We start from the raw sequence: 62,822 nt of genomic DNA, 5'->3' as shown, positions 1-62,822 counted from the left end.
GACTTCCAGTGTAGAAAATGGAAATTTGCAAGTCTTACGAAGTTATCCGAATGCATACTAAAACACAGGCTTTCAATCAGCGTATCAGAGTATGTATTGTCTTCATGTCATAACTGGTTATAATGCACAGCCCTACAAAGTGCATGACTTATTAATTGCCAAGAGCAACACCGAAAACATCACTATACAGTAAGCCAAGACCTTATACATTGATAAGTATGCTTCATGAGAGAATTTATTACATGCCTTGGGTAACTCAATAACCAAGTTTTACAGTCTGCATTGACTAGCAGCATTTATTAGGCTGCATTAAAATTGAAAAGTTTCTTGGGTGCATTTTTTTTTTTAAAATGCCAAGGGTGGTAGGATTTTCTTTTTTAATTTTTGATGGGGAAAAAGTGATGTGGGAGGAACATGTTTTTAATATCTTTTTTCTCTCTCAGAAATACAGTTGTAGATATTCAGTCACACTCATTCTAACAGACGGTTTTCTTATACTGGACAAATAGATGATTGGGACACAGCGAGTCAAAATTATTTTTTAATTGACAATAGAAAATTGTGATGCGCAGATGCCCCCCAAAATTTCACTTTTTTTATTTAGCTTTATAATTGTGAACCAGTTCTCAAAGCATGAATTATGAACATAAAATGTTTTAGAGTGGAACAGTGAACATAATGAACATTGTTGTATACAACAGGGGTCCACATCTTCTTTTATAAAAGCCCCTTGCCACAGGTTTCAACTAACTTAAGACATAGTCATGACAATGAAATTATGAAAGAATAAATCAACATGGTATTTATTAAATGGTTATGTTTACTGGACTATTTATTGGAAAGGGATTTAAAGTGATTTTTGCGAAATTAAAAATGAGCCAAAATGAGATGAAGTCCCAGTTTATTTGCAGTTTGAAACCATAAGCGAAAATCATCTGGTAGCCCACGGACAAGTAAGATACCATTATTTGATTACCGGAAATGAAAACTGACTTGTCGTTTTTTAACCCCTGCTTGGATTTTTTAAACACCTGTACAAGATTCCAGCTGAAGCCATGACCCAGTTTCTTACTGTGTTAACAGCTTGGAATGGGGAAATGTGTTAATCTAACTTGGGAATTTTTGGCTGAATGTGTTACTTAAGTGACCACATGTATGTATGATGAAGTACTAATTTAGGCCTGAAAGGAACTACGCCCACCAAAAACACACGCACACACACACTATGCCAAAAAGTGAGTGCACATCAATGACGATTAAGATAGGCCAAAGTATTTTAATGAAACTTTTTGTAACAAGTGAATAAATGGATGAACAGGGCAGATTGTGAGTTTTCGTGCTCTGATTACACAGATCACAGATAATTAATTACATTAGATAACCTGGCCTTTGGTAAATTATTTACTGGTTACAAATATGTCTCAAGAATATTACAGTGGGCAGTATTTAGCAACAAACTGAGAAACTCAGAAAAGGACTTTGTTCCATATTGACACCTCTTAGGAGAACAAAACCAGAAGGATGGAATATTAAGAATGTCCGGTTGTGAACAAAATAACATCTTTGAAGCCTTAGAGTCTAAGATCCAAAATACTCTAGCCAAATAAAAAAATCTTGTGGTTTTCATTACATTTCTTTAAATGTTTAATCAATGCGTCATTGTTTATTCAATCAAGCTTTTGGCCATCATGTCGGCTTTCTCTATTAGAATGACTGATGACTGTTAATGCCAGGAAAAAACAATGGTATCTGATAGTTTATTTTATTCTTACCACTTAAAAAACATGGGATCGGCAACAAAATTCAAGGGTCAGTCAGGTAGTCTGAACCAGACCATTTGTTTGTTTTAACCCAATCTAATTACATGATTAGTGTTGGTGCAACTGGAGGCAGTTTTTGTAATGCAAGTTGTTAACTGGTGTCATTCTCTGATTTGTTTCCACCAGGAAGGGGAGCAGTTTCTGGAGGCAGCTGGAGGGACCGTTGATGCAGATGCTTTAACTCGAAGCCAGCAGAAGAAAATTGAGGAGATCCAGAGCGAAACACCTGAAGAGCCATCACCAAAGAAACCGAAAATGTCAAAGGAAGGAACGATGGCTGTCACAGCTAAGGTAGGAGGATCATTTTGTCTTCTGGGTGATGGATGAAGAAACATAAGGGGAGATAATTCACTTATTATCTCCCTTGATCATAGGTCTCTGCTTGATTGTCGTCGTGTGAGGGAATGCTTATTGGTATGTAAGAAAAAGAGAACTCTTTTCTAGGTTCATAGTTCTTCATTTAAGATCCAGTTTCTCATTATTACCAATTGTCCAGAAAAATATGTTCTTAAACATTATCTCATATAAATTACCAGAAATAGTGATGGAAAGATCTTCGCAGTAATAATTGCCTTTTATCTGTGGAGGTAACATGATTTATGAAACTGTTAAACAATAACAGTAACAATTACAATTTGCAGCCGTGTATTATTGATTGTGATATTGAAATGATGATATACCTTCCCAAACATGTAAACCTTGATTATACACCAGAAAATCTTCAAATATCAGACATAATCATATTTGCAAAATTGTATTCCTTTCTTGTACATTGATCTTTATGATTGTCAATCATGACTATCGCAGTAATATTATGGTAGTGTTGTTCTTTTGTGATAGTGAAAAGAGACCTATTAGTCATATCTAACTTTTCTCTAACCTCCGAGTTGAGTATTCTCTTTTTCTAATCAGGAGGCCAAAGAACTACTAAACAATGAAAAACTTGGTGATACAAGACAAGAGACCAAGGCACGGAAAGCGCGGTCAACACCCAAGAGAGAAGGAACAATGGCAAAAACAATGCAGGAAGGTTTGTCAAGTGGCTAATTCACAGTATATTGTCATAACAAAGTTATTTGTGCTAAAAATATGAATGTAATCTATAACATAGGATATGTTAAATATTTCGGAGGCAGATTAAAACATGGCTCAAACTGATACAAGCTATTGCTTAGAAAGATGTTCATGCATTTGATCACTGGATTGTCTGGTCCAGACTCTATTATTTACAGACCGCGGCCATAAAGCTGGATTATTGCTAAACGTGGCATAAAACTAAACTCACTCGATCATGTCTGCCTCATCTACCCTTCATACATCATTGGGCTGTAGGGAAGCCAGGTGACCTGAGTTGAATTTTTCTTATGAGTTCGATGTGTGCAGACCATTCTTGGTGTTCCTAGCATATTGCTGGAATATAGCTAAATGGCAAACAAAAATATTCATTCACTCCATACAATATTATCTAATTCCTGGCTTACATTACAGTAACAGAGACGCTAACAGCTACAATTCAATCAAAGTTACTACAAATGTTAGTCTCAAACTACACACATACCATTGCAATAGAATTTCATTAAAATTTGGACATAAAGACAAAAACATATTTTTGTCAATCAAATGCTTTCTCAGAGGTAAGTTTCTATCAGAAGTGCGAAGCTGATTTCAATACCTTTGCAATTTGAACATGTTGACTGACTTGGTTGACACATTTCACTGGTTGCTAGTTGCTCAGATCGATGTTCGTTCTGTTGATCACTGGATTATTTACAGACTGCCTCCATATAGCTGGAATATTGCTGAGTGTGGCGTAAAACTAAACTAAACTCACTCTCACTCACACTCACACTCACACTCACTCACTCTTAGTCACTCAGTCTGATAAACTCATCTGAAAGTTAGTTACAAATTAACTGCAAGCAAAGAACTGGCAGGGAGATTTGTTTAAAAGGAATTTGGAATTCTGCATTGAAAGAAAACCATCTGTAAAGTCATTTAGATGTTACAGATGTCTGTATTAACAAGTATATCTTTTCCCATGTTTTCTTTTCATCTGCGTCTTGACTTTCAATGTGCAAACTTTGGATCCTGTGGTCCCCTGCTTAAGAAAATTCATCAGGACCACTAAACGATAAGTTTGCACTGGTCCTGGTGGCTAGGGAATTTTGTTTTTATAGTTACGTAAATTGATGAATGTTATTTTGGACCAATGAAGTGCAGACAGAACCACCAACCATTGTGGACTAATTGGTCCTGTGGTCTAGTGGTGAACTTTAAAAGGTTTCTTTCACCGGCCTTTTGGCTGGTCACTAGGACATCAATGATGAGGTCTTTGTAGGTTAATTGAATTGCAAGACCAGGCATTGTGGAGGGTGGAGACAAAAAATACTTGATGAAAAAATCTACAGTACTAAGTGTTTCAAATTTTGGTTGCAGCAAAATCATTGTTAGGTGAAGATGACCTCAGTGGGGGCCGAAGGACAAGGTCAAGTGCCCGTGGGACTGCTCCACCTGCTAAACCAGCCGTGAAACGGGCAGGAACGATGCAAAAGACAGCTAAAGATGGAAAGGAATTTCTGAACAGGTCAAAAAAGAGCAAGAAGGAAGATGATGATGAGGAAGAAGACAAAGATGAGGAGGAAGAAGATGAAGAAGACGAGGAGAAGAATGAGTGAGAAGTAAAGTTAATCATTACGCAAGACATCAATCCTAGTTATCATTTTCATCTGACTGACGAGAGCGAGAGAGAGACATGTGAATCATTTTATTGACAGAGCAGCCAATTTAGGTATAAACGTGAATAGATGAAGAGTGTTTGTCTTTGTTTTAAGCGTATTTGATCATTCATAAATGCGAAATTCTTATTTATCGCTATGAAAAATAGTAAAATTTCTTAACTTACAGATTTTTAGGTCTTGGTATGGGTCATTTCAACCACTTTGGGCAATGATTCATTTTTGAAACAAAGTTAATGAACAAATGTACCATCACAACATACTTCTTTATCTAGATCCATTGGTTCAACAGGTGAAGTGCCATCTTCATACATTGTCAGAATGTATATTTAACTCATTACTGTCTGTTCTGTTTGTAAAATGAGTATTTCTCGTACATTGGTTTAACGGCAGCAATTTATAATAGATGAATATAATAATGGTATCTGTTAACAGCTTGTAGATAATGTTTTCACTAATAAATCACTACACCACTGTACACAGGAACTTGTTTATTTCAATTTTTGACATGTCAATCAAATACAGTGTATATGTCATCAGTCCCTGCGTTGTAGATATGCATCATTCATGTTGGCAGTGAGTGAAAGTGGTGACTGTAAAGCCATGGGATGTCAGTTTGGAAATCGACACCGATTTGAAATGAACGCCAGCACCACTGTTATCATGGTTACCATTTGTTATCATTGACTTTTTATTAGAGCATCAATGCATAAGAAATGTTCATGTGTTCCAAAACCTGCATTTGTTTCGCAAGTACAATTTGTTGACATTACCTTGGTGACATTAATAGGTCTTTCCTTTCCAGAGAAGAAGAAAAAATTCTGCTTTGGAAAAAATTTGAATTGACCCAAAGGCAGTTTAGATGAATATAAATTTTGTGGATTGATGGGTTAATCGAATTGTACGAATGCATAATCAAGCTCTAACTGGTTTTGCATCATGTGTTCATTGTTTGGCATTTCACAGCCTCTGCCATCTTGTATTCATCCGAATTCATGGCCATTTTTACAAGCTAGCATTGCTTGTAAGTTGAAAACTCTGAAACATTTAAACAATTTGTGTTGTCACAATCTTTGTATATGGATTGTTACATAGGAGTGTTTGTCTTTTATGTAGAGGAATTTGTTAATGATATAGAATAGGCAAGACTGTATAAGCGTTGATAGATTTTTTCAAACTTTTGTGATTTTTATTTCTTGAGGGAGGTGACTAATATCTATCTTTAGCTTAATTTGAGTCTTTTAGTGGTATTTATGTAATTTTACCTATGCTGATAACACAATCAGGTTAAGGTGTTTTATTCTGATACCCATCTGCATGAAGATCTTGGAAAACTCCGCAAGACCTTTTGGGAAGCTCAGGGGCAGTGGAATAGCCGAATGGTAAAGCATTCACTCTAAATGCTGTAGACCCGGGTTCGATTCCCCACATGATATTTCTGGAATATTGCTAAAAGCGGTGTAAAACCATACTCGCTCAGGTCAAGTTCATAGCTTTGAAATAGTGTTCAGGTCTCTCACTTCTTTTTGTGGAAATTGGACTGAAGTTCCAAATGTATATGAATATGGCAGCATTAATATGTTTTTGTGGGTATTCACTTGCCTCATGGACAGTGTGTTCTGGTGTTTTTCTTTTGGATCAAATCAATTCCAATTTCAGATCAGAATTATTGAAATTAGAGCAGAATCATCTCTTAAATTTGTGGTCTTGATGGTTCATACACCCCAATCTACACATCACACAGAAAATGTCATGGAGGGGTCAAATGTCATGAGCTGTAGGGGTTGCCTCATTGTCTCAAGATATCATGCAGAGAGGTAGTTGTCAGAGTGAAATATCTTGTGATCAGATTGGATAATAACCCCTGTAGTTCAAGGCAACTAGAATGTGGTTCCTTTCTTCGAGTACCAGGGAAGACCAAGGAGAAATACTTGGTATATTTTGATGTGCAGCTGAAGTGAGTTTTTAACTACCAAAGACGAGTGGAATACGAGTGATAATAACTAGAAATTGTTGTTACATTGTAATACAAATACAATATTGTGATCGCAAGGATTCACTTTTCCTGGAAGTGAAATAAATTTTATTTAAATTGTTGATTTTTTTCTAATTTATTCCTGCTCTATTGAGCACGATATTTCTCTAGCTTGCTGAAATTTTATGAAGTTTGTTGTGAAAATGGTCTTCTAGATATCTTTATCAAATCAGTTGTTTTAGGTATACACAAATGTTCTATCTATTGAGCAAATTTGTCATTATCACAGCTGTGGAAAATGACCGTTTTGGTATTTGTGACCTGTGCTTCTGTGGTTAATATTTCTTGCATATTTTAGATTCTGCGTGTACTCATTTTACTAAAGTGTTATCTATATATGCTTGAGACTTTCCTTTACTTCAATGTGATTCTTTTATCATGAGTCCATGACTGCCAATATGATTCAACTAGGATTACTTTTCTTTAGGGTAATGTGTCATCTCAGTCATAATGTCTGTGACAACTGTCGGCCATAAGAAGGTGTTCTACTTTTGTATCAAGATGTGTATGTTTTGTGACTGAGAGCTTTGGAAATAAACATTTCTTATGTCAGTATTGGGTGTGTTTTTGCTTCTTTTGTGTTTCTGTTTTTCTAATGGGTGGTGGTGTCACACGGAGAAGGTGGCTTCAGCAACACCTTTGTTGTAAGAGGCACACGCGGGAAGGGTGAAATGATATATGGAAAGAGTGAAGATTGGGGTCGTGCTGTTGATCACTAGACTGGTTGTCTGGTCCAGACGCGACTGCTGCCCTATGGCTGGAATGTTGGTGGAACAAACAGAAGCTTGCGCGAATTTCACACATTCTTCTTTACAATGTGTGAAGCCCTCATGGGATCTACAATTTGGTGGTACTTTTGGAATGTTGTGTAAAACCAAACCCATCCTGTTTCGCAGCACTGTATTTGGAGTCTCGAAAGTGAGGACAGATCATATATACATCCATAAATAATATTCAGCCCCGACCAACTTCCTTCAGCAACCCATGCCTCCCATATAAGGTGACTAACAGGATCAGCTAGTCAGGCTCGCTGACTTGGTTGACACATGTCATGGGTTCCCAATTTCGGAGATCGATGCTCATGTTTTTTGGTCACTGAATTGTCTTGTTCAGACTCGATTGTTTAGAGACCGCCAATATGGCGGGAATATTCCTCAGTGCGGCGTAAAACTAAACACGCCCGTTCCTCTGAGGGCTCAGGCAATGGATGACAGGTCTTGGAGCCTTCTTGAATGCTTTTTGTTATGAGGTTAGCTTTCAGTTATAAAATTCCAAATGAGTTACACATGTTACACACGAGTAGTGTCATTATTCAGTGTCTTCTCTGTACATTAAGGGGTTGGAAGATCTATCTATATGTACATACCAGGGACATGGAAGTCAGAAAAGCATGCATGTAGTCAGTGAACCTTCACAGGACCTTACCCGTGAAGGTCCCAGGGTAGAATAGGCCTTCAGCAACCCATACTTGTCATAAAAGGCGACTATGCTTGTCGTAAGCGGCGACTAACGTAATCGGGTGGTCAGGCTTGCTGATTTGGTTGACACGTCATCGGTTCCCAATTGCGCAGATCGATGCTCATGTTTCTTGGTCACTGAATTGTCTTGTTCAGACTCGATTATTTTACAGACCGCCGCCATATAGCTGGAATATTGCTGAGTGTGGCGTAAAACTAAACTCACTCACTCACTTCACAGGACCTAGTTACAATAGTTCCGTTAACCCTCTAGTAAGAGGCGAATAACGGGATTGGGCGGTCAGGCTTGGTGACTTGGTTGACACATGTCATCGGTTCCCAATTGCGCAGATCGATGCTCATGTTGTTGATCACTGGATTGTCTGGTCCATGTTGTAAGAGGCGAATAACGGCACTGGGCGATCAGGCTTCGTTAACACGTCATCGTAGTCCAGCTGCGTAGATTGGTGCTCTTGCTGTTGATCACTGGATTATCTGGTCCAGACTCGATTAGTTTCAGACAGCCGTACAGCAAGAATATTGCTGAGTGCGGCGTAAAACAACAAGTAAACATAAAACATACAGGCATGTGTCACAGCTGACTAATATTCAACAGGTAATGTCGCTATATTCTCCCGACACAGGTAGTCCAACTTGAGGGTGGATTAACATAACGGGGCAACGTGCCACATTCACTTTTGTGTGGCAGCCGCTAATGACTGCTTGCTAAAATGAACCATGAAATGCGTTGAAATTAGTTTTACGCCGCTTTTAGCAATAATGCTGCAATGTCACGGTGGCCGACTCCACAAATGAGCTTCACACATTGAACCCATGTGGAGAATTGAACCCCGAACGTGGCTTCGGCGTTACGAACGAACGCTTTAACCAAGAGACTAGCCTACCGCCTTTCGAAAACATTACTCTTTGGTGGTGCCTCGCTGGAATATTGCTAAAAGCGGCGTAAAATGATACTCACTCTTTCGTGATGCACTGTTTATTAAACGCGATGATGCATGCATGTCAGTGGGCTTCAAATATAGGTGTCATGCTTTAGTGGGATTTTCTAACGATAGGTGCCCTGCTTCAGCAAGATAGTTACACAATAGCTGAGTGACAGCGTCACGAGGTCCAGCTCGCAGGCGTCGTTGATGCAAACCTTCTCAATCACTGTATTGCCTGATCCAAACTCGATTCCTATCAACAGGCGGATCCAGAGGAGGTCGGGGTGCAGGGCTACATACCTCCAGCCCCTCCCCTCTTTCGTCCTGGAATTTTGGTAAATGACCAATGAAATCGGGTGAAAATGTGCACAGCCCCGCCCCCCTTTTCTCAATTTCTCAACACGCACGCACGCACGCACGCACGCACACATCCTCAAAAATCGGTATCAGCCCTGTGCAATGATGAAGACCTCAATGAAACAAGATTTCAACAACTAGGTTTCAGGACCGCAGTCTCGCGTACTGGGGCTAGTTATTATTTCTGTCAAAATTACATATATTCAGAACTTAAGCGTTCGTCTAATATATCCTGCATATAAGGATGCACCTTCAAAATCGTTTTGTTGTTCAACGAAGCACTCAGCAATATTGCAATACCTGATCAAAAGGCGACTAACGGCGTCGTGTACCTTAACATATGTCATCGTACCCTAATTGCGTTGATGATGTTCATGCCGTTAGTCATTTGATTGATTGGCCCGTATTTGTTTATTTACAGGCTGCCACCATATATAGCTGGAATATTGCTGAGGGCAGCGTTAAGCAAGCAACCAACCAACCAATCCCATCATCTCGGTTTCAGTTAGGAGAAGCACGATTATAACACCGTTGATGTATATATCCCCCGTGAATAAAAGAATCAGTTACATAGGTGAAAGTGTCATTTTTGTAAATGTTAGTATGATCGACGTATAGCTGTGATTAGCTTTAACAAAGGTATGTAAGAAAACTTACATTGATAATATGTTTTAGAATGTGGCATCAACACGCTTCCATACAAAATGCATGAACGCATGATCATTATTTTCGACCGAGGAAGTGCCAATAGGCACTTATCAGAAGGGTACACAAAGTCCATGGTCCAGACTACCATGTTGTCAGACTACCATTTTTGTGGAAGTCACGGTGGCTGTGTTCGTTAGACGGCTGGTTTAGTGTGATGGTGACAAGGTGCCTGACTCTGGGGAGTCCCGGATCGGATTCAACCCGACAACAGTACTGTAATCTGTATGTACACTGAGAAGTGATATACGAAATATAACTTGTTCCGCACATGATCGGGATCTCCATTTCACAACCCCAGATAGGCGATGAAGGATTTCCTAGATTCAAGGCCTCCGCGCCGGAAGTAGGATTTCCAGTCTGGATGTATACGTTCGTGGCTGTTATATACCCGTTCTGTCAATTCTATTTATGTATTCCGTAACTCCGGTTTGGTATTGATATACCCTGTTTTACAGTGTAATCTTATGAGCAGCAGTGCATTTTGGCATATAAAGCCATGCTAAATAAACTGGAGTCACTTATGATTACAAAATATGATTATTAACGTTGATACACATGGTATTTAGGCAGAACTGTGAATGAATATTGTTTTACGCCTCATGGGAACTGTTCCAAATTCTATCCCAACGACATGAGTGAGTAGTCCCATGTATCTAATGTTGTTTCCCAAACCTCTAAAATGATTTACTCAATGAGAAAACTTAAATATATTTTTAACAGAAATACACATCTAAATATTTACAGAGTTTTCATAAGACCTCACTTTGAGTACGCATGCGAAGTCTGGGTTGGCTGCAGAAAAGAACTAAGTTTAAAATTGGAAAGACTGCAGATGGAGGCTGCAAGAATTATTACCGGACTTCCTAAATACTCCTCTTTTAACTAATTTATTATGAAACGGGCTTGGAAGCACTAACAGAGCGTAGAAGAATACGAAAACTGTCTTTGTTCTATAATATTCAAAACAACAAACGTCCAGTCTACCTAAAAGAAATAATTCCTCTATGCGTGGGCTCCAGGAGTCAATATAATCTCAGAAATTCAAACAATATCTGCTTGCAAAGAACAAGAATAACAAATTTTCACGTTCTTCCCATTGACTATAAGATTGTGGAACAATTTATCTACAGATGTTAGGAATTGTACTTCTCTATCAAAGTTTAAATCAAGCATAATAACATCATATAACTCAGCCCCATCGTACTTTTCCTACGGTATTAGAAAATTTAACATTTTACATACTTCGTTACGCCATATAGATATAGCTAGTAAATTAAGCTACGATCTGTACAGAGTAGGGCTAATCACTGATCCATCCTGCGCATGTGGAAACCAGTGAGAAAATGTTCATCACTATTTCCTAGAATATGTTCTTTATACTGTCAACATAGAAGGGTCATGCTAAAAGCTAGATGTAAGTGGTAGTAACTTTGTGATTACATTACCTGTTATTTTAAACGGCATTGCAGATCTGACAAATCATAAAAATGAAATTATATTCAAAAATGTCCATCAATACTTATGCAAATCTAAACGATTCCAGTCGTCTTCTCTCTTTACACCATTTGTATTATAACATTTCCCTCTGTTGTCCTTCAGTCTTTCCCTGTTTCTAATAATTTCTTGTGATGTAATGAGTGATTGTAAATATCTTTGGAGAGAGGTTTTATAAGGTGAAAGAACTTGTCCCCAATCCTTTTCATACTGTGAATGAAATATGTTTAAACTAAAACATGAGCGACTGTGAGTGTATTATTTACATATAACATTTTGAGGAGGAAGGTCAGGATCTGGTCTATGTCAATGCAACTCTGCAAACATGCCTTGAAATCGAACATCAGTGACAGGGTTTGTCCTTCGAATGAAATTAATAGCCCGTTTTACATTTTCAGGTTTCACAATTTTCGTATAAACATGAGCGCTCCAGCGTACGTGCAGTGTACACGAAATACATATGATCAAATATTGAACATATTGTTATTAAAGATATCATCATATAAATTTATCATCATTTTTTTTAAATCCTGTCTCTTCTTTTGGGCTAAGAAAATAAAATTTAAAATTGGATAAGCTTTTTATGACAGTTAAACTAGAGAAAATTTCAAATGTGCAACAGAATACAGGTGATTATCAATATCGATACACCTTTGCCTAAAACCCAATATAAATCTCCAAAACCTCAGTTTCTTCGTAAGTGAATAAAAATCTCCTTTTCACCTTTAATGCCCATTAACCCAATATGACTCTCCAAAACCTGAGTTTCCTCGAAAGTGAATAAAAACCTTTTCACCTTCAATGCCCAACAATACACGCACGGCTCCTTCAAGATTATACTGCCCCAAATGATTATGCTCAAGAATAAAATCATCACTCTGGGATAATGTTCTTATCAAATATTTCATAATATTGACATACTGACTTGCCAAATACCATGTTGTCATATCTTTGTCGTGACGTATTATGCAATGCAGATATACTGTGACGATATCAGCTGTTTGTTCTACATTTTGAATTGAAGCGCCCGCGGTCGGCAAATACCCAAGTGCTCGTATGCGTAGGGATATATGTAGATATGTTTCATCCAGAAATATACATTGAAAGATGCTTAAATCTACATAAAATGTGATAAGTCGTCTTCTAATTCTCAGCTTCTACATCAAACAGAATGTATTTGCAGTTACTGTAAATCCCAGTACGGGGACTATGTTTTTGTGTGCGGAGTGAGATATGACACGGTGTGTCACGTCCAGGAAGTAAATGGCAATCAGCTCAAATCGTAGTCAACAAATATGTCAGCAACTTCGGGTAGAAAGGGGTGGTACTCTCGTTGGTAAGTGTTCACTTTGGTCAAGCTAATCGCTGGCAGATCTGGCATGCTTTGCAACGATAACACCATTGTTATACCTGTTCTCCTCACAATTGCTTTTATCTACTCAGAATATTGAAATTAAAAACGGTGTTCGTGAAGTTTTACATGTCACTTTAATAAGGAAGCATGTGGCGTTTCTACTTCCCGATTTGACCCAAACTGAAAATATATAATATCGTGGATTTACAGTTTTGTTGCGTATGATGATGTATTATTAATTTTTATGGTTATCAGCTGTTATATCAAGTAAACTTTCATAATCGATAATTTAGTCATTATAGTCTCACTTAAAAGTTTTGTGTTGTGAAGTACATGTATATTGGAAATTCTCACGGATAATATTAGGCATGACAACATAGTAGAAACATGTTGCTCAACAGCTTTTAACACAATACAGTAGCTTTCTATATATTTTATGTTGCAACACTGATGTCACTTTGAAAAGTTTGACAGTGTATAAATTTGTAACAGAGTTTATAGAAAATATAAGCCCCAAATTACTGTGCTCTGTAAGATGGAGTATAGCTCTATACAAAGTCTATATTAAAATAATAGTTATATTTTTACCTTCATGATGACCTCTTTACCATATACATTTAGGTGACTAAGTATTAAGTTCAGTAATAATTTGGGTAAAATTCTGATGAACTAACTCTGAGACCAAATATGGACCATATATTGAACACATGTTCATGGTTCAAAATACCTAAATCTGCTAACTCATCCCAAATGAAAAAGTTTTTAAAATTCTCTGCACTTGTACTCACAGATTTTAGAAAAAAAACCCAGTAAGACATTATATTTAGAATGTAGGTGACAGTGTTTTATGCAATTGCAGATGCCCTTCATTAGTCTACCAAACATTTTTATTTGCTAAAAATATGAGCCCTTTGTGCTAAGAAAAGATGGCGTCAATTTTAATTCCCAGTGCCAGTTAAACTTGTATTTCAAGGCCAGCTTAAAAGTACAAACCTGTGTTAGCCAGGTACAAGATAATTATGAGATTTATATATGAGAAAGTTTCTACTGTTATTATTTTTAATCATAGTTGGGTAATTGAGGACCCTCAGAGCAGTTAAATTTCTGACATTTCTCAGTTGTTCACAATGTTGTCTTGTTGAACCACTCCTTGGAAATTTTGAATGTGTTTATTCCTGAGAATGAAATATCCACTGGTTAATATAATGAGAATTGTGGTGAGATGACATACAGCAACCAAGTCATTTATCTTGACCACTGAATCACACACTTAAGACATGCTCGGAAATGTTTAAGATTCTGTGATAGAATTGCTGTTCTTGCCATCAAAGGAGACTGATAGCTTGTGAGGTTTTCACCTTTGTTGTTGGGTGTGACCGTGCTCTGACAACTTCAACGTTGCTCATATTAGCTGATTTTTCTTCTCCAGATGCAGTGATCTGAAAAATGCTCATGCAAGTTGGCTTTTGCCAAATACAGAATTGAAACAACACACACTTGATCATATGAAGTGTATGCAAACTAATGATCGGTTTTAATTACCTCCCTTTAGATATCCCATAATGCCACCTGTTGTGGTGCTGGCGGACATCAGTTCAAACCTAACAGATGACTGCCTCAGCATCGACTACCTCCTACCAAATGGAATTCTCATTCCAATAAAAACAAGTTTCTACAAGCCGTTTGAAATTATCAAACAGGTAAGATTAACTTGAGAAGACTGTTATTTGTGGTTGTACAGAAGTCCAGAGGAGCAGTCCTCCTGTGTGACGTGATTAATAGAGTGTGGGTCAAACCCTAAAAACCTCATACCCAAAAAATGGTACAAGTTGTAATTCCTGCCAGTCTGAATTCTTTGTGATATGGTTGGTGGGGTAGTCTAGTGGTTAAGTCATATTATTGTCACGCAGAAGACCCAGGTTTGATTCCAGGTGAAATGTGTGAAGCCCTTTTATGGTGCCCTTGCTGTGGAATAAGTCTAGAAGTGGCATGAAACTAAACTCGCTCAGTGACTCATTTACTTTGAAGTAGGGTATCCCTTTTATCATTTTATCTTCCTAATCTAGCTCTGTGAAACAGGTGTAAGTCCAAGCAGAAGTGGGCACATATACGTGCATGCACATAGATATTAAAGTACAGTCACCTTGACCATGATGTCAAACACCATAAACGTTCAAAATAGATTTTTCATAAGTGTCTTCTGCCACAGAATTTCCAAATGAGTATGTCCAGTAAAACAGGGAAAGAGACTTGACCATTTCTTGTGACCAAAGAATTACATCCATCCATCTGTCTGTGAAAAGGTTTCTGTTCAACCAATGACCTTAAACGTGTGACTGCCTTTGTGACCTCCTTGGTTGCGTAAAGGAAAAGTTCAGTGCAGGTTTTGGTTCTGATTTTTCTATTGCCTCAATTTTCATACACGTTTTTTTAACTTAAAGAAACCTGTGGGTATTTTTGTATGAGAATTAGGCCAGACTAATTTTATTTCTTGATTATGGATCTGCCGGTCTTACTTTTCAAGAATAAGACCAAAAAAATGAAAATTAATATTCTCCACTCAAAACCGTAAATTCAGATGTGTTTGTCATTAAGGTAAACTTACAAGAAAGCAAAACTTCTCATTGATTGTTATTTGTTTAATAATATATACTTCATTCCTAAAAGTGAAATACTTTTTGTTGAAATATTACTTTGACTTGGTGCAGTGGGGTGGACTAGTGGTTAAAGCATGCCATCTTCATGAATTATGTGGTACGAGGGCTGATGGAGTGGCCTAGTGGTTTTATTTTATTTTTGTAATCTTCTGCTGTTAGGTTTTATGAGAAAAAAAATCCACAAAACAAGAAACAAATTTATCCAAAATTTCCAGTTTTGGAACGCAGAAAAGTTTCAGATCGTATTTGTTCAACCATTGCTTTACAATCATTCTGATTGTATTCAGAATGTCTTGTCTTGACCTTTTGTCAGGAGTAGTGATTATCAGCTGTTGTTTTACCACAGTTGTTAGTCCTGGTCAGGGGTATTATCACGGTTATGAGTATAGCTCACTTGTTTTGGCGTATTTTCCTTATTGCTGATTTTCCTAATTTTCCTGTCTGTCTGTGTTTAGGGCAAGGATCACACCTATATTTGTCTACGTACGTGTCATGGACATTGTTAAAGTTTAACATAAGCAAGCGAAGCATTTACTCATATGCAAGTCTTATTGTATGCCTTCATTCCATCTGACGCCTGTTAAGATTAAGAAAGAGTGTAACATAAAAAGTGCATACATTAACAAAAGGGTTATGCAATAGAGATTTGTGTCATGTTTGAAGAGGAAGATATATCTTCAATTGATGTTTGTGTAATTTAGGATTAAGGGAGATATATACAATAGATGTTTGTGGCATGTTTGATAGAGGGAGATTTATGCAAGAGATGTTTTTGTAATTTTTGCCTGAAGAAGATTTATATGCAGTAGTTGAATAATGTTTGGGGAACGAAGATATATATGCAGTAGATGTGCAATGTTTGGTTGCAGAAGATATATATGCAGTAGATGTGCAGTGTTTGGTTGCAGAAGGTATATATGCATTAGATGTGTAATGTTTGGTTGCAGAAGATATATATGCATTAGATGTGTAATGTTTGGTTGCAGAAGATATATATGCATTAGATGTGTAATGTTTGGTTGCAGAAGATATATATGCAGTAGATGTGCAGTGTTTGGTTGGAGAAGGTATATATGCAGTAGATGTGTAATGTTTGGTTGCAGAAGATATATATGCAGTAGATGTGCAGTGTTTGGTTGGAGAAGGTATATATGCAGTAGATGTGCAGTGTTTGGTTGGAGAAGATATATATGCAGTAGATGTGTAATGTTTGGTTGCAGAAGATATATATGCATTAGATGTGTAATGTTTGGTTGCAGAAGATATATATGCATTAGATGTGTTATGTTTGGTTGGAGAAGGTATATATGCATTAGATGTGTAATGTTTGGTTGGAGAAGATATATATGCAGTAGATGTGCAGTGTTTGGTTGCAGAAGATATATATGCAATAGATGTGTAATGTTTGGTTGGAGGAGATATATATGCAGTAGATGTGCAATGTTTGGTTGGAGGAGATATATATGCAGTTGATGTGCAAATTTTTCTTTGCAGAAGATATATGCTAGAATTGTTGATGCTTACATATTTGTCAGTGTAGTCTTTAGAGCAGTGGGGTATACTGGAGGTTAAAGTGTGGATTCTTCATTAACTTGTCATCATCATGTTCATTATGTGGTACGAGGGACGGTGGAGTGGTCTAGGGATAACAGCGGTCCCTCACTGTAATTTTGCTGGAATATTGCTGAAAGCAGTGTACGATGAAACTTACTGACAGACTTCACCCCTTAACTTTATTCATACATTGGATTTGAGGAAAGCACATTTTGCCATGATTACATCACAGCATGTGGCATCAGTCACATTCTGTTTCAAATTTATTGTAGCTTCAATAACTTCACTTGGATCCTGTCTGACACCCTTCTTTCCCATTTACTTCTCCTTAAATGACTTCACGTTTTCTAGGATTTTGAAGCCCTATTTCCCAAACAACCAGCTAGGACCCATGCAGGAGGCAAAGGTACTGTAGGTTCCCATGATCCCTATCACGGTGATCTACCTTCAGTTGTTGGAAATCTATAGCCTGTTTTTATATTGTGTGGTCATGTATAGTTAAATGCTTTAGATTTAATTACTAGTTTTAAATCAATTTCTTTGATAATCTTGTTATTTTACTCTCTTTTATTGACAGACATTATTATTTACCCATTAATTACAATGTACAGTGCACTCTTTGGATTGACTTGTCTAATTCGGATTGGCTTTGGACCAACTAAAAAGTCCAAATTTGACAGCCGTCCGAGTTACACAGAAATTTCCTAATCATTGCCTGAAGGCTCAAATTATTCCCGGTCAGGAGGCTGAGAACTGACGTTGTGTTGTCATTTGATGTCTTTTAGCAGCATTTAGAAGTTGTATGTATGACCAAGATCTGTTATGGATAAATCTTTTTAATTCTTTGAAACACAGCATTGTGTTGGCCAGAAGATGTATACTGTAACATTGCTGATGAATTGAATATGAATTTAAATCACTATTTTTACAGTGAAACAATATGTACATCAATTATTACTTGTGTGTGTGAAAATTGAGAAATGTTGAACTCAAGATCTACATGTTGAATTTGATGGAGAAATCAGTATAGAACAGCAATACATCTTCAGTAAATGTGACAAATATCAATGAAGTGCTCACTCAAATTGAGTTTATCATCTGAAATAATCTCAGTTATAGTTTACAAACTGGTGTTAATCACACCAAAGGTAACAAGCAATCACTGCTAGACAAAGTACACATTTCTATCAACAGGTTTTTTTATTCAAGGTTTACTGGCCAAGCAGACTTCCTGCTCAGTTCAGATTAATAGTCTTTTTACGTGTAACTACCTTTTCGGGTCAACACTTTCGTCTGAAATTTGAAATAATGAGATTCCAAGATAGAGGGACTTTTCATTATGACGACAAAGAAGGATTACGTTGGGACCATATGTTCAGTCTGGTTTATACAGCAATCCAGACAAGACAGAGTCCAAGTTGGACAGAGTGCATTGCATAACAGTTAATTGTTCTTATCACGTTACACACCCATGTTACAATAAATATTAATTGACACAGTATCCCCCAGGGATTTACGGGACACAAAATCCTGCGTCCTTTATGCATAAAAAATCACAAAGGACGCAAGAAAAAATGAAAGGGCATCCCCTGGGATGCAGAAAATATAGCTACCATTATCATGTCAATCAAAAGAGATATGCAGTTTGACTCATTTATTTTCACAAACAGAATAATGAAACCGATTTGCTAGTGTGTGTTTTCAACATCAACTTTCGTTTTGACAGGAAATTCCAAAGCTATTTTTATCGAATGCTTACTGAGCATGCACTAACCTGGCATCATGGCAATGACAGGACATAAGCAGTGCATGGGCAGGCCGCATTAGTCTAAAAAGAGCAAAGAAATCTCCAGTCTATGGCGGCTGTCAGCGGATGATCAACCAAAGATTTTGGTTAGGCATATAATGGCGATATCTAAGCACAGTGACTTGAGAAAGTTCTTTGGTGGAAGTGCTGAGTCCAGTATTGAAGCAACTGCAAGTACATCATCGAATTCCGATCTTGGGGCGAATTTAGAAATGGATTCTGATAAGATGGGACCATCGTCAAGTAAAGTTAAGAAAAAAAAACCCCAGAACTTTGAAAAACGAGTGGTTTGCTCGATATGCGTGGCTAAGAAAGACAGATTATGATGGCATGCAGTGTGATACTTGCCTTAGAGGCAATGTTTCTAACCCATTTACCAGCGATGAGGGTTGTACTAGTTATCAAAACTCTACATTAATTCGCCATCAGGAATCAGAGTCTCATATTGATAGCATAATGAAATTAAACTTCGTTCTCAACTTGAAATCGCACGCAGAAATGTGACAAATCTTCAACATGATGCGGAGAGTGAGAAAATTCAGTCTTGTGTAAAACAGCTCAGAACTGTTTATTTCCAGACTTGGCAACACTCTCCACAATCGCACTCATCATACCTGTGTTTAGTGCCCCATGTGAAACGGGATTCTCAGTCCAGAATGCTGTTAAAACTAAAGTTAGAAACAGACTCAATCTGGAGAGAATGAACAGACTGATGTTCATAAAACTTGTGGGTCCAAACATTGAGGACTTTGACTTCCTTGCTGCTGCTAGGTTATTCACTAACATGAAAGATAGAGTATATGTTAGACACTAAACATGATATCATCTATCCAGTCTACTCAAACTGTGGCATGCATCTTGGTAATTACCAGAAGCAATGATTACAGTTCAGTTTTTATATGATGTAATTTTTTAACTAATTGGTAAAATTTTGGGTTACAACTTACATTGTCAAAGTCTGTGACAGTGAACATTCAACAGTTTAAGCTTTCTAATATGTCATAATGTGAACTCCTTATGGGAGATTGTGTCATTTAAGACTCAATAGTAATACATGTATTCAGTAGTCAAATACAATTTATACGTATTATCAGTTAGTGTCTGACTATCTTTCTGTAAGCACTAACAGTTAAATGAAACTAAAGAAAGTAAAACTGCTTCAAAAAGCTATGTCTTTGTTTATTTATTAAATTACAAAGTACACCACTGAAAAAGACCAAAAAATCAATTCAAATGTGGCTGTCATCATATGAACCACTCATTTTTTAGCTCAGGACACCCAAACTTTGTAACCCTGCATCCCTGGGACACTCAAATTTTGAAGTCCAGGTAAATCCCTGATCCCCCTAAATCCAAGGTTTTCCACCCTTGTAGACTGAGATTGGGCAATGGGGTAGTGAAGTCGTTAAAGCATTTTTTTCGAAACACTGAAGATTCGGTTCAATTCCCCCATAGGTACAATGTGTGAAACCCTTTTCTTGTTTTTTCCCCAAGCATGATATTGGTAGAATATTGCTAAAAGTGGCATAAAACTAAATTCACTGTCTCATTGAGTTGACACGACTCTGCTTAGAACGTGTAAACAAGCCCTGACCTTTTCCATCTGTTTTCATGGATGCTGATTATGAAAATTTTTGTTCGGTAGGCCTTTGGGAATGATTGTTGACTTTATCTGCATTGTAATGTAGATATCTCATCAACTGTAGATTGACACAGGAAGGATGCAAGTCAAGGAGCTTGATAAGCTGTACGAGGAGGATCAGTAAATGTTCGGTTCATGCAGGACTGTGTGACCTTGTATGAGGAAAGAAACCAAACAGTTCCTGTTTTTCTGCAGATAATATTAGAAACTTAATCCGTTGTGAAAATACGTCCTGATGAGAGCAGAGAGCAAAGAATGTACACGGATGTTTTTGAATGGGCTTCCGATTATCATGGAAATAATAGAACTAGAGATGGGGATGATTAACTGTCTGCTTATACTTAACCCTTGTATGTATGAATTGATCATCTAGAAATGTCTTCAGAGTATAGTGTTGTGCAGCCTGTTAGTGGGCCAACTGGTCTGCTGTTGTCCCAGTCACCCCGTGCCAACTGGTCTGCTGTTGTCCCTGTCACCCCGTGCCAACTGGTCTGCTCATGTCCCAGTCGATTCTTGTCAGCTAGTGCTCCTGTCCCATTCACCCCATGTTAACCAGTCTGCCCCTGTCCCATTCACCCCATGGTAACCAGTCTGCCCCTGTCCCAGTCAACCCATGGTAACCAGTCTGCCCCTGTCCCAGTCAACCCATGGTAATCAGTCTTCTCCTGTCCCATTCACCCCATGGTAACCAGTCTGCCCCTGTCCCAGTCAACCCATGGTAATCAGTCTGCTCTTGTCCCATTCACCCCATGGTAACCAGTCTGCTCCTGTCCCATTCACCCCATGGTAACCAGTCTGCCCCTGTCCCAGTCAACCCATGGTAACCAGTCTGCCCCTGTCCCAGTCAATCCATGGTAACCAGTCTGCCCCTGTCCCAGTCAATCCATGGCAACCAGTCTGTTCCTGTCCCAGTCAACCCATGTTAACCAGTCTGTTCCTGTCCCATTCACCCCATGGCAACCAGTCTGTTCCTGTCCCATTCACCCCATGGCAACCAGTCTGCTCCTGTCCCAGTCAACCCATGTTAACCAGTCTGCCCCTGTCCCAGTCAACCCATGTTAACCGGTCTGCCCCTGTCCCAGTCAACCCATGTTAACCAGTCTGCCCCTGTCCCAGTCAACCCATGTTAACCGGTCTGCTCCTGTCCCCGTCACCCCCTGTCAACCAGTCCATGCTCCTGTCCCAGTCAACCCATGTTAACTGGTCTGCTCCTGTCCCCGTCACCCCCTGTCAACCAGTCCATGCTCCTGTCCCAGTCAACCCATGTTAACCAGTCTGCTCCTGTCCCCGTCACCCCGTCAGCCCGTCAACCAGTCCATGCTCCTGTCCCAGTCCATGCATGTTAACCAGTCTGCTCCTTGTCTTCTCAAGCCCTGTCAACCTAAGGAAACAGAATGAATCAGACAAACCCAAGCTAGCCATAGATTTTAATAGATGAAGAAGGAGAATTATACTGGCAGTCATGATGTAACTGGTTGAGAAATCCACATCACAACCAGACAGCCTGTTCTTGTTACAAGACAACTTGTCAAGCAGGAAGGAACATATATCCTTGTCAGTAATGTCCTTGATAAAAAGGTCTCGATGACCTTTCAGATGTCAGTGTTTACAAATGTGGGATTGACATGAAACTGTTGAAAAATAAAAAGTGGGATTATCCAAGCATGAAACCTGTTGTTGTTGCTAGTATATGACACAGACGGATAAGGGCGATAAGTTTGTTTCTTTCTATGCCAGCTTTAATTTCATATATATTTTCATTCAGTGAATTTGGAAATAATACAGAAACTTAAAACATGGTTTGCACCAGTTTGAAGAAGCGTGAAATTTGGGCTTTTTAACCTTAAATTGACATAAATTCATTTAAGCCTTAAAAATGTCTTTTAATGCAAGTGATTTGCTCTAAATTCGATCAATCTTTATCAAAAGTGTCAAGTTTTTGCCGAAACTAATACAGTAGAAAAGCTGGCAATGACGTCGTGTTCTGTGAAAAGTTACTACAGATATTTGACATGTACAAGTCAAGATGATTATTGGTCAGATGATTGAGTCCAGTCGCTGCAACTGTTTGTAGGACATATCAGCATCAGAAGCTTGTATGTATTTATTTCATGAATTATTAGGTCATGTATCAGTGATGATATTATGATCAGCTAATATGGACTTCATTTTTCTCTTGTGGAGACACTTCTGAAACTGTTTGGAGAACTTGTGCAATTACATTCCTCAAAACAGACAGATTCACTGAGAAAGTGATTAAACAATAAAACAGCATTCACTCTTTAATAGACAGTTTACTTCAAACCTTGACATCCCACATGTTTACCAATTTTCCCTGATTTATGGTTTGTATGTGTACATTTGTAATATTGATAGTATTAACATTTAGCCTGCTGAATTGATTTCAGCGTACGACGTTGATAAGAGGGTGGGTGATTTCAAACACTTTGTGTTCCTAAATAAGACACAAGTGTACCAATATTTCCCATATTAATATATAGCAATATGTACATTATCATGATAATTTCAAACATGCGGAGGTTAATGACAATGTTACCAAACGAAATCAAAATATACTCGCTAAATATGATAATTTATGTATAAAAACAGTTACATGTACCTAATCAGGCCATGTAATTAATTGCAGAGAAAAAAGTTAGATCTGTCAAAAGGATGGCACATTTTTTTTTATTGTTTGTTCACTGCCGTTTCAATGATTATTCTTATTAGTCAAAGTGGTGATGTAACATTGAGATTGTTTGGGTTTGTAATTAATTAAACTGGAAGTTACTAGTTTTTGAGAAAATGGGAAAGTTCTGTGTTTTCACCGAAGAGCAAAAAATATTGATCAAATCATAAAAAAAATATTTCGTTATGAAGAAAATATTAGACTGGGTACCACTCGACATGATGTGCCTCAAGTCAGCAATGGCTGTTTTTTGCCACTGTGTGCTGAGAAATTTGGCTGTCACATTTATAATTTGCAGGCCTTTCAGTTTAAAGAATATAAACTTATTGAAGATTATAAATATAGAAAGCTGAGAATAGGCGCATTCCATGCATAATTGAAAAGACATGTAAATCCGATTTATTCAATTATTATTGCAAGTTTTATTCGGAAATTCCATTATCCTGCTTTCCTGTCGAATGGGTTCAACAGTAGCATTGAGAGGATAAAGGGGAAATGTATACATTCCGCATAACTCTATACTCACTGAAATCAACTCCCTACCCACTAGGGCTGGCAGGAGTACTCAGGTACCCGAGTCCAGGTTGGGTACACATGGACTTGATTCTTATTTCTGGGTATCAAAGAGAGAGACTGTGTTATCACAATGGCAGATGATAGCTTGGGTTTTTTTTCATTATTGACGAAACACATTTACATCATTAGCATTGTCCAAATTAATGGAGGTTATTACTTCATAACTGTGATTTACCTGCACATGAGCAGTGAGTTGTATCTTAAAGTAGCAGCATGAACGAAAAGTTCTGTGTTTCAAAGAGGATTGCCAGTAAACTGGGTAGCTTGAGATCAGTTTTATGTCTTACTGTCATTTTAATTTTTTTGTAATAAGCTCAGTCAAACCATGATTAAATATTAAAGTTAATTGACAAAAGGGCTGTATTCCTTACATTTCGGGTATTCAATTCTGAATCGGGGACCCGTGAAGGTCCCGGAGTAGATTAGGCCTTCAACAACCCATGCTTGCCATAAAAGGTGACTATGCTTGTTGTAAGAGGCAACTAATGGGATCGGGTGGAAAGGCTCGCTGACTTGGTTGACACATGTCATTGGTTCCCAATTGCGCAGATCGATGTTCATGATGTTGATGACTGTATTGTCTGGTCCAGACTAGATTATTTACAAACCACTGCCATATAGTTGGAATATTGCTGAGTGTGACGTAAAACTAAACTAAAATCACTCCGATTTTTGTAAGGACATGCAGGAGCTTAATTCCATTTTTTCCTACCCATCCCAGCCCTACGTCCCACCCCTTTCTGTCACCCTCATGCTCACTCAAACTGAATGCAGTGAGGTTTGATTGGTAGCTAGGTACATGCACTAGTGCCATGCTTGGGACTACACATGTACAACTTGTTTAACCTTACCTGATCAAGTGAATACTAATGCATTGCATGACCCTGTCACAACTGGTTGGGTCTATTATTGTGAAAGGGTGTGCGCCTTTGTCATTTGACTGTCAACAAGTCTGATCAGCTGTTTGCCGTTTGACATCTCAGTGTTGAGAAATCGCCAGCAGTGTCCTAACATTTTTTACAAAAATGGCTACAGACAGTTTAATGTTTTGGGTGTATCCATGCTTTTCACACATGCAACATTAATAACATTGCTCCCCATAAATGAAGCTAACTCGACCTGCCGTTTGTACCTTTGACCTACTGGGCCATTTATAGATAGGGTTGCTCAGGTTAAGCTGAACAAGCTGTATGCGTATCGCTACGAAGGTACAAACTTCCAGTGGAAATTAGTACATATTTTTAAAGAAAGTAGTTCTCATGACTTTTTGTTTCCAGGAGTTGTGGATTGAGGCTGAGAAGTTCCCACTGTTCAAGTTGTTGAAGAGGTCAGACAACTATTGTTTCGTGTGCGTCAACATCAGTGGAGAGCGGGTTAGTAGAGCATGTTGCTCATTCAATGATGTTAACCTACTTGCACCAGGTGCTACCAAAGATAACAACCTAGTTGCACCAATCCAGTGATCAACAACATGGGCATCAATCTTCGCAAGTCACCCAACATGATTTTCCACCCGTAGCAAGCTTTGTATGACGTAGCCACCACAGATGCTCCAAATTTTTGAAAGGACATTAATGATTGAACTGTACATAAAATTTAGGTGTACTGGTTTTTCACGTTTCTTTATTAGAATTTGTCAGTTAAACCTTAAAAATATATAAGTTTTGAATCCATTGAAAACATCTGTCTAAAATTCTGAATGACAGTGAAAAAGACATGAATTTATCAACCAATGTTAACTATGCTGTTTGATAGTTTCTTCATCATCATGTGTTTCTTACTCCACAAAACAGTCACCTGTAACTCTCTCAGGAATCAATATTTCAAGAAATTTGCTTTTATCACTGAAGAAAGTACAGATGGCTCTTTGGAAACAAGGAGGTGACAGAGTTTGAAATGCAAAAGACATAAGTCTGCTATCAGGACACACAACTGCAGTCCATAGCCAAACCTGTTTGTGAAAATGTGGGTTAAAATTCATCCTCAGCAACCCATGCTTATCGTAAGAGACAATAACGGGATTGGGTTGTCAAGCTCACTGACTTGTTTGACACATGTTATTGTATCCCTGTGGTACAGCTCAATGCTCATGCTGTTGATCACCGGATTGTTAGGTCACAGACTGCCACCATATTGCTGGAATATTGTTGAGTATGGTGCTAAAGATGCAAGAAACATGTCCAAACTCTTCTTGTTCTCTTCCTGCCAGAAGTTCCTGTATTTGTTTAGTTATGCAAAAGGGAGTAAATGAAGATGCTACATTTTCTCATAGCCTTGCGTGTCCATCCTAAACATGTTGGGGGCTTTGGGGTAGCCTAGTTGGTAAATCATTTGCTCATCTTGCCGAAGACTCGCTCATTCACTGCTAAATATATTGCTATGTTTTGTATTGTTCAGGAGGAAATACTGGACGAGAGTCAGTGCCTGCATGATATTCGACCATACAGCGCCTTCCTCAAACTGGTGGAGAGAGAGGGCGATGAGCGACACAAGACCCTTGTCAGAAACATCAGCAGTCTCATTGGGAAAGGTCAGTTGAGGATAGCCCAAGACTGTTTCCATATTATAGATATGACTTATGCAGTGTTTGAAACTCCCCAAATTCCAAGGCAGACAGCAGGACTGGTAACTTTTAAGAATTACCTGTCCAAATAGAAACTTACCACTCTGGTTTTCAATAATAGAAAACAAAAAAGAGCAGATTTCTGAATACTTTTCTGCAGGAAGCCTGAAAAATTTCTGTAACATTGTGTGGACATTGCGTCTGCCATTTCGAACTTGGACAGTTCCATTCACTGTTTGTAGGCATCATGATGAACTACATAACACTAACAGGCAATGCTCAGAGTTTAAGTAAACTGAAAGTACATGTGTTCTGATTGGTTATAGTAACATGAACTGTCCAATCATAAGTAGTGTAACTTAATAATTATGATACCTTAAAAACCTGAAACTGACAACAAGAGAACCTGTCTGATATCATGCAATGTTTATTTTAAGAATATCTACCACATCAACGGACAGGTTACTTTGGAAATTTGAAATGAGATGAAAATACATTGCTCCAGACAGTCAGGCAGGCAAGAATTTTAAATGCTAAGTTAGAAATAAAAATTGAAAACTGCAAGCATGAAGGCCTTGTCACATCTTGATGATTTAACCAGAATATGTCGATGGATCAATACGTCTCTAAAACTCTGGCATACGTGGAACCATCAATGTTGTTTTCAATCTTAGAGGTATTGATAATACATTCATAGCGAGTTGCATGAATACTGATATATATTGGACAAAAATAGTTGGGGATGTATGTAAATTTTGAAGTAATGAATAATGATCTATTTATTTTTTGACACACTGATGAAATATCAATCATAAAAATGCCGATATCCGTAACTTATTTTGTCCAGTATAGAATGTTTTGATAACTTTAAGTAATTTATACCAATTTAGCATGTTTTCAGCATCCACAATCTGTGTACAACATTAGTTTAACTTACGAACATCACTGCCACAGTTTCCACATTTGTGGAAACCTCACAACTGATGATTGGTTCATTACCAAGGAGCAATTATCCAAAAACATTATCAACATTTATCAGATTTTCCAATTGAGGTTGTTTGTTACCTGAGACAAATTATGACCTGTTTCTTCACAGGTTCACAGTATACTGACTCGGTCCTTGACTTATCCTCCCCTGTAAATGACACCCATGAAGGTCCTGGGGTAGAACAGGCCTTCAGCAACCCATGCTTGCCATTAAAACTATGCTTGTCGTAAGACTAATCACTCACTGATTTCAGTAATTTCTTTGTTGCAGATCCACAGAATGTGGAGGCATGGCAGTCGGCAGAGGTGGCAGACTTCCGGTCCACCATGAAACAAATGTGTGAGAAAATTGTTCAGGATAGGAATGATATGGTTAGAAATGTTTTTGTGTGTGATTTCTTTACCTTTTTCCTGTCCAGTTAACATGGATCTTTGGAAATACAATAAAATAAATTTATGAAGATTTATAATATGAAAAGTGCTGGGAGAATGCTATTGTTTTGGTCTGTATGTTTGAAAGTAACATAAAAACATAAATAATTTGTAGTATTTGTTACAGTGAAGAAATATGCTTCACTTAGGGCACAAATATGAATTAATAAGGTTTTCAGATTCAATATTCAATGTATTTCAGCAATGAATAGTCATGGTGTTGATCACTGGATTGTCTGGTTCAGACTCTGTTATTTACAGACAGCTGCCATATGACTGGAATATTACTGAATATTGCCTTATACAACAAACCTACCAAACATAAGCTTAGCTTGGCCTGTTTCAGGGATGGTTGCAAGCGCTGATGTACAAGTTCCCACCACGGCTGAGGACCAGGGCAGATCTGCCAGGCAAGATCGCCGAAAAACTCAACAACAATATCATGGTAGAAGTCGTCATTGAAGAGCCCAAGGTATTGAAGACCTGTTTCAATTACCATGGGCACTGGGGCGGATAGATAAAGGATTTGTTTGTCCAAGGCAAAGATCCAGGTTTGATTTCCAATGGGCGAAGGTCATTTCTTGGTGTATCTGACAAAAATACCCCTTGGATATTCTTAAAACTCTGTTAATATTTACTCTGTCACTCACCTTCTTGCTTAAGGAGAGTTAGGGGTAGTCTATTAGCTTGTGTGTTTGCTTGTCAAGCCAAAGACCCGGGTTTGATTTGACTGGGTGAAGGTCAACTCTGGAATCTCTTGCAGTCATACAGCTTGGATATTGTGGAAACCTTACATCCTCTCTTCTGTGGGTATATCGTTATCGATTGTATATTGTGGGCTTTCTGTGTAAGACAAGCTCTCACCTGTGATCATGATGTTCCAGAGCACATTCACAATCCGTCTGTCTGGCATGTGTAAACCTTCCGAACTGATCCAGTTGGTGCTGGTGAAGCTGTCTCGCTCAGGGAACCTCGTGGATGAACCGGAACAATACCTCCTCAAGTCTTTCGGTATTGAAGAGTACATATATGGCAATAAGTTTCCTCTTCAACAGTTTAAGGTGAGCTGCAGGGATGACTTAGGAGACATTTGTTATTTGAGAGAAATACATTATAATATGTTGTGCAGATAGTTGTATGTTTTCCAGTGTACTTAATCTCCGTTATATATTGTTATAAGTTGTTCACTGGTCATGAGGGTGAGATGAGTTGATGTACCTTTGCCGTGTATGTTCCCTGAGCCTGAGGGCACAAACATAGAAGCAACAGCAACCCATGGACCCTGAGAAACCACTGAATGATTTTCTTATCATATCAAAAATCTCAATGTTAATTTTGAACTGTTTGAAGTCCAGGTATGAAATCGTAATTTTTAGCTAATCTGTGTAAACAGACGTTTCATATCATGCATCTTGTTGCTTTTCTCGTAGGTACCGTCTCAGTAAAAATGCCACGGAGTAATTCCCCTACATAGTATTTACACAGACGACATTTGAACGTTTTGTCAAAATTAATTTATTGGAATGCAAGGCAAATCTTCATTGTAAGGTTTCTATCATCACATCAGTCAAATTGAGCAAGGAATGTTGTTATAATGTTGCTAGGAGCCCAAAGTATGATGTTTGTTCATCGAAAATTTGCAACATTGTTATTGCTTTGTGACATTATAGAATTCATCAACAACCTGCCCACAATTTTACTAAAACGTGTGGGTTAGCTGGATAACTGTTACCCTGTGGTTCTGACTTTTTTGACATCAGGACATTTTGATTGAACTGAAATATGAACCTCACCAATCCAGACATAAGCAAACTGTTAACCAAAGAATTACTACAGGCAAGAGAAATAATGGGGTAGGCTAGTGGTTCAAGCGTTCACTCGTCATGATGAAAACCTGGGTTGATTCCCCTCACAGGTACAATGAGTTAAGCCCATTTCTGGAGTTGCCAGCAGTGATATTGCTAGCGTCTTGCTGAAATCTGCGTAAAACAAAAAATAGCAAAAAGAATGAGATGACCACAGTAAAGGACTCAATGCGTTTTTTGTTTCAGTATGTGTACCAGTGCCTTGTGAAGAACACTGCTCCCCAATTCCTGCTGGTTGCCAGGGAAACTGTGATAGGTGATGTACTGTTTCATGGACTTTGACCCTTTGTAACCTTGTAGACGAACCGCTTAAAATTCTTCTTAAAACATTTTTGGTAGAATGTGTGGAGCTGAATTCTGGTGTCCCCTACCATTATACTGCTGGAATATTGATGTCATAAAAAACGAAACTTACTCGTTCACTCCTTAAACATTTACATGAGAGGATAAGACAAGGACTGAGTCAGTATACTGTGAACCTGTGAAGATACAGGTCATAATTTGTCTTCAACAACCCATGCTTGTCTAAAGAGCTGACTGACTAAATCGGGTGGTCAGACTCACCGACTTGGTTCATATATGTCATCATATCCCAGTTGTGTAGATCAGTGCTCATGCTATTGACCACGGGATTACATACTGACCACTCTTTCTTCAACAGATGCAAAGCCTGCTGTTCCCCCCCGTAAAGGTAGTATAGCTAACTACTCTCAGATTCCCTCCGACCGGCGCGGGGATGACATCTGTGTGTGGGACTTGAAGGAGAAATACTACTTCACTGTCCGGGGCATCAGCAAAGTTCAACTCCCTGATGGGGCCAAGGTAACATGAAATGATTTCTTGTCCCCTGCTGCAATGTTGCTGCGATATTACTAAATTTCTCCAGTATTTTAAGCAAACGTTGGACCACATGGGCAGGAAACGGGAATCTATTTATGGGTGAGTGACGTTACAATCGCTTTAAGGAATTGGAAGGGATTCAAGTTTCCACCAAGTCGTTCAAAGGAGAGGAGAGATAAGCAAATGGTGTGAGTCAGAATAAGTATAGAATATCAATTTGATCATGAAATTACGTTATTATCGTCTATTTTGACATAGTGTGGTCATGACAAGGAAACAAATACTGGGTCTGTATCACATGGTTTCTGATTCCGTCTGCTACAGAAAGCTTCAGTTGCAGCACCAGCATGTGTTTAGTATATGAAAACACAACCTGTATCACATAGATATGACACATTGACCTGACACGCTGTAATACAGCTCAGATGCATCTTAAATGTGTGTCAGTTTCAGACCATGAAGATCAGTGTTAGAAGTTGATTTCATCAACCCATTCTTAAGAGGTGAAAAACAAGATTGAGTTGTCATGTATAAGACTTGGTTGACACATATCATTGTATTCTGTAAAGTAGATTTATGTTCATACTGTTGATCACTGGATTGTCACACTTAGGCTCGATTATTTACAGACACCTGCAATAGAGCTGGACTTTTTAAAGGTGTTGTCTTACGCAACAAACAAACAAACAATCCCATCTTAGGAGCTGTTTTCAATGTTTGTCAAGTAATAATCGATCAGTGTGTTAGGATCAATAGAGCGCTTGTGTCTGTTTCAGGTGAGGGGTGTTGGGCTAGCCTAGTGGTTAAAACATTTACTCAACGCGCCAAAGACCGGGTTAGGTTGCCCTCATGGGTACAATGCGTGAAGCCGATTTCTGGTCTCCTCTGCTTTGATGTTGCTAGAATATTGTTAAAACTGTGTAAAACTATGCCCGCTCGCTCGCTCGCTCACTCACTCACTCACTCACTGTTTCAGGTGAAGCTCTTCATGGGCCTATATCATGGAAGCGAGGCTCTGTGCAGCATCAAGACCACAGAGGAGATGGTAGTACAAGAGGGTGTGTGTAACATGAAGCTGGATGTGACCTTCGACATCCCTGCCTGCGACATTCCCCAGATGGCTCGCGTCTGCTTCACACTGTGTGCTACAGGGAAGAAGAAGGTGACACATTATTCAGTGTTAACAGGCAGGATAATTTAGATTAAGGATTATTTCCATGATGAAATGGACAGCAGTTGTGAGGAACCGCATCACCGTGTATATCGCCACATATATGCAACTCCTTTGAGCAAACCTTTGAAAGCAATTCTAATTCATATCGCGACCCAGAATGGATAATGCTGGTATTGACATACTTCCTGTGATATGACACATCACGATACTAAAAAGTTTAGTTATGATGATATATTGCCAGAGTGTTTTGCACTGAAGAGGCAATACGATACAAATCTGATATAAGGGTGGCGATATGATACATATCACAATACTAAAACATTGGAATGGATGTTTTTGCAGACACACAGACAACTTTTGCAAAGATAATAGCCAAACATCCAGTCATGCCTTGTGTGTAGGTGAGCGAGTTTAGTTTTACGCAGCACTTAGCAATATTCCAGCTATATGGCGGTGGTCTGTAAATAATCAAATTTGAACCGGACAATCCGTTGATCAACATGAGCATCGATCAATTGGGAACCGATGACATGTGTCAACCAAGTCAGCGAGCCTGACCACCCGATCCAGTTAGTTACTGGAATATTGCTTACAACAAGCATAGTTGCCTTTTATGGCAAGCATGGTTTGCTGAAGGCCTATTCTACCCCAGACCTTCATTTGTGTAGGTAGACATGCGGTTGTTATGTAGATTTGCGGACAGGGCAATGAAGTTAGCCCAGATGTCTGACCTGTGAAGATCTGGGCACGACTTGGGCTTCTGCAACCCATGCTTGTCGTGAGAAAAGCCTATGGGGATTTCACTGAAAGTCTTTCTGACTTGGTTGACACGTGCCATTGTGTCCCAGTTGCATAGATCGATGCTCATGCTGTTGATCACTGGATTGTCTGGTCCAGACATGATTATTTACAGAAGGCTGCCATACAGTTGTGACTGCTGAGTGTGGTATTAAACAACAAATCTAGCTACCAAGACCAGATATACACACAGCTGGCAAACTGTTTGGCGTCAGTATCGATTGTGATGACTTAGTGATGAGTTTTCTGTTTATTTCTCACTGGTATACTGTTTGTTCAGGACCAAACAGCTGTTGCGTGGGTGAATGTGGCTGTGTTTGACTTCCGCTCACGGTTGACCCGTGGTGACCGGAATCTCCCGATGTGGCCTTGGACAGATGAGATGCAGACTGAAGAATTCCTGTACCCCATTGGTAGGTTTTTGCAGCCTTCAAAGTATGATTTGGAAGAGTTGTCTTTGCGTGACTGTTTAAGATTTACATACATTCAGTGCCTTCAGTTTGGATCTATAAAGATCAAGGATAGAAGTGGTCTTCTTGTCATGAGATATGAGAGGCGACAAACGGAATCGGGTGGTCAGGCCACTTTCGCTTGTCATCACTTCCCACTTGTGTGTATCGATGCTCAGGCTGTTGATTACTGGATTGTATGGTCCAGACTCGATTTTTTACAGGCCGCTGCCATATAGGTGGAGTATTGTTTAGTGTGGCATAATAATACACTCACTCACTCACTCACTCACTCACTCACTCACTCACTCACTCACTCAAACACTCACTCAAACACTCACTCAAACACTCACTCAAACACTCACTCACTCACTCACTCACTCACTCACTCACTCACTCACTCAAACACTCACTCAAACACTCAGCTCCAATTTAGCTTAATATGACATTGGAGGTTGTTATGATTTCACAGGACTGCTACTGATAGGGAAGATAAATATAATTATTATTTGCCCGTGGAAGATACTGCAGTGTAATATTTTCACTTCAATATTACACTAGTGTAATACCGCTTGACCTATGACGTCAAAATGGTTCAAAATTGTGACGTCACAATGCCAATGTTGATGTTGCGATTTTACTAGACCTTGCTTGACTTGAAAGCTGAGAGTCCTCACATTGTAGGCAATTTCACCGCAGTTTCTGTCAATTTATGTTGGCGAGTAATAAACAGAATACTAAACTCGCTTCTGTGAAATACCATTTTCATTAAACTCTTTAAAGATTTAGTATCAAACTCACTTTCGCTGGTTTGATACCAAATCATTAACTTGTTTAATAAAAATGGTATTACACGGAAGGTCATTTAGTATCCTCTATCTATTTGCGCACATAAATTAATCAAAATGATACTTTAAATGTTGAGAAGGGATGATTCCAAAATTTACTTCCCTGAGCTCTGCAGCCACATGTGCTCTCATCACTCATAGTGTAAGAGCCAGGAGCCCTGTGCATCATTATCAGATCCAGTCGACTCCTGAGAAGAAGGTTTTTTGCCCAATGCGCTAGCATAGCCTGATGAATTTAGGCCATCGGGTTCTTGTTATAACTTCAGCATTGAAACTTAAAAGATCCCTGTGTTAAAATACTACAGCAAATCACTTAATGAACCAAATGGACACGATCAGTGAAGATCAGGTTTAGAATTGAACTTCATCAACCCATGCTTGTTGTAGGAGGTGACTGACTGGATCATGTGGTGAGGCTTGCTGACTGGGTTGACACGTCATCATTCTTTTGTGTAGATCCATGCTCATTATGTTGATCCCTTGACTGTGACGACCATGTTTTTTTTGGTACACAACTGAACCAAACTGAATCTACTGTTATTATTGCCTCTCTCACTTCAGGGTCGGTCACCCCCAACGCACAGGGAAATGAGGCCACAACACTTCTCATCAAGTTCCCCGACTTCAACATGAAAAACAACATTCGTTATCCCGCATTTGACAAGGTAAGATTAAAAAAGATGACATTGCCATGGTGATAGTTTAAAAGAACAGTAAACTTTGGAATCTTTAGAAAATTTGGAAAATAACATTTCTATATCCTTAAGTTCTTAACCTTTAGCCAGCTGATTTAGCTGTACATATCAGATTACTCCAATTTGTAATCTGCTTGTTCATCTTCCATTGCTAGTTCATTCGTTTTGGAATTTCAAGATCAGTTATCCCAGTCAGTGTAGATATTTAGATTTTTTTGTCACTTATACGACTGGTTTGAATTTGTTTCTTAATGGTTGATATCATTGTTGGAAATATTTTGAAATTGTTAAACATAAAGTCAACAATGAATATTTTCTTAACTAATGTTGGTGCAGTATAGTGCAAGCCTTTTTTGCATTTTTATATGATATAAGTGTATTGATATAGGTGTTTATAACCAGGGCTCCTGTCAGTGTCCTAAGTGGATTTTATCATTTTTTCGTCCTCCTACATGCCCTCAATTTCTTTGTTCACTGTTAGCTGTGTCTGTAAAGATCCACTGTACTAGTCAGAGGGATTATGTAATGGAAAATTCAGGAGAACCTCTCGATTCTATTACTGGAATGAAAAGTATTGAGTGATTTCTCGAACTTTAGCCATCTATCATTGGCACTTTGGCGGGATACAGGTTTTATCGGGGACTTACACATGTTTCTGTATTCTCTGAGATAAGCTGAAGTTTTACAATCTAAATCCAAAACACAGTGCTGTCAATATAAATGAAATATCAGTAGCTTATTATCTTGACCATCAGCATCTGCTCAGCTGTCTGCGTGTTATTAACCTTAATTAACTAAGTATCACTGGTCAGCCACGGAAGTTTAACATGGTGGATGAGGTGCTGGGTACTGCAGGCCAACCATACATGTATCATGATATGATACAGGGCTGCCTGACAGACAATAGTATATTTATATACATATATGTTACAGTGTGTGGAACGATGAGCTGTTTGTTCAAACGACAAACATTTGATGGAACGATTGAAACTTTCGTCTGTTAACCAAATGACTGAAAATTTTAGTTATTTGGCCAAATGTATATATTGCATTCTTAATGTAAGAAGACAGGACCTGCAGACAGTGGCTAGGCAGGTGGACTGATGGTCGCCTCTCTGATGCCACCTGGCCATTGCTGCACTGTAATGTAACTGCATATTTAGACCGCAGATAAGGTTTTGTGGACCCACTGATGGGCTTGAAGTGACAATATCCCAAAGTTATACCAAACCCACGGTACATGTCACTGTAGAAATACAATTCCTCAATAATAGATAAAGACCAACAGCTGCATAACTACTACTTGTTAAGAGCATGTTCAGACTGGCTAGTGAATTACAGCTACAGAATCAACTGCAATGGGAGTATTGTGGGATCATCGTAATGGTTTAACAATGGAGGTACAAATCCTCACAACTTTCAATATGCTAAGTTTTCAAGATTTTCACAGAGATTGGTGGTGGCTTTCAGCATGTAGAATAGTCTTACAATGCTCAAAGTGTGAGTGGAATCAGTTCACTGTTTCTCTGCATGAAACAACTGGGGGCACAGGAGGACCAGGCCCAGATTGAGGCTTTCAAGTCACTGTGCAGAGCTGTGTCCCTTACGCCACCATGAATCTATGGGTGGTATTAGAATCCCAGATACACCATGAATATATTTCTGGTTTTTGTGAGATCATTACTTGTGTTCATGGGCCTAAAGGGCTGTAAATATATGATATCTATCACCTACGTCTTTTATCGCAGACCGATAAGATTGCTGACATGCTGGTGAAAGTGATATTAATCAAAAGTCAATAACTCAACATATTGCTTGATTGCTGCCAGAACCTGTGTAAATTTACGCATTGACATAAAATGTTTGGCAGGGCACCAGATAATTATTTTGACTCGGGGTATTTCACTCGTCAAAATTAAACTTGAGGAGTACAATACCAAATGGAAGTAAACTGAGGAGTAATTTACAGGTTGTCTGGAATTATTACTTTCACAGGGGCACTTACAGCTTTTATTAGCTATTTTGGTCTGATTTTTTATCTCTGTATGTTTGTAGTTCCTTCGCTAACTCACACTGTTTTCATTTTAATCTGCCGACAGATTAAACTTACAATCTCACAACATCATCTTGCTCCATATGCACCCGCAGGAAATATGACTTCCAACCAGAAATTGTTTTGTTAGATACAGTATTCCTATCATGTTTCTTCTTAACACAGATTTTAGCTACGGTGTCAATTGAAATCATTGATAATATCAGAAACGTTACTTTCAGTAAGACATTCTGACTGCAGACACTAGCAAAATATGACATTAAGCACTGAGCTGGTGCATATTAAATGTTTGCCTACGCTGGATTAGGGCCATCGCTTAGCGACACATCAGTAGCGATAAATCAGTACTATTACTGATGCGGACAGGAAACTTTGTTATAGTAATGCTGTGTAAGCGCTAGCTTTTAAACAAATTCTGCCCTGAACGTGCATTAGAAATATTAACAGAGTTCATTAAAAAAACTCATCAATCTTCTCTTCAAGATTGTCAACACTATTTTCGACCTTAGGATCGGATGTGTGGGAATGAAACAGTATTTTTAGCGGTTTAGCTCATGCATGTCAACCATATTTGATTGGTATTCTGAGAAAGTTATGCATATCTTTCACTCATTGATTTGACTTTTTATACGTATATCAGCATTATACATGCATATTTTACGCACATAGACATCTTGTCTGGAACCCAGGGCCAAGATTTTCTAAGCTTTCTTAATGCTGAGGTAGTAGTATGTATATGTTAATATATGGCACTTCCGACTATCTTAGCACTAAGAGAGCTTTGACAATGTCAGTCCTGGATCTGTATGAATTTTATGAATGAAAATGTAAATCCATATGTATTTCTGCTTTTGGAGCTAGGGAGTAATGATAGTTCCTCAGAAATCATGGTAGTGATCTGTTGATAGTTAGACCAATTGGAGGCCTGGGCCAGATTTTAGAAACCTATCAAAGCGCTATGAGTTTATTTAGTCTGTGTTACAGTGTAGGAGGTCATAGCGCTACGATAGTCAAAATATGAATTCTTATGTTTATGTTCAAGGACAGTGGTCACAAAACATTCCTGACCTCGAGATTTGTTTTCGCTGAAATTACAGCTCTTAACTATATATAATGTACCATGCAATAGAATTGTGCATACCTATTTGTAAAACAATATATTTAGTTTAACAAGATATGTATGACTCATGTTGTGCATTGTTTGTTTCTATACACCCAGGCAGACCCAAGAGTAAGTAGTTTACAATAACGAAACTGTTTCAGCATTGTCATTTCTTTCATGTGTTGTGGAAAAGTATTATTTCATTTCTTCTTCATTAAATCTTTGAGCTTAAGAAATTGTTTTTAACATTAGAATAAAATATACTCTGCAAAAACAGAAATGTGAAAGTAGTTTTAAGATGTATGTCTTATGCATTACACTCGCATAACCATGATTTGTGGATATTAGAGAAGTGGGGCTGAATTCACATTTTAAGTGAAAGATTTTATTTTGTCTATGCACTGATTATTTTATTCATTAATTCAGCAAACTGAAAATGTCTAAGTTTCCTCATGTAAATGAAACATTCACCCTAGCCATTTGCAGTCACCACCCATTCATGTGCCCACAAAATGTGACATCACCTTGTTTCATGGATTATGTAGTCTGTTATTTTATACCACTGTGTATGACATCCCACTGCAGTAAGTATTGACACAAGGACGGCAGACAACAAAAAGTGAGAAGGTTGAAGCTAACGATATCTTTTTTACTTGACATTTTGTAAGCATAAAATTTGGCAATGGTGGTATTAGTAATCTGGGGCTATTTAAATCAGTGCTGGATAATTATATTCAGTGTACTTGCATGTAATGCAAAAATTCAGAACTTTTTTGTCTGTGAAGCATTGTTTTGTATGTACATCAAAAGTACGGCTTCGTGACATCAGTCAAGACTTAATTTAAGCTAGCATAATAAATTCCACGATCCACAAATCAAGGTTATCCATGAATTTAGGCTACGTTTCTCTATATAAATAGTCAGCAGATTTGATAAATTGTTCAGATTGTCACTGACCGATGTTCATGTTGGCGTGCGTGAAACAAATGAGAGTCACGAGAGCCCAGAACTACCTGTTATCATCTCAACATTGAACCAGTCTGAGTACAGATTGTGGCATGGGGAATGGTCACCAACTATACCTGCAGTGCTTGTGGGGGCAGTGGGGTAGCCTAGTGGTTAAAGTGTTCACTCATCATGCTCAAGACCTGGGTTCGATTGCCCACATAGGTACAATGTGTGAAGACCATTTCTGGTGTCCTCCGCCATGATATTGCTGGAATATTCCTAAAGATGTTATAAAACTGAACTCAATTACCTATGGTGCCAACAGATGGAGGTACTGTGGCAGTTGCTGATCTTGTCACAGATGTTGATCAAGAGCATCCTGTAGGAATATGATGGGGTTTAGTTCTGGAGGTCTTTATGACCATTGCTAGTTGTTGTGGTTCCTCTGAAAGGCCATTGCTAGTTGTTGTGATTCCTCTGAAAGGTCATTGCTAGTTGTTGTGGTTCCTCTGAAAGGCCATTGCTAGTCTTGCTGTGAGGGGTCAGGTGTGAAAAATGACATTTGCTTGTTGCATTATGAGGAAAAATGTGTGTCCTTGACACCATTGACCTGCAGCCAACTATGCTGATCACGCAGAATGGTGCCTCGAGTGATATTTCTCGGGTGTACCTGCATGGTGCAGACAGTTTCTGACTGTCGGGTGAACTCCTGCAAACCTATTATTTGCTGTATATAGTCTCTGCTCCAGACCCTGAAGCAAATATGTACAAGAAAGCCAACACAAGTCTAGAAAATGTGCCAAGTCTAAATTTCCACAACTTCTGTAAATGAAGAAAATCTCAAGGCTCCTTTCTGTTTCATATTATGTTTTCCGCTGTGAACTATTTTTCTGTAAAATATGTTCATTTCAGAGACTAGTTGTTAGTCTAATGTATATATGGAGGCGGCCATGATTAGTCTGTCGCATATGTGATGAACATACTCTATGCTGCAGTGGTATTCATATTGCATGAATAGTGTAAGAATATTGAACAAACTTTATAGATAACAACTTCTTTATTTCATGAGTGCAGCATAACATTTCGATGAAGATTCTTGTCCTGTTGTCAAGGAAGAAAGTACAATGGTACAAAAATCTGTATCAAAATGTCGCACTCAAGAGATACAACTTGTTATCCATAAGTTTGTTAAAAGTTGTACATTCCAACATATAAACTGAAACTCAAACAAGTTAAAACTCTGAGATATTTCCAATTTTTCTACTTTTGCACGTCTTTTTTTGCAGAGTATAAGTGCTGTTTAAGTTTATGCCATGTCATGTAAAAATGTGTAAGAATTGATCCATACAGCTGTAGAGGATGTATATATTGACTGCATTTCCCCACTTAAAGCACCCAGTTCGATAAGCTCCCACATTCCAAAGCATATCAACAAGCACCTGAAGCACTTATTAAGACTTTTACAGCATACCACCCTTCAGTCATAATAGCATAAAGTGGAAAAAGATATGGAAAAATTATAATTACAAAATCATTCAAAGGAATGCCAGTTTCAGAGACTAGTGGTTTTGTCAGTGTCAATGGATTGTGTTTTTCCTTTAGTTTATTTGAATATTAAGTGTATTTATGCATTTACATTTACTTTAGCACATTGAAAGGGTTCAGATATTCTTTTTACCGACCTGTCACTTTATCCATGTGTTGATCAAAGAAGAAATATATTGTGTTTATTTAGAAAACAAGAACTTCTAAGCAGTACATCTCTCTATTATACTTGTCTAGATTTTATGATGTCTATCGCACAACTCATGTACACATATTTGTCATGTTCAGTACTAATTCTTAAATCAACAGTGCCTGCCACCATGGTGATAGTGCCCGTTTGCAGTATGTCAGTCTTTCATATTATCAACAGTTGCAAATAATGGTAGCTTAAATTATCAAATTCCCAGAGTTTAAATGTTTTAGGCATCACGCACCAAGAAAACAAATTTCACAGTTAAGCCAAATCTACTTGCTCGAAACTCCTGGTAGAACTCCTTTCAGTAGCTTTTAGTATTTACATTTTTAACAAGTACCTTGTTAATTTATCTCCGTACTTCATGTGAATACTTGAAATAATTTGTGATATGGTATCCCAAAATTAATCACTGACATAACTATGGAAACATATTTTGTTTAGGTCATAAACCATGTTTGTTCTGACAGCTGAATGTGATTAAACCTGTTATTTGAATAAAAAAAAACCTCAAATATTAAAAAATGAAAAATCTTTTTATGAACTGAAAATGCTTTGTGCTTGGGGTTAAACAACCCCACTCTGACACAATTAGAAAATGCTTTTGGATTTTAGTTAGTAGCTTGTGTGACTTTCAAGCACCTCTGTGTTAACCATACAACATATGTGGTAAAGCTAGTTTAGCTCTCCCTGCTTACAGTGTTTGCTGTGATGTGTGGCTTGTTTGATGTGAGATGTACCCATAGATTACTTGTGGAAGGATTATATACAACAATGATCTTTCATGCAACTCTCTAAAGCATGTATATCCTCTTATTGTTAAGAGGCAACTTTTCCTTGTTGTTGCCTCACCAAGCAATATTCCAGCTGTGTGGCGACAATTTGTAAGTAATTGAGTCTGGACCAGACAATCCAATGAATAACAAAAAATAGCTTCTATCTGCTTTTAGGATAGGATGACATGTCAACCAAGTTAGTGAGTCTGATCATCTGATTGTGTCAGCTGCCTCTTACAACAAACATGGGTTGGTGAAGATAGATTGTAATCTGCATCTCTCTTTGATAATAAGAGGCATCTAAGGTAACTGGGTGCTCAGACGTATTGACTGTTTGATCAGCAGTCTTCTTACCCTGGGAGCATGAGATGGTGCTCATTTTATCAACACCTGGTGTCTTTATGGTTGATAATTTAAATTTACAGACCACCATGACAGGGTTGGAAATTAGCATCACCGAACAACAATCAAATTCTAACTCCTAATGTAAACCTCCTGGGCCTGGATTTACGCTCTCTTAGTGCTAAGATATTTGTAAGTGCCATACATTAACATTAAGTTTTGATAATCTTAGCTCTAAGAGAGCTTCAAAAATTTAGGCCATGGTTATTACTGAGCAGTGTGGGAATTCGTTGAAATCTGACAATTGATGATTGGTTCATTTTTCAGATTTTCTGGCTCATGTTGTTGCAGAAAAATACAAACACATATTTCTCTGGGTATTTTTTTTTCCGTTGAGAAACTCCAATTTAAAATGATGAAACTTTTTACTGTAAAGTGATGACTAATAATATGTCATGAATATAAACTTGCCAGATACTTCAAGAAACATTCAGTCATGATGTTTCAGAATGTGAGTTTTCTAAAAATTAAACGCATTTTCAGGTCCAGACAACCTCTAAGATATGTGTCATTGTCAAGTTTTTCAAACACTAAAACAATAGAACCATAATTGTTAGTGAGAAAATCTGATCATTTGCTTGGTCGTTTGGTGACTACAGCCAATCTTCAATTATTTCAGTTAATCGGAACACCACCATTACTGAGCAGTGAAAACCGTTGCTTGCTTTAGAGGCAGGGAATTCTTTGACATCACAAACATGACATTTTCCTCCTTCCAACCTCACTTCATATACACTTGATTTTCTTAACCATGTATAACCACTCAGCTCTTTCAAGTGTCTCTTTACGTGTTTATGTTAAAGGTCACATGCAACGTAAAACACAACGTTGCAGATTCTGATACCTTTCGGTATGCACTTACGTAAACAAATCAAATCATCAAAAATGCCAATTCAACCTATAAAGTTGAAAAAAAACATGATGTGAAAAAGCTTGTGGAATCAGTGTTCAAACAAGTGTTCAGTGTTCACTAAATTTCCTAGAGGGGAGGGGGGGGGGAGTTGTCTCAACAGTTATGCTCCGCTGAGGTCATGAGCAGTAGTCTAATCTTGGTTTTTTACATAAACAAGTAAATAACCTACTTGTTATATGAAAAAAAACCCCAAAACATGTTGATCGTGACCAGCAGACTCTGTCACAGAGAAAGCTCAATGTCTGGTTTATTGACACCTGTTTGTATACCTGCCTGTCTGCTAATGACAATATGCAATGCATAACTCCATTTACTGACCATTTGCAATTTGAAATTAACACCTCTCGGGCTTGCAAGCCATAAACAGAGAGCCGGCTAAGCGTGCCGGCAAATGACCCAGTGGCCAATGACAAGGTGTTGTTACACATTTGAGTGCACATCCATCGGCCCTGACTGGGTTCATTATCGCGTCTGCTTTGTTTCGAGCTAGGTAAACCCAAGTACAAAATATTGCACTTTTGATTTGCAATTATACGCTTATGATTTTATTTTTTTGTTTTTTCACAATTACCATTTTATATATTATGAACAAGTGATAACTGTGTTTTAATTATGTTTGATTTTTTGGTTGCATGTGACCTTTAAATTTCATGAAAACAGACATTCAACAATATTATATCCTCTTAGTTCACAAGAACTTAACAAAGACGAAATATTGTTGCTGCTTTGTAGTTCTTTGAAAAGTGATTGTTTTCATTGAGCTCTTTTAACAAGAGTTTGTACAGTGAGTTTCTTTCAACAATCCTTGGGTGCCATGCTTTTGATGGGAACTTATAATATATTTGGTAATCATGACAACTTATTGAGACTGTTGGCACCTATAATATTGTTATATATAACCCACTGATCAAAAATGACATTCCTACAAAATGCAACTAAAATGAAACAGTATAATGGTTTAAAAAATATGAGCACAATTTTTTGTCTAAAACTCCTAGATGTCCTGATTGTCCACATGAAATGATGAATAGGAACAAAAAATAATAGGAATTTTTCATTCATTTGTGTGGGTGTTGTCACTTTAAAAATGTTATCTTAAAAATAGCCATTCCTTGATAGCAAATAGGGTTTATTATGTCACTGAAACTATGGATTATGAAGGTAATGAAGCATTGTTCCCTGATATATGGTAAATCTGTGTTGCAGGTGCTTGAATGTGCTGCTAAGCACATGGAACCAAGCGGAGCCCCAGGATCAGCTGTAAGTTAATAGTAAAATGTGTTCAATTGTGCAGCGCCAAGCTCCACACCAGGTATATGCACCTAGCACTAACAATCAGCACATTATTAATCTGTTGGTTATAAGGTTAGAAGTTATGGTCGCATGAGTTGTCAAACCAGGTACATTTCTTCTGCTGGGTGAACAGAGGTAATTTGAAAAACTCATTTGAGGCCAAGATGAGACCATGTGTATCACATGTGCTTTGTTGTTGGCAAGACTGAAGTCGTAGAAACTCTCAGGAGTCAAGTTGCATAGGTCCTAGAAACTCTCAGGAGTCAAGCTGCCAAACAGGGTCACCCATGCAAGGACACTCTGTGCCCGACGATTTCTCCTAATTTGTGACCTATGAATAGGACCATACGCCACTGTCATTACTGAATAAGATGTCTGTGACAAACTGATTATGAGGCAAAGTAGCTGGATGTATGAGAAGTATTTAAAATGTTTCTAGTATTGCTCTGGCCTAACTAGGTGCTGGGACCTTGAGTTTCACACTGAGACTGTCAAGTCTTTGCTGTGTGTTGTTTTATAATACGAACCATTTGCCCAGTGTACTGAGACCCTTTTTCATTTCAGTTACTTTGTCCTAGACATGCAATAACTAAAGGCTGGCAAGTAGCTTCAGGCATTTGCTTCTGTGTTGATCTTTCAGTGATCAGCCCTATGATGGAAGTAGTCATTTATGCTACTGGCAAACAAGGCTAAGTTGACCATTGACCTGACAGCTAACCCATATTAGCATGTATGAGTGTCGCCCACTGACGCTTGCCATTGTGGGCGTAGTTGCTCCAGGTTGTCTGCGATCGAGTGTAGTGTATTACCAACTTGCTACACTAAACATGTGAGAGTCTTATGTGCAAGGCAGCTATGTGCAGAATCAATTTCATTGTCTGCACTGCACGTGCATTAGCCTACATCTGCTCTCCCTTTCACAAACTAGATGGATTTGCTTATTACCATGCCCCCTTACTTCTTGATAATGCATTCTCTCTGCTGGCCTATCTTTTGTTTGCCAGTAAGATAGCCATCATTCTTCATGTTTTTTAGGTTCTACTGCACTTTGGAATAGGAATCATGGGTGCTTAAGTGACTTAGATGCTGCAGCTCATTGTGAAGAGTAATGTCCCTTTAGCATATCAGGATGCAAATAATTTAGGTTGAGTTCCCTGATTCTGGTCCAATTTGCAACCCCCAGCATGTGATCAATATCTAGGAAGTTTTATCATTGGTCATTTCTTAGACATTAATTTGGCAAGATGTAAATGTGTGGAATAAGGTTCTGAGAACTTAGAATTTGGTCAGATTCAATCACTCATTCACTTGTCCACTCATTCATCCAACCAACCAACCACCCATTCACCCAGATTACCCAATCCCTCACACTCATTCACTCGCTCGCTCGCTCACTCACTCACTCACTCACTCACTCACTCATAGTGAGTTATATAGCCTCTCTTTCACTGCCTACAGATGATGAAGGTGAGCAAGTCCCACCTGGAGCAGCTGATGATGATTGTCCAGAAAGACTCCCTGAGTCCTCTGTTTGAACAAGACAAGGAGCTCCTATGGATGATGAGGTATGAGTGCTGCCACAAGTTTCCCCATGCTCTGCCCAAGGTGCTCAGCTCCGTCAAGTGGAACAGTCACATCGACGTGGCCAAGGTAAGGAATCTGGTTGTACCAGGTGTGCAATCTGCTGAGTTAACTTTTGCTTTGTGTCATAGTATATATAGTTTAGATTGTAACAAACAAACCCTTTTAAATTGAAAAGGCATCCCAGAGAGAACGTGGATTCATCTCACTTGGGTTTTATCTTTGCAGGGAGGGCTAGGCTGTAGGGAAAGTAATGTGGTATAGGGGCTGAGAGGCAGACTATATGTTGAGTACACGAATGGTGTTCTTATTAACTGAAATAACTGAAGATGGGTCACAGTGACCAAACGACTAAGCAATCAATCACATTTTCTCATAATCGAACACAAATGATTTTAGAACAAATGTTATACTTTGAAACACCTGACAGTGGAAGTTTACTGTTTAGGAAACACTCTTCACTAACCAAAAAGTCATGACTGAATATTTCTTGAAGACCCTAGGAAGTGTATGTTCAATATACTGAGAGCTATGACGATATATCTTAGTATCAATAATCTCGGATGATAAATATATCCGTACCTTTTGCCATATCATGATACATATCGTTGACCTTAAAAGTTTTAATTTTCGATAGGAATTGATGGTTATGTCAGAATTTACACTGTTGCTTGATATCACATATACGTTTTCAAAGGAAATAACAAAAGACAGCCTATCGTGATGTGCAAGGAATCATATTGTATCGTTCCAAGATATGGCGATATGTATCGTGTTGTGAGTGAGTGAGTTTGGTTTTACGCCACTTTTAGCAATATTCCAGTGATATCACAGCGGGGGACACCAGAAAATGGGCCTCGCACATTGTATCCATGTGGGGAATCGAACCCGGGTCTTCGAAGAATGATTTAACCACTGAGCTACCCCACTGCCCCATATCGTGTTGTGAATTTTTTGTATCGTCACACCTCTAATGTTCAAGATGTGTCATCACTTTAAAGTATCAAGTTGCATCATGTTATGCACATCTGCAATAACAATCTGGATAGAAAATCTGAAATATGACACTAACCAATTTTTTTTCAATGGTTGTTCATTGGTAATGAAACAATCATCAGTTGTGAGGTTTCAACTTCTTCTCAACACTAGAGTACACGCTTGTGAAGATCCAGACTACAATTCTTCTTCAGCAACCCATGCTTGCCAGAAAATTTGAATCACAATCACTTGATATCTTCCATATTGTAACCCAGAAATGGACAGTCATGCTTTTGATGACTGGTTTGTCTGCTCCCGACTCAGTTATTTTGAAACTGGAAGATTTCTAAGAGTGGCATTAACAATTCAGAAATTTGAGTCAAAACTGTGACTTGAGTTTGTTCTGAGAAATCAGGCCCAGGTCCAGGATTTGTGATCTGTAGTAGAGATTCATTTTCAGGATCCTTGGTTCTGTTTTTGAAGCTTTTTAATCATGCATGTAGATAGGATGGACTATAGGGATGCAGGTCTATACAGGGATGAGAAATTTCCGCGGATCCGCGGAAATCCGCGTTTTTTTACATCCCCAGGGTCATTTTTCTGAAACGTCTAAATATATATACAGTGTTAATATTGATTTTAGAAGCCATATTTAGTGTGTAAAATGCCAAAATCCCAGGAGCTTCCGGGGGGCTTCGCCCTCCTGGGCCCCCGACCAGGCTCCGCCCTGGACCTGGCCGGGGGCCGGTCACCCCCAAACCTCCGACTAGTTTTCAGCTGTAAATGAAAATTTCCATTCTCATCCCTGTCTATAGCGATGCAGGTTTAATATTCTTAGACACAGTTATTGTTTGAATTGTCTGTTAAGAATTACATCCCTTAGCTGTGGCTGGATGTGCTATGAGTTTGAATTGCTTGTGGTATGGTTTGTGTTTCTATTCCATTCAAAATTTAGAAGCTGGGCTATGAAAACATTTGATTTCATTTCATTCTCTTATCAGTTGAATCCTAAAAAATATAGAAATATAAAATTATCTGTTTGACAGATGATTGCAGTGCTCCAGACATGGCCCAAACTGGATGTGGACTTTGCGCTTCAACTCCTGGACTTCAATTACCCAGACAAAAACATTCGCAAATTTGCTGTTAGTTGTCTGGACAACAAAGACATGTGAGTTTCCATCGTTGGCAAATGTTTAATTTGATGTGTGACTTGGCTGGGACATTTGGGAGTCACAGCTTTGCATTCAGATACCATATTTTTAACTTACCTTACCATAGGACTATGGATAGTACCTCAAGCTTTGCTTAAACAAGATCAGATAGTCGTTGATCCGCCATTCCCTTGAATGGCTACCTCAGGTATCGACGAATGTATAGGCACGGAAGTGGTGTGATCTCTTGAACCACGCAAGCACAGACCATTCGAAAATCACTTTTCCTTCAAGCGTCCTTGCAGGCGGACATCTGTTGTTTTGCTGTTGTTTAAAGTTTCTACCAACTACTTTATGTCTAGGTTTGTTACTACTTGGTAGGTATGTTTGTTTACCCTATTTGCGTGAGTGGAGAACAGAATAAAATGATATACCAGTTACTTAAAGTTCAGGGCCTAGATTTTCGAAGCTCTCTTAGCACTAAGATAGTCATACATTAATGTTAATGTATGGTACTTACGACTATCTTAGCACTAAGAGAGCTTCGAAAAACTAGACCCAGGATCATCTGTCCAAGCAACATATTCATAGAAGCATTTTTTAACTTTTCTCTTTCTTCTGTTCGGTCCTAATTTGTAGTGAACTTGATGGGTGGTTCACAATCATCATCTCAAATGCTGCCTGCTGCAGTTACCACTGGATAGTCACTAATCCTCAAAAAGGCTGGTGGGATAGCCTAGTGGTTAAAACATTCACTTGTCCATCAGATACCCATGTTCGATTCCACTCAAGGGTATGCGTGCGAAGCCCGTTTCTAGTGTCCCTCACTGTGATAATGCTGGAATATTGCTGAAAGTGAGGAGAGTTTTACTTGAATGAATTCAAAGTTGGCCTTAGGACATGGTTTGAAAGAACATCCGATGTCCTGGAACAATGTACTCTGTTAGTCTGTTGACCCGTGAGGATCCAGCTTAGAATTGATCTTAGTGACACATGCTTGTCGTCAGAGGTGTCTAACTGGATGACTTGGTTGACACATTTACAGAGCCATATAACTGGAATGCAGCATAAAATTAAACTCACTCACTCACTGTTCATCTGTTATGTTTGTAATGACCTTCTTGACAGGTTCAGTGACGATGAGTTGTCCCGCTACCTGCTACAGCTGGTGCAGGCGTTGAAGTACGAGACTCACCTATGCTGTCCTCTGGTGGAGTTCCTGCTCGCCAGAGCACTTGGCAACCAGCACATCGGACATCAACTCTTCTGGCTTCTTAAGTAAGCTGCCCACATTATCTTCTATTGATCACTTTGATTAGGGTTTTGTTACAGCTTGCAAATTTCCTTTCACTTGATTGTGGACTAGCGCCGGCTTAAAAGACAAATAATCCAAAATGTCATTGAAAATTATTATTGATTATCTGACTGTCCATGTGCCAATATGTGCCCTTCAAGGACTGTTGATGCCGCTCAGAGTAATATTCAACCACTTAATACCAACATGACGTTTATGATCGGGATGACCCATAAAGATCTAGGTCAGAATTGGTCTCCGATGGTTGTCATTTACAAGAGGTGACTAATGGGACCGGAGGGTCAGAGGATGCAGAGATGCCAACCTCTACGATTTTATTGTAGTCGCTACACACTTCAAAATACGCCAATACGATTCCACTAGAAATCCTATGAAATTTGAATAAAATGCATTAACATTTGGATATATAGGCAAAAACATATATTTTCAACGATGAAATACATGTTTGGACTTCACATAACTTCCATTCATCAAATTTAATGACATATTTGAACTGGAATGATTGCAAGTAACAAATATAATTTTAGTGAAGCTGATTTCAGTATCTTTGCGATTTGACACATTTAGTTCCGCCGGAAATATTTTCGGTAATATTCTTCATTTTTTCTCAGAATACAGCATGATTTTGTTTATTTAGTTGACAACTAATTTCTTGGTCAAACTACTAATTTTGAATGTTGAAACAACCATTTGCAACACTTTGGGTTAGCATCTCTGCATTGTGTCCCAATTACATATGTCGATGCTCATGCTGTTGCTCACTGGATTCTCTGGTCGAGACTCTATAAGTTACAGACTGCCGCCATAGTGGGTATGTATATGGAATACTGCCATGTGTCATAAACCCAAACTCATTCAATATGATCAGATGACAGATGTAAGTTAGTATTCTCAATTGTCAGAACTGGTGACCCAACAATCATATTTTCAGGTCAGAGATGTACAACCCTTATGTGAGCGTACAGTATCGACTGATCCTAGAAGTGTACCTTGTGGTGAGTGGAGAACACATGATGGCGCTACACAAGCAGCAGGAAGCCCTCGGCAAACTGTACATCGTCAACGGGTTAATCAAGAGTGAGCGATACAACATGGGTGACCAGGTCAGTCACAGGTGGTTAATGTCAGCCTTCAGGATCCTTTCTGCAAGTCTGATCAGTGCGGTAGCCTAGTGGTTAAAGCGTTTGCCTGTTATGCCAAAGACCTAGGTTCGATTCCCCACATTCGAACAAAGTATGAAGCCCATTCTAGTGTCTCCTTAAGTAATAGTGCTAGAATATTTCTAGAAGCAGTGCGAAACCAACTCACTCACTCACTCCATCACTCACTCCATCACTCACTCACTCACTCACTCACTCACTGTATGAGTGTCAGACACAGATATTTGTAGTCAGATTTTCAGTAATCTGCTGACTTCTTTCAGCTTTTAGCTGGTTCTTTCAGTAACTTTGCTGTTTCTGTATCTGTCATAGATATATTGTGGAAAATTTCAAATTGGTTGTAAGAGAGTTTAGTGGGGACTAATGAATAATCAGCCTGGGAATCAAAATATAAAAGTTACAAATACAATTCCCACTATAATGTGTGCGGTGGGTTTTGTATGAGTGTGTGCAGAAATAAAATTGTAAATGTGTAGTCCAAATCTTTTCAGCAATATTTTCATTACAATCGCGCATCATTTCAAAATATATTGGTTCTTTATATGTTGCTGTTTTAAGGTACCTTTTGAAATTTAGTAATCACAATCTATGCAAAAATCTATGTCCAACACAAGCACAAGAACTAATTTTTATGTGTTTTTATCATTTTTTACGTGAAAAATGCAGGTTTCTGCATTAACGCGAACACTGATATACATAAAATTGTACAAACGTTTTTTACATGTTTCCCTGCATTGACAGTAGTGACTCTCTCTCTATCTATCTATCTATACTACCAACAGAAAATAAGGGAACCAAGAAATTGAATGTAGATGACTGTGACTGTGACAGGGTCCGTTATCGTGGCGTATCTCCCAAACACAACATCCCATGACAATGGAATTTCACATAATGCATGCCCAGCATGTGCTACACGTGCATACAGAACTCCTGTAAATGTACTGGAGAAGTCGCAATCACTAATGCAATAGAGATTGACACTTACTGACAGAAATGCCTCCAAGGCAGTATCTCGGTGAAGCAACAAAATGGAGAATTGTGGGGATGATAGAGGGGGGGACATCATTATGTGAAGTTGCCCGGCAGATGGGTAAATCAAAAAGTGTAATTTCACGCCTGTGGGATAAGTACCATCAAACGGCTGGGGTTGCAACGAGACCTGGGCGTGGTAGACCAAAATCAACGACACCACGACAGGATCATCTCATTACGTTAATTCCTCTACGCGATAGGTTTAAATCGGCCCCTGCCATCAATAGAGAATTCCGCACACTCACTGGAAGACGCATTTCAACCTCAACCGTTAAAAACCCACTCTATCAAGCTCGTCTGAAAGCAAGACGGCCTTTTAAGGGTGTCACCCTTTCAGCTCACCATAAGCGCCAAAGATTGGCATGGGCTAGGCAGCATCAGGGACGGGCTATGCGCCACTGGTGTTACACCATGTTCTCTGATGAGTCAAGGTTTTGCCTACGATTCACAGATGGCAGAAAACGTTGTTGGCGTCGGAGTGGGGAGCGATATGCCAGAGCAGCAATTCTTGACCATGATTGATATGGAGGTGGTAGTGTCATGGTTTGGGGTGGGATTACACATGACAGACGATCAGATTTGGTCATCATTAACGGAGCCATGACTGGTCAGCGATACGTTGACCAAATATTGCGTCCTGTTGTGGCTCCATTGGCTAGAGTTATCGGCTGAAATTTTGTATTCCAAGATGATAATGCCAGACCACATCGGGCCCGAATTGTCTCCGCTTATCTCCGACAAGAAGGTATCCAAACATTGGACTGGCCCTCTAAGTCCCAGACCTGTCCCCAATTGAACATCTCTGGGACGTTCTTGGTTGAAGAGTGTACGCCAGGGACCCAGGACCCGCCAACCTGGCCCAGCTTGGTGCAGCTCTCCAAGAGGAATGATGGGCAATACCACGGGCAACCATCTGGAAATTGATTAACAGCATGCCATCAAGGTGCCGTGAATGTGTTGCCCAACATGGTGGACACACCAGATATTGAACTTGACGCCTAAAATTGATTTAGTGGATATTTAAAGCAGTTTCAAATTCGCTATTATTTCATTAGTTCCCTTATTTCTTGTCGGTAGTATATCTATCTCTCTCTCTCTCTCTCTCTCTCTCTCTCTCACTTTCTCTCTCACTATCTCACTCTCACTCTATCTTACTGTCTCACTCTCACATGCTCTCTCCCACTCTCTCCCTCTGTCACTCTCTTTCTCACTCTTACTCTCTCTTTTATTCTCTCCCTCTCTTCCTCTCCTCTCTCATTCTCTCTTTCTCTCTCTCTCTCTTACTCTCTCAAGCTCTCTCCCACTCTCACTCCCTCTTTCTCACTCTTACTCTCACTCTCTCCCCTCTCTTCCAATCTCTTCTCTCTCTCTCACTCTCTTACTCTCTCTCCCTCCCTCTCTATTTTTCCCACTCTCTCTCTCATTCTCTCACTCACTGTTTCAGAAGTCTCATGAGCAAGCCAAGAGGGACATGCAAGCCGTGCTCCAGCAGAAGACCTACCAGGACATCCTCTCTAACCTCGGCAGCCCTCTGTCTCCTCTTTTCAGGCTCAGAAGTTTGGCGTAAGTCACTTGTTATTCTGAAGCTTGTCCAGTAGTTATCATGGGTAAATATTCATGCTTGTCTCCATATAGGGATTCCTGATGAGAAAAGGCCCCAGCTTCCCAGGCTTCTCTGCCTGTAAGGTTTCAATGCTAAAATTGGTCCTCAGTATCCTGGTTTCGAATATATCCCATCCTGTGTTTGTCTCCACCAAGGGATTCTTGTTGAGAATAGTTCCCCAGCAATGAATACTTGCCAGCCTATAAAGATTCTAGGTTATATAGGTACTGTCAAACTGTGCATGTCTCCCAGTGGGGATGCAGGGTTAGCATGAGTTGCTGGCAATCTGTGCATGTCTGAAAAGAATTCAGTCGTCAGGTGGTCAGGCTTGTTGACTCAGCTGAGTGTTTTCATCCATCGGCATATATGCATAAGCTGGAACTCAAAGGTTATCTGGCCCAGACTAAATTGTTTACAGATTGTTCTTATCCAGCAGGAATGCTGTAGAGTTTGGCTGTAAGACAGTTTAAGTAATCTTAGAATCAGTATTGTTCGTTACACTGCTACACTGAGTCCAACAATCTCTAGTAGAAGGTCGCATCAGCTAATCTTTGAGCGGCTGTTTGACTGTCCAATCAAATGTGATATGTGAGAATGGATTTAACCAATCAGATGTTTACTATTTATCATTCAACTGAACTTACAGAACGTTTTTTTATTTTCACTTCCCTGGTCGCTGACACTGATCTCTCAACAAATGAGAATCCACATGAAACGCAGATATTTTACCTTCAGTATATATATATATATTTAGGCGTAATCTGTGTTCTTATTGGTCAGTCAACCATCTACTAAGGTTTGTTAAATGCAGTATAGGAGTATAGCGAATAATATTGAGCCTCTGTTTTCTGAGACTGTTTGTTACATTACAAGAGAGTAGCTGACTGTACACCTTTAGTTCCATTGACTGGTCAGGATCTGGTATGATGCAGGCTGGGCTCTTGACATGCTTACTCTTAATAGTATTCTTAGAAGATCATGCAGTTCTTATATTAGAATCCTTGTTGTCATGGATTGAGTGTGAGAGCAGAAAATGGTTGGGTTGAAACCCATTTGTTGTATATCATACGCCATATTTACACACATTATGACCTTGGTTTGTCACTACCATTCCCATGTTTGTTTGTTTCACCAGTAGGTGGACAGTTACATAAGTGAGTGAGAGTGACTTCTTTGAGTGGCCTGTTCGAAGTGTGGAAATACAGTGCTCACAATTCATTGGATGGCATTTCAGTGCAGACTCATGCTCTGTTGTCAAGCAGGAAACTGATTAGGTCAAGCAGGAAGCCTGCTGGACAGTAGTACATGAATGTGTGCTGAAAAGAAGTTTTATTTATTTATTTATTTATTTATTTATTTATTTATTTATTTATTTATTTATTTATTTATTTATTTATTTATTTATTTATTTATTTATTTTGTGTGTGGCGTGTGTGTATGAGAGAGAGTGAGAGAGAACTCTTTTGAAGAGTCACCAGCCACATTGTACCAGATGACATTGAAAGATGGTGCTTTTCTCACTCCACCTAGCATTGGCCAGAAGGAGGATAGAACCAGGACTGTTTACAGAGACATTCATAGCATTATGTAGGTTTAAGCTTGAACTTAAAATGACCCATGAAGGTCCCGGGGTAGAATCGGCCTTCAGCAACCCATGCTTGCCATAAAAGGTTGCTGTGCATGTTGTAAGAGGCGACTAACAGGATTGGGTGGTCAGGCTCGCTGACTTGGTTGACACATGTCATTGGTTCCCTATTGCACAGATTGATGCTCATGCTGTCGATCACTGGATTGTCTGGTTCAGACTCGATTATTTATAGACCGCCACCATATAGCTGGAATATTACTAAGTGCGGCGTAAAACTAAACTCACTCACTCACTGACTCATTCACTCACTCATTTGAACTAAAAACACACAGGTATGATATGTTAAGCTGAGAGGTGCTGTGAGTTTCAGCCATTTCAATCAACTGTAACTCTGATTTGTTTAAATTTCAGCATAGACAAGTGCAAGTTCATGAAGTCAAAGAAGCGGCCGCTGTGGTTGGTATGGAAGGATGATCTGGGTCAAGACGTGTCCCTGATATACAAGAATGGAGATGGTTAGTTAGCAGGAAATCTTGTTTATTTTGGATATGTACGTTCTTTGACCCTGTGCTTTGATAGTTAGAAACTGTGTTCTGTGACTATGATAACATGTTCTTTCATATGTTCTTGTTGAATCCTTGTTAAAGTTTTCTTTAGGGTTGATAGGGTGGTCAAGTGGGTAAAGCGTTCTCTCATCACACCTTAGACCCAGGTTCAGTTTCTCACATGGGTACGGTGTACAGAACCCATTTTTTATGTCTCCGCATGTTGATATTCCTGGAATATTGTTAAAAGTAGCATAGAACTAAACACACTATCTATTTCAGTTTGTTTTTGTTTGTTTTTTTCGATAAATCAGTGTTCTACCAATCTATGATAACGCTTTTTTCCAAGCGTATGTAATGCGTAATATTTACTGCACTAGTTGGTGGAGTTGCCTAGTGGTTAAAGGGTTGACTTGTCACTTGGATTCGATTCCGCCCGTGGGAAGAAAACCTAGTTTGGGTGTCCCCTGCCATGATATTGCTGGATATTACTAGAATACAGAATACAGAGTACATTTTTCAACAAACATAAGTTAAATGTTTCAAACTCATCTGGAAGGTTGTGTGATCACAAGTGGTGGTCTAATGATTGAAATAATCAAGATTGGTCACATTGACTATACAATCAAGCAGTTGATCAAGTTTTCTCATAATCAAACACAAACAATTCTGGAACGCTAACTGGATCGGGTGGTCAGGCTTGCTCATTTGTTTTACACATGTCATCGTGTCCCAGTTGTGTAGATTGATGTGCTGTTGATCACTGGGTGGTATGGACCAGACTCAAATATTTACAGCTTGCCATATAGCTGGAATATTGCTGAGTGCAGGGTTGAACACCCAACAAAAATAAATAGATAAGTGAGAATGTCCATGAGCTGTGTGTTGAGGTATAGGTAGTCAGTGATGAGGTTTCGGGTTTGTTCACCTGTAACCGTGACTAGAACAAACTTCACTTGTATTGGAGTTCCAAGGTTACAGTAAACAGTGACAGTTTAAGTTGATACACTACACGTTTTGTCCAGATCTCCGACAGGACATGTTGACGCTGCAGATGCTGGAGATCATGGACAACATTTGGCAGTCAGAAGGCCTTGACCTTAGGTAACAATCTGTCCTTGAACTCTTCCAGTGGTACAAAAACTGCAAGTGATTCTGTAGCTTTGTCTGGGCTGATGAAGCCGAATTAATTTCATTAATATTTTTTCACATTTGAGGGGCGATAAGGTAGCTGTGTGGTTAATTTATTGGCTCATCACGCCAAAGACTTTGGTTGAATTCTCATGTGGATGCTATGTGTGAGGCCCATTTCTGGGGTACTGCAGCATAATATTGCTTGACTAACCTCTCCATCTTTACATTTAAAACAATTTGACCCACATTCACTGATGGTTTATTGTCACCTGATTGGCTTCAATACTGTTCTCTTGTTTAGACCTCCAAAAACTGCAAAAATATTAAAGTCAGTTCTTCATCATCTTTTTCAGAATGTTGAATGTCTGGATTTGAGATATTTATGGTATCTGTTTTCTATATTTTCCTGTGCACAGGATGAATGTATACCGTTGCCTAGCAACAGGACAAGAGCAGGGCGTGATCGAGGCAGTGGGTCAGTCTCAGACAATCGCCAACATACAGAAGTGGTTCAACAGAGGAGCCTTTGACAAGAAAGCAGTATTTGAATGGCTGAAGCATCATCATAAGACTCCAGAGTCGTAAGTCTCATTTTTGTTTAATTATCATCAATTCTTTGAATGGTTTGTTTAGAAGCGTGGGAAACAGATAAGGACAAACTTAATGGATGAATAACTTCTCTATTCAGATGATTTGATGTTTTGAACCAGATTCTTGTATTGTCAAGCAAGTGGTCAGAGTAGGAACAGTAATATATATATGTAAGGTAAATAACAAGAACAAGAAGAAGTTAATTGGGAAGCAGAGTAACAATGTGATGACAGGTGATTACATGTAGAAGCCACTGACAGAGGATTACATACAGAAGTCAGTGGGATCTACAGAGCAGGAGAGTTGGGCATGTTTATTGGTTGATGAGTCGGTCGTATGCTGAGGGGATGAAATAACCTTGGTATCTGTTGATCCAGGGTCGGAGTTTTCCGTTACTTTCCTTTTGACGATACTGGAATCTGTGTTTAAACATCACATCATCCGAATAAAGAAGTTGTTCGTCCATAAAGTTGGTTGTTACCTGATTATTGTCAGTCGTTACACTAATCATTGTGATTTCTAGTTAGAAATATCCATGAAGATCCAGGTTAGAAATGATCTTCAGCAACTCACGTGATCAGACTTGCCGACTTGTTTAACGCTTGTCATATCTCAGTTGCATACAGGGTATATAGATGTGATCAGACTTGCCGACTTGTTTAACGCTTGTCATACCTCAATTGCATACAGGGTATATAAATGTGATCAGACTTGCCGACTTGTTTAACACTTGTCATACCTCAATTGCATACAGGGTATATAGATGTGATCAGACTTGCCGACTTGTTTAACACTTGTCATACCTCAATTGCATACAGGGTATATAAATGTGATCAGACTTGCCGACTTGTTTAACACTTGTCATATCTCAATTGCATACAGGATATATAGATGATCAAGTAAGTTCGGAAAGAAGGGTTTTTTAGTTGAAACTGGTATGGATATTCTTGATAGACAGCAAATGACTGCACAGTCTGTCTTGTAATTCTTGTGACAGTATTTCAGTTTTTTCCATGTCAGTTTATTCCTTCCCTTTGGGGAATACTTTAGGGCTGGGACAGGTAGCCCAGATACCCAGGATGGATGGGTAATGAGTTGGGCTCTGGTACCCATCTCAAAACCTGGACCTGTCATGATCATGCAGTAATGTAATATGTTCACAAGGATACAAGTATCTATCTGAAGGTTATTCCTTTGATTTGGTACAGAGCACTGTTGTGAGAACGGTAAGCCCTTCTTTGGGATGAAAGAACTGTCTACAGACGTTTAGTTTGATATATTGTATTTATCAAGAATTAGGAGTTGTGGAAAGTTGCAGACGTGAAAAAAAGTGCAACTAAATGCGCGATGAATTGTAATTTTAGGAAGTCACTGAAGGTGTGTGTTTGTTTCAGACTGGATGAGGCAGTCGAGGAGTTCATCCTCTCATGTGCAGGGTACTGTGTTGCCACCTATGTCCTGGGCATCGGGGACAGACACAACGACAACATCATGCTCAAACAGTCAGGACAGGTAGGAAGTCTGCCTCATCTCCTCATCATCAGAGACCTTAGGTTTAGGACCAGTGTATGGTGCTTTTAGGAGCAGATTCATGCATGTCATGAAGTTGAGAGTCAAGATTCACACATCAGAAATATTTCACCCAAATCTCCGGAAGAGATTCAGGGGTTAGAATAGGTCCTAAGATACCATTGCATACACTTGCCAGACGGGTTACACAATATGAACGACCAGTTGTCTGACATCTCTTTTTGGAGAAGCCTTGGTGACAGAGTGGGTTAGATGGCTGAGTTTTGTTGCCAGTTAGGTGCCTGATTTTGAGAGTGAGGGTTCAAATCCTGGATGGGTGTCAGCCTAACAACAGTATTAGAATTGATTCTAAAAAGTGCAATCCCAAAGGTGGCATGTACTTAACATATGTGACATTTTGATTGTGAGAGGTGACCAGATGTATTAGTTATGGATGGCAATTTTCTCCAAATCCATGGATTTCTGCCAATTTTATTTCAAAGTGATCAGTTTTGTGAATTGTCTGAACCCCCATTCGATGACACAATGTTAATTTTTCAGCTGAAAACTGATTTTCCTGGTGACATCCCAGATTCATAGTGAGAGTTTACCTGTAGTAAACCTGGACCCTTATTCTCGAAATGTTCGTAGCCCTAATAATTCTTAACTTTGATCGTAGCCAATGTGCTAAGAATGGGCATAAGAAGTTCGTAGCGCTACGAACACTTAAAAAAATAGCTAGCCTGGTATATTGTTGGGCAACCTGCTTGACAAAATAGTAATTCATGCTTCATTTCTACTTCAGTTATTCCACATTGATTTTGGCCATTTCTTGGGCAACTTCAAGAGCAAGTTTGGCGTGAAGCGAGAACGTGTTCCCTTTGTGCTTACAACGCATTTCGTGTACGTCATTCAGAAGGGCAAGAGCAACAACTCTGAGAACTTCAAAAGGTAAGAACAGTTGTGTGGGAAATATGTCCCTAGCAATGACCATGACCTCTGATGAGGTGACCTTGGGATTGTGCTCTCTGACAGCGAATATGTCCTTGAACTTGTCATCAGGTTGGTTTTGTTATAACTTGTGTTCTTACTTGTTGTCCTGGGATCGCAACAAAATAGATTGCAACTCATGCTATCACTGGTTAAGGTCATCGTGATGTAGCGGGAAAACATTCTGTATCACTTCTCCACAGCCAGATGATAGTGTAATACTGTACATTATTCCCTCTTCGTTACCTCCTTACACAAGAGTCCACTAGTCCAGTGGATGGAGTGTCTGCCTGGAGCAGTTGGTCAGGGCTTTGATCCGAGATTGCATCAAATTAAAGCAAAAGACATTACGATGATACGTGTGTTTTACTGCCAAACTTAGAATATGCTACATTAAGCACCTACAAACAATAATAAATGGGAAATGAAGTGTAAGGATCATGGTTTGATTCCCTACTTGGGTACAAATGTGTGAAGCCCATTTCTGGTGTCCCCTAATGTAAAATTGCCAGAATATTGCTGAAAGTGAGTAAAGAAGTGCCCCATCACTCTTACCTGTGAAAGACTCAGGTTCGATTCTCCCAAAGGGGTACAGTGTGTGTAGCTTAAAACAAATGACTCACTCGCTGCCAGGTTTGAGGCATTGAACAAGTCAGATTGGCAAAGTGTCTGCTGTGTCAGGTTGGGGTATTGTTGTCAAGCAACTGTATAGAAGCCAGTCTAACTCCATGAAACCAACTGAAATCTGGGGGCCGATGTGAACAACCAATCACTTGTAAGTGATATACAGCGATTCACCTGACAATAGAGTGCAAACTTTCAGACACTTGCAATTACACCAATCGCTGAAGGAGGTCGCTTTGTTCTCAAACCAAACTGGCGGCTTAGGGAAATTTGAATTCCATGACTCAAAAAGAATTGTTTGATATAATCAGCTGGAAAAGTGGCAAAGACAGCCCACATAACCAGCATCCTCAGTTGGTTCCATAGGTTCAGTGTAACAATGATAAATTCATCACTCGTCATCAAGAGTCTTCTAGCACATTCTTCATTATGGCCAGCCGAGAAAACGGTAATCACTCCACCATTTGGAAGAATAAAAATGCTTTGAGCTGTTGCAAAGAGTGTTAAGTGATTCCTTTGCTTACTCAAAGCAAGTGCCGACTTGAAGCACACTGCTGAGCTTGTACAGACAGACATTATACATTACGACCTAACCCAGGTCCCTTCATCTTGAGCTTAGTGGTGGGCGGTGGGGTAGCCGAGTGGTTACGGCATTCACTCGTCACGCCGAAGACCCAGGTTCAATTCCCCACATGGGTACAATGTGTTTAGCCCATTTTCTGGTGTCCCCAGCCATGATATTGCTGGAATATTGCTAAAAGCAGCATAAAACTATGGTCTTTTTATGGTCATGGTTAGTGAGTGAGTTGTTTTACACCTGTGTTAGGAATATACCGGCAATGTCATGGCAGGTGACACCAGAAAATAGGCTTGACACACTGTACCCATGTAGGGAATTGAACCTGGGTCTTCTGTTAACAGGCAAACATGAAAAGAAAAATACTGGTATTTTTGGTGTTTATCTTACGTTAAGTCAACATTTCCTCTCTGATATTATCACTATGGAACATAATATGTTCTGTACTTATACTATCTTCAGTATTTCAAATATAATACCAAACTCCTTTGTAATTTATTTGTATATTGTTTAACGCCCCACTCAGTAATATTCCATCTATTTGGTGGCAGTCTGTAAATAATCGTCAGTCCAGACAATCCAGTGATCAGCATCATGAGCATTGATCTACATCATTTGAATTAAGTAAAATGTCATCCAAGTCAGTGAGTCTGACCTCCTGAACCCTTTAGACTTCCTTTGCAACAAGACCCGTGAAGGTCCCAGGGTAGAATAGGCCTTCAGCAACCCATCCTTGCCATAAAAGGCGACAATGCTTGTCGTAAGAGCTGACTAACGGGATCGGGTGGTCGGGTTTGCTGACTTTGTTGACACATGTCATCAGTTCCCAGTTGCGCAGATGGATGCTCATGTTGTTGATCACCGGATTGTCTGGTCCAGACTCGATTATTTACAGACCACGGCCATATAGCTGGAATATTGCGTCCGTCGTAAAATGAGACTCACTCACTCACCCTTTGCAACATGACAACCAATTCTAACCAAGGTCTTTACATTATCCTTTACAGTAATTCGATGTGTATTGTGTGAAAGAGAATAAGTTCCTCCTTGTCCACTTTTACAGGTTCCAGAGCACCTGTGAGAAGGCATATCTGATCCTCAGGAAGAAAGCTCCCCTCCTCTTCTCCCTCTTCCTCATGATGCTGTCGTCAGGGATACCACAGCTCACCTGTACCAAAGATGTGGACTACCTGCGGGAAACTCTCAAACCAGATCTCACCGACGAGGAAGCAAAGGCCCACTTCCAGACCAAATTCCGAGAAGCTCTGGAAAAGAGCTGGACAACGAGCATCAACTTTTACATTCATCTCATGGCTAACTAGATGCTGCTGATTGTGTATCAATAGTGGTACTGATCGTTCTTTGTCAGGATTCCAGTATTACAGACTTCAGACTTTTGGTTCCAGATTGGGTTTTAATTTCTGCTGGAAATGTCAAAAGAGACTGAATTCTCGCAGGTTGCATCTTGCACCAAAAATTTATATCTCCTATCAAAAAGTTGCTGCATATTTTTGTATATAAAATATCACATTCCTATGAGAATATAAGTGGCCTGTTCATGGAGTTTCAGTGAATGCACACATTCCTGGATAAGTCAGGTTATATCCATGTTAGGAAGTGTGGCATTACAAGCTGCACAGACTTCACTACAGGAGCAGTGGATCCTTTTGGATTACCTCCCTTAGTCTGGCTCAAAAGTGGACCGATGACTTGCAGTCTAACTTGAAAACTAATAAACATAAAATACTCAATGAAATGCTTATCATAATCAAAACATCATACTAACTCTGTGAGGTTTTTGCAGAATTTGTGTCCTAATAATAAAGCTGTTTAACAAACTATCTTTAAAATTTGACACAGCTGACTGTTACAAGAGAGGAGCTCAGAAAAGGGGACAGCCAGCTGCCACGTGCACTACTGAAGACGAAGTAGATTATTCATTAACCTGTGCTATGCCGTCTCTGTCCTTTCTGACATGCCTGGCTGTCCCGTCCTCTTCACTCCCCCTGGTAGTAAACAGCCAGATGGATTATAAAATTTCATTATTTAGAAACTTGTGGCTCTTTTTCTGTTCAGTACATTTCCTGAAAAAGTATTTTGACTTTGGTTTGTCATACTGATAATATGAACAAGGTGAATATGCTTTCAAACAGATGTGTGTTCCTTTCCAAATGAATAGGAATAAGAAACCAAATGTTTCTATTTCAATATTTATTCCATATGTGTCCTCAGCTTAGTAAGAACTGCTGAGTGTATCAATCATTAGATCGATATTCTGTTGAAACAGTTTCTAGCTGAAATTTAATACTTACAAAATGTTAGAAAGGGTATTTTTATAGGATAGTTTTGTATATGTCTGTTTTTCCTATTGGACACAAGATGTTGCTTATACAAAATGTATTACATCTTATTTTAGTAAAAAATGACAGATTATCTATAAAGTCAGTCAACCGCTAGATTATGTCTATATGTTTGACTTTCCACTTATTTTTAATCCTGATTCACCAGCCATCATTAATGTTAATTTACCTCCCATCTCATGCCTGTTTTTGCTGAACATTTCAGATCTGTATTTACTAGCCATCTTATATCACGATTTACCACCTATCTTTTATCAATATTTACCACCAGCAAATACATGTTGTTGAGTTTACAGCAAAATGTCACATATTACAGGCACACAAGGATACGTTGAGCAGTTTCCTGACAATTTACAGCAAATGTTCATAAATTACT

The 62,822-nt window shown here is 38.9% G+C and overlaps 2 protein-coding genes across 2 annotated transcripts in view; both read left to right on the top strand.

Annotated features, from left to right (window-relative positions):
• Positions 1-7,145, top strand: part of LOC137267532 (transcription initiation factor TFIID subunit 11-like) — a 10,674-nt gene extending 3,529 nt beyond the window's left edge. The window contains exons 3-5 of the mRNA XM_067802011.1: positions 1,947-2,111; positions 2,733-2,850; positions 4,257-7,145. Coding sequence (XP_067658112.1) covers positions 1,947-2,111; positions 2,733-2,850; positions 4,257-4,495 — 522 coding nt within the window. The 3' untranslated portion in view covers positions 4,496-7,145. The remainder of the gene's footprint in view (positions 1-1,946; positions 2,112-2,732; positions 2,851-4,256) is intronic.
• Positions 7,146-12,797: 5,652 nt separating this feature from the next.
• LOC137267864 (phosphatidylinositol 4,5-bisphosphate 3-kinase catalytic subunit delta isoform-like) lies at positions 12,798-62,509 on the top strand. The gene is made up of 24 exons (XM_067802301.1): positions 12,798-12,886; positions 14,457-14,604; positions 25,107-25,202; positions 26,227-26,359; positions 27,651-27,751; positions 28,158-28,283; positions 28,696-28,872; positions 29,863-29,932; positions 30,338-30,498; positions 31,493-31,678; positions 32,769-32,901; positions 34,347-34,450; positions 43,619-43,672; positions 45,164-45,355; positions 47,311-47,435; positions 48,547-48,696; positions 49,665-49,836; positions 52,370-52,488; positions 54,528-54,631; positions 55,687-55,765; positions 56,212-56,376; positions 57,781-57,898; positions 58,701-58,846; positions 61,150-62,509. Exons 2-24 carry the CDS (start codon positions 14,467-14,469, stop codon positions 61,406-61,408), a joined length of 3,108 nt encoding a protein of 1,035 aa, XP_067658402.1. The 5' UTR covers positions 12,798-12,886; positions 14,457-14,466; the 3' UTR covers positions 61,409-62,509.
• Positions 62,510-62,822: the final 313 nt, after the last annotated feature.

Source organism: Haliotis asinina, chromosome 16 (genome assembly GCF_037392515.1).
Source record: "Haliotis asinina isolate JCU_RB_2024 chromosome 16, JCU_Hal_asi_v2, whole genome shotgun sequence".
Lineage (NCBI taxonomy): Eukaryota > Metazoa > Mollusca > Gastropoda > Lepetellida > Haliotidae > Haliotis > Haliotis asinina.
Note: the sequence above shows the minus strand (reverse complement) of the source record. Positions and strands in the feature narration are given on the sequence as shown.

Bases quoted from the DNA above. Each gene is read 5' to 3' on its own strand.
- LOC137267864 (XM_067802301.1), top strand. From the start codon at position 14,467: ATGCCACCTGTTGTGGTGCTGGCGGACATCAGTTCAAACCTAACAGAT. The intron at 27,752-28,157 runs GTTAGAAATGTT...GGCCTGTTTCAG, and splicing joins TTCAGGATAGGAATGATATG to GGATGGTTGCAAGCGCTGAT. The intron at 58,847-61,149 runs GTAAGAACAGTT...CCACTTTTACAG, and splicing joins AACTCTGAGAACTTCAAAAG to GTTCCAGAGCACCTGTGAGA.